We start from the raw sequence: 72,089 nt of genomic DNA on the forward strand, positions 1-72,089 counted from the left end.
CCCGTCAACCTGCACTTGCTTCTTCCCAACTGTGTTCCTGCTCACTGCTCTGTTCTGGGCAAATCTTCCAACTTTCAGCCACAACACTAAAATTTTCCCTCCCACTTCTTGGTCCATACATTTTCTGCTTAAAAATGCCAACAACTCTGTCTTTGCCCACAAAACAGTGTGCTTCTACTATACAATAACTTTTAGCTATACCAGAGCTTTCAGTTCCATTGTGTATTCATCTAGAAAATTAAATTTTAGATGGCAATGATCCCTGCTACTTTTCCCCTGGACCAGGCTTTGCCAGACACTTTCTCATTATGTCACTTGGATTCAATTACACTTTCCTTCTGACTAAATATTGCCACAGATACTCAATACTTTCACTCTGCTATATAAAAATAGAGAGACCTTTCATCCACTTTTTTTTTTTTAATTCTAGCACTGTCCATGTGTAATATGACAGAAACCTTTGCTGCCAGCATTTCTGGTTTCTCCCCGAACTTTCAACCAATTGGTTGCATTTAGACAGCTGGAATCTAGCCCTGTGCTAATAATGTGAGGAGAAGTGTTTCCATTCACTCTGGTGCCCGGGAGCTGGATATAGCCCCTGTGCACCTGAAATCTAAGAAAACCCCTGTGGCATGTGGCACAGGACATTCCGGGAGCTGCAGGCCACTTTTTAATGGGCTTGTTTCCTCTCAGTGCTTTGGAGCAGCAGGAGAATAAAAGTTATATTTGTAAAAAATATCACTGCTTCAAATTGCAGTAACATACGTGGCTTTTCCCAATATATTGCCACTAAAGGGCTTTACAGCTTCTCTTGCCTGTTACCTATAAACCAGCCTCCTTGCTTTCACTGCCTGCCTCTTTGTCTGCTAGTGGAACTGGGCAAAAAATATTTTTACTGGGAAAAACACCCATGAAGAAGGCGTGGAGACACCTGTGATGAGCATTGGGTAGAGAGGGACTCAGTGGGACATAGGTATTCAGGCATGAAAAGAAAATCCCTAAATTAATCATGAGGAATTGAAGAAATACCTGAAAGACCCTTGATGTGGAAAAGAAGCTACTAAACTCTAGGCCCTTCCTGCCTGCCTTTGCAGACAGCCACCTGATACATGGGTGGGAGCATTTTGGGCCACAGCAGCGTGAAAGCACCAAGGATGCATCCAGCTACAGGAGCTGGAGGTAGTGACTAGAAGGGGTTTTTTTTAGTGTAAAAACCCTTTTTTTTTTTTCCTGTGTAAAACACTTTTCCTCAATAGGGGGGGCAGCAGCAGGGTGGAGGGAATAACCACAATGTTTGAAAGTCTGTTCAAACACAGGTCCTCCTCCCCAGTAAGGGTAAATGACCCTCTTTTAGTCACCTCACAGTTTTCTGGTGGGGCTACAGCAGATGCTGTGATACCAATATAGCCACAGCAGCAGCACCTAGCTGTAATCATTAGCCAGAAAGAACAGCCTATGGAAAAGAGCTGCTGTAAAATAGCCCATTACTTCATGTCATGGATTCCAGGAAAACACGTTATATTTTGGTTACGGATACTCGGAGCAGGAACTGCTAGTACGGCACTTGAGATAAGGAAGAGGCCAGATAGACCTAAATAGCAAAGCTTGGTATGACTTCTTATGTAATTATCAGCTCCCCATCCCCATGAACTCTGCATGTCTCAGGCAGCTAAAAATAGAGCAGCTTCCCCCTGCCTTTCACTCCTTCTAGGCTGTGTGAGGAAAGACCTGACTCATTTGTGTTTGGAAGAGCCCTCTGAGCTCCCATGGGCTTTCCCTTCAAAGGCAATATAAGAATAATATTTATTTTCTAAGAGTATTTTTATAATAGGGTTTTTTCCATGTGGCACACTCACAAGATGCTGGGACTTTCACTGTCATTGCCAGTGCTTGATAATAAAATAATGCACTGATAACACTGAGACATTGATAATACTGAAACGAGACATTTCAGTTACTAAGCATAAAAGGAACCATCCTGTAGGCTTGGAATAGAAATGTGGGCAACACTTCTTCCAAAATGCTTATTATAAAAGTTATATTCTTTGAGAGAGAAGGCTTGGAAACCCTGCCCTTAGAAATACAATGTTTATATTAATTTCTCATTGCTTTCATAAGGCATGCCAGATTAAGGTGTGAGGATAATATTAATTCTGTGCCTGCTATTTATTCATGATTCCTGGAGAAGGTGCCAGGCATATGTTTGGGGGACAATTACAGCTTTTGCATTTGAATCTGTCATTGAAATTCAACATATTATAGAGACAGAAATATTGAGTGGCAAAATTTGGACCCCAGTTGGGACCTAAAATTTTAGTTGTTGCATTGCTTGGATCTAAGGGATTGCTTTGTATTTCTGATGTAATACATTGAGTTGAAACCCAGATATTTCAGTGATTTTGACCACGTCCTGCATTCAGGGAGCGTGAAGTGTCTGGGTTTCGGCTGGATAGAGGAGGCAACACTGCTACTGTCTGCTCACACTTTATCCCAGCCTCTGCCTATGTTAAATGAGGATAATTAACATTTTCTTGCCTCTCAGAAGATCTGAGAGATAGCCTGTTGGTAAGTTACTCCTCACAGTGCTTGCCAACTGCTTATATAAAGTCTTTAAATATTTTGTGAACACTCTGTAACTGCAAACACATCACATTTCTACTCCAAGTCTTTCAGACTTTTGCACAGCTTCAAAGGAATGCTGTCATAAGAGCAGGGATACTCTGGGGTGGGAGACGAGGAGGCAAAGGTCCAGACCAGGGTATCTGGGGCAAGGGCAAGGACAAGGGCAAATGACACAGGATGTCCTCCTGGGATGAGCAGCCAGAGCAGCTTTGCAGTTCACTCGAGGTGTGCAGTGATTTCCCTGTGTTTCTGTGCCAAGGGGATGGAGCTCCTGGATTCAGGTGGACAGAGTGGGACACTCACCTGGGAGACAAGATGATGAGTGGAGATGTTGCAGACTCAGAGGGGCTCCAAGGAAGGTGCCCACGAAGCAATGATCATCCGTTCTCCCTCATGCCACAAGAACTGGAGGGCACTGAATGAAATTGCAAGCAAAGGGAGGCTCTGTTTTGAGTAAATCACAATTGAACTGCAGAGCCTGTGGGATGTTTTCACATGAGTCCCAGGAGTGATTTCATAAATCTATGCAAGCAAAGAGATCTGTGAAATCTTATTAAATACCATTTCTGGCACAGAATCTGTGCCAGAAGTCCTATGAGAGCAGAGCAGCAAAGAATTGGTACCTTTTTGCTTCTTTTTGTGGTTACTTATTGCTAGTCATTGTAGGAGACAAGATATTGACTCAACTGGACATTTGGTCTGAGTATGTATGTTTGGGTTTGGTTTCCCCCTCCACCATTTTTCTGTGAAAAAAAAAAAAAAATCTTGTTTCCATCTATTCAGGCTGGAGAAACAAGCTTGAAAAAAAGGTCAAGACTCATGAAAATTCACTGTGGTAATCTTCTGCTTTTTGCCCAGATTGATGATAATGTCAAAAGTCTGGCTTGTTTGAGTGTTTGTGATCACTTTTCCTGAGCCTTACTGTGCCCACTGGAGTCCAGGCCCAGATTTTAAGAGCACAAATGGAGGGGGCTTCCTTACCACCTGTCTTTTACCTTGATATCTCCATTGATTCCCACCTACAGACTGATTTTCTCCCTCTCTTTTAGCTTGGGTTATTGAAACTGCTGATTTTTCTGTAGCCTGTGGTATAGGAGTTTTCAGTATTTTAATAGCAGTGATGTTCCAGAAGTGCACAACAGCCTCTTCTGAAACAGAGGCATGTGAAGAAGAGAGACTCAAACCATCAGACTTTGCAGGGTGGTTAAAACCTACTCTTACACAAGTTTGGAAACAGCACATCAGTCAAAACAGAAACGTGCCATGGGAGTTTCTCCTCTGGAAATTTTAGTTGTTAATTCTTGCTGGAGAGGAAGAGCTTCACCCAAAAGCATACGTGTTGGTGCATCAGCAGCACCAGAGTATGGCAGAACATCCCAATCATGAAGGAACATATGCCAGGCACCCTTAGCACTGCTTAGAAGCTGCTCCAGGAAAAATCATCACCGAGAAAAAATAAATCAGACCAGCACAAAACCAAACGCTTTCCGAGTAAGCATCCTATGCCAGTAGGGATGCATGCCAAAGCACCCCTGTGGGGAACAAAAAAAAAAAAAAAAGAGAGAAAGGAAAGGGAAAGGAGTAGGAAGGGAAAGGGGAAGGAAGGGGAGAGGAGAGGAGAGGAGAGGAGAGGAGAGGAGAGGAGAGGAGAGGAGAGGAGAGGAGAGGAGAGGAGAGGAGAGGAGAGGAGAGGAGAGGAGAGGAGAGGAGAGGAGAGGAGAGGAGAGGAGAGGAGAGGAGAGGAGAGGAGAGGAGAGGAGAGGAGAGGAGAGGAGAGGAGAGGAGAGGAGAGGAGAGGAGAGGAGAGGAGAGGAGAGGAGAGGAGAGGAGAGGAGAGGAGAGGAGAGGAGAGGAGAGGAGAGGAGAGGAGAGGAGAGGTCACTCCCTAAATAAGCAAGATAGTAAAACCCTGAAAAAGCATAGAAGTCTTTTTTTCACCTGCTCATTTCTCTTGGCCTCTCAGACCAGCACATCTGGCAGACTGAAGTCTGGGGGGACAAGGCACACAGGAGAGAGCCCCAGGGGCTTGTCAGGGAGTTCAACACTTGCTGCTGGGCTCTTATACAGCAAAATAAGGTTTTAAGCTATACTGTGATGGAAAGAAAATTTGGTGCCAGGAGCAAAAGGCCACACCATCTTAATTCCCAGCCCCAGAAAAGTGTGTGGCTTTTAGGTAGCACGACAGCGAGGAAGAAAATATAGTACAACGCAGGCTCAGCCCTGCCAGGCAGCTGAAGTTCAAGTTATTTCCACATTACAAAATACCTTAGAGGACATGCAATTTTTCCACTAAAGTTTACAAAAAGGATAACAGAGATCCTACTGGTCTCTTGGCAATTTTCCTCCTCAGCAAATCAGAAGCAGTTCCTTGTTCAATGGCTGTGCATTGTCAGGAAATTTACTGCATTTCTTCAGCAGGATTCCTTCTTTGTGTACTCTCCTGACGGTCACACATGCACTGAGACTCAAAACAATGTCAGCCTGTTTAAAACCAGCAGCAAATAAGCAATCTCAAGACATTTTTTAATAGCAGGATTTGTTCCTGTAGGTATTTGCACTTTTAAGGGGTTTATTATTATTCTGCTGGGACATTCAGTGTCTGAGACTGGCCTCTGATGTCTGTCACTGACACTTCACTTGAATATCCTATTTTTCACCCCAGATGTATAAAAAGAGTAGTCACATCCCCCTTTGTCTTTTTCTGCTGCATTTAACAAGGTGAATGAAGTTTAGTCCTGCAAGAGAAACTTTTCATCCCATTTTCTCCACATGCTGGTGTCCAGATGGTCACAGCAACCCAAGCATGAAAAAGTTGCTGATGACTCTGAGCTCACTTCTGTTGGATTGTCCATAGAGGGGGTTAGGCAAAAAGACCCGGTTGCATTAATTGCTTGGATACAGCTTTTTTATATCTTTTATGATGACGGAATTGGCCCTTCTGTTGCTTCTGGTGGATCAACAGTTTCCACTTTAAGCTGTTGTTTTCATTTGCTTTACATTTACCAAACTCCAGCATGTTCAGTTTCACATTTTCCACACTTGTAGTCTGCTCTGGGCTGAACTTTTTTTTTTCTCCATCTCAGGAAATAGGGATCATTTATTTCCAAGAACACGCCTGTGGAAAATTAGTTGTTAATGTTAAATACATCCATCTGTTCCTTTGAAGAGATTCGCCACCTGCTTGCATGGAAAGGAACCAGAACTTTCTCCAGCAAGGAGAAACTCTAGGGAGACATCTTCTGCTGTCCCCATGAAAATCTACTCACACTGAGCTCCCTATAAATGTCTGGAAAATACCAATTTCATATGGCACCCACTAGCTCACGTGTGGCTGTTCCAGGAGAACAGACCTGCTCCTCAGCATGGAAGGAAAGGGCTGGGATGCATCACCCCAAGGACCATGCACCACTCATAGCAGCAGCATCCCATCTCCTCACCTCCTATTGCCTAATCAGTCTTTGGCTGATTCAGTCCAGAACAAGGTCCTGAAGATGACAAGGGTCTTCTGGAGCTTTGCTTTAAGGTGAAGAATGCCCCCAACCTTTAAAATAAAAATGCCTACATGATACATAACTAGGAATACAGAGGAAAAATGCTTCATGGTAAAAAAGTCAATATATTGTATAACACACAAATCCATACAGCAATTTTCTCTCAGGGGATTTTACCATGAAACATTGGCACCAGGATTGCTGTCATGCAGTCATCTCCTTGTGCTGGCAGAGGGGAGAATCAGTAACAGTGGATTTACACCTGACTTTGACATTTTTCAGGTAGCTTTCCATGTCCTGCTACAAACTGTAGCACTAACGGGTACAACCAGAGTGCAATGCAGACACAACATAAAGCAAGTAAAATACATGGACAGATATTTGAACTCCTAGTTAGCCATAATGTATGTTAATACATGGGTAAAAGTGACAGGTACAACACAGGCATTCCAGCACCAAACTTTTCACGTAAACACTTGTCCAGTCAAGCTGCAGACAGAACACTGATTATAGACTGAGGCTCTGGATGAGGTGCAGAGCAAGATCATCAGCTTGTGTTGAGATGAACCAGGAGATGCATCTCAGCTGCTTCCACCTTGCCAGGAGGTGGGGAAGAATCCTGCTGCATTATATGTACCCAAGTTTTCATCTCCCCACTAAGTTGCTTTGCTTTCATGTATTTGTGAAAGACAGTCAGACAAAAAATTATCAAGGATAACCCGAACAGAGAAGCAGTAAAGAGTAGATGTAACAACAACAAAAACCAAACAAAACAAAACTAAACAAAAACCCCCTCGCAAAAAAAACCAAAAAAAAAAAACAAAAAAAAAAAAAAACCACCAAAAACCAAGGGCTAGGGGGAAAATAAGGAAATTTAAAAAGAAGGTATTTACTGTGCAGTATTTTTCCATTTTGCACATCACATCAGAAACCCTGACCCCCAACCTTTGCCCTCTGATCCTTGATGTCCCAACCCTTGACTCTTACCCTTTACCCCTTATCCTTGGCCCCTGGCTCTGGAGCCTGGACCCTGACCCTGGTCCCTAACTACCCTGCCCTGTCTGTACCCAGACCTGCTGCTGTGTCCTGTAACCCCAAACCCCTGTTGTGTAACCCTCAGCCCCCAACCCCTGCCTGTCACTGCGACCTGGACATGTCATCCCTACCTTTTTGGGGTGGTCTTGTCCTCCTGGGAGGGTTCTGGTGTTGGCCTGGTGTTATGATTGCTCCTGCTGCTGCTGCCACGAGGGTGAAAATGGCATCCTTAGGGCAGTGCAACTTTCTACTGCTAATGTGCAACTTTTCTAATGCTTCTACTGCTGTTTTTTTAAACTAGAGAGAAAAATTACAACTTGGTTTAAACACAGAAGAGCAGAGGGGACTAGGTCTTCACGAATAAAGCAGATTAAACACAGAAAGGTTTGAAATACAGCCAAAAAATGTGATTAAAACCAAATAAGGTTAGATGTTGGTGCTAATAGTTTCTAGTTCAGGTGTGTCTCCTGAAAGGAGGGAAAGGGGTGGATGTCTGGGAAATGAGTGAGCTTTCTGGAAGAACGTGGTATTAGGTTGTGTTTCATACCAGCCCAAAGCTGCAAAATTCATTAAGATTCAAGTAAGTAAATTTTCTTATTTGAAAACTTTATCTAACCATTGATTTAACTTTAAAAAATACCGCTGTCCATGATAAAAGAAAGTGTTTACACTTGTGGTCTGGATTTTCTGTTACTCATGAAAATTGGAAAACATCCTATAATTGTGCTATACAGAGTTTTAGCAGTTAATTACTCATTAACTTTCATTCAGATTTAGGTCAAAGATCAAAGTCTGCTATCAGAGTTTTGATGTATTGACTTCTGCTAATTTTTTTCAATTTTGTTCACCTGATACCTGACATCCCAGCTGAAGTAATTGTATATCAAAAGTAGCTGAACAACTTCAGGTTTTACCAAGCCAGTGAACTCTAAATATAGAGGGTATGCACTCAAGCAGGTGAGTGCTTGCACCTGAGCAGTCTAAATAACTTGAAAATAAAAGTTATATATATATATATATATGTATTCTACTATTAACTGGATCAGAGCACAGGTTTCAAAAGCTTTGACTCAACTTTTTTATTCCTCCTCCTGGCTCCAAAAATAATGATTAAATAAGAAAAACAAACAATGGATAATTCAATTTAACTCCTAGAATTTTTTTATTCCATTTAAGTGAACCAATACATTCCTTTGTGAAACAGGAAGCAACATTAATTAGTGTACATTTTTATGTGCCATCTATTCTAATATGGCAAGAGAGAAGCTTGCAAAATTCTCCTGCATTGTGGTATTCAATTTGAGACTAATTTACTCTGTGACTGATGTTTCTGCACAAGTCTCACAGTGACTGCAGTAAGTCTATCTGATATTTCATACAATTTTAGGTTTTATCTCTCTACCATTATACCATTTAGTATTTTAGCCTGCATCAGTTTAGACAAGCAGTAGTCTTGATAGCAGCTCCTGAAGCAATGGTACTAACAGTGTATGACACTAACAGCATAAAAGTGAAACTTTGTTTGCACACACTTCAAGCCTGCTAATTTTCTGAGACACGCTCACAGTAATAGTACCAAACACATACAAGAGATCACTGGAGAGCCTTCTTGTAGGATAACAGGTAGAACGCAAAACTTCAGATATGGAGGAATTTGTTGGCTATGACTTCAGGTCTTCCATTCTTCATCCTGCCAAAATCTAGGGCAATACACTGCCTACAGTCTTCCAGTATAATTCTGTCACAATCTGAGTGCAAAATCTACTCCAGGGCATTTTTTAATAACATAGAACACCAAATGCATTTTCTATTGTTATTTGGAGTAATTACAACAGTAAAAGTTAGGTCTAAGGCTTGGAAGCCTTGAAAGAACACTTGCTTCCTTAACATCTGGCTCAAGGAGAAAAGAGATACAGCAGCTGAGGATATTAAATGCAAGAAGAAATAAGGTCACTGACTGCACAGTTGGTGTAGGAAAAATAAATCAGAGAGGGCAGGTTCAGCAAAAAAAAGGACAAGAATCCAAGATGGTAGGACAGTACGTTTAGCCTAGGACTAAGCCTGGCCCATTTCCCATGTACATAAAACATAATTTACATTTGATTACTCATTGTGGCCAAAACTATGCAGTGGATGAAAACCTGGTGCTGTGGAACTGCAAGTGAGCACGTCCCTGTCCCAGTCCCCAGCAGCTGTCCTGCACTGTTTGCTCACTGTGCCAGTCCTCAAATGGAGGAATTGCCCTTGGAATTGCTGAGCTCATTGCAGATGACCTTGGCTTGATTCCTGGCCCTGTCAGAAGACTCGGCACTCAGTGGGCACAGGCTTTGGCAGCCTGGCTGCAGGAACCACAGCCTGCTGCTGCCCCAGCTGAGCCTTGGTCCCCCAGCACCACACACCAGGGCTACACACAGGTAATTGTTTGCATGAGGGGGCTCCACTCCCGATTTCCTCCCTGCTTTCCACAGTAAGGAAGTATGAGGGTCTCTAGCCAGCAGAGCACCTCAAAGAATGGCAGGATTAAGAGTGTCAGCACTGCATTAGGCAGCCTGTCACAGCAATCGCCTCCGTAACCCACCAGTGCCTTTTTTTTTTCCTTTTTCTAAAAATTGTACAGTCTATATCAAAAGCAAGTGTTTCAGTCCTCTCAAAGGTCTGGCACCCTGCAGAGCCTGAGGTGTGCAAGTTTGGAGGCATTCTTTGCTCTCTTGTGCTGCTCTGGGTTTTAATTTGTTCTTTAGTGGTGTTCCTGCCTAGCTTGTTGAAAACAAGATTTGTATTGCCTCTTTTTGGTAATGAATAAAAGTAATTAAAAGCACTTCTATGCTTCCCATCTAGTTTTTGCATCAGGAAAATGGGCAAAGAGAAATTACTTCCTGAGATCAACCAGTGCAATACACAAAACCTGGAAATTCTCTCACTGGTCTCTGCACAATCTAGGATACAGCCAAGGAGATAAACTGAGACTATGAACATAAACTTTCACTCTCTTGTTGAATGTCTGAATACTATTAGTCGCCCTGGATCAAATATTTTCACTATTATATCCAGAGGAGCACCTGATTTCTACTAATATATGTTGATATTATGTAAAGAACAATGTAGTTCAACTTGTTGTCGGTGTTTGAAAATCAGACTGAAAGGGAAGACATGGAGAAATGGGAAAATGAGTAAAAAAAGGATGAGTGCAGTTAGGCATAAAATGCTAGGAGAGTCCTGTGAGCCTGAGCTATAATATGAAGCACAGATAAAATGAGCACAATTAGCAACCACAGATAATGATCTAAGTGCAGATCCTGTAGCAAACAGCACAGTACTGTGTGGTTCTCTCCCCAAGATGATGTTTTACCCACTTTGAAGGCCTCTGGTAAGTGACCTGTAGAAGACATCTGCTGGTTTTCTTTTAGAGGAGATGAGAAGAACCTCCCCTGAACAGATAAGTGATACACAGCAGCCAAGGCTTTATTTTTGTCAATGACTTGTCAAGCCAGCTGTGAGCATTCGCCCTTTCAATCACAGACTCATTAGGATACTTACATATTTAATCAGGACTGTAACTCTGAAGGTACTCTGAATGCTTCTACAGTAGTGCATGTTTTAGCATATAGCACCTTGCATTTTGACATTTAGGTGAAATGGTAAAATCTAGATTTCTACCACTAAATTCAGCAGATTAGAAGCTGGGAAGTAGTCACTTCCCAGTGAAAAAACCACCAGTTTCTTTCTTTATGTTTAGCACACTGCCTATTTAAAAAATAAAACACAGCAAAAACAATGCTGAGAATTATTTGATTAAACTCTAGTTGAGGTCAGGTAGCCATCTGCCTTACTGCTGGGGCTGGTGGAAGCTGCGGTGTTGCAGTGCTTCCCATCACTGTCCAGAGCAGAGCTGTCAAAACAGGAATGTTGTTCCATGTGCAGATAGCACAAGCATTCAGCAACTGACCCTGCTCTCAGTCAGTTGTTTTCCCTTCTGCTGGAACCCCCAGCAGTGGCAACAGATCAGGCAGACTCCTTGACCAGTGCCACTTGATTGTGCTGCCAGATCTTCCACTGCTCAATTTCCTGTAGCACAATCTGAAAGAAAGCCTGTTTCCATGCCTGAGCTGGTTTGGACAAAGATAAATCTGAAGGCTGCCTAGTGACTACTATATAAACATACAAAAAAAAAAAAAAAACTGATGATCTAACCTACAAGGCTTCAGTTATTTGGTATAATTAAGTGGAGAAAATGCCAAGAAAATAATTACCGGAAAGTTTTCTTTTGACAAACTTACGATAGAAATTTCTCAACAGCTTCAAGGAACTCCTTGGATGAGCTAAGCCCTTCCAAGTCCAGCAGATTGCCCTTTTTGTCATGAAAGTGGAATAATTCAGTCTCTTCCTCTTCCAGTTCTTCTTGAAACAGATTGGTCTCTGAGGTAGGAATGATGATGATGCAAGGGACTGCATTGCTAATGAGAGAATCCACGACTCCATTCACTTCACTTCCTTGAGTTGCCATATAGGAAGTACTTGAGTCTCCACTGGTGACACTGCTGCTATTCAATCTGACAGGCAGAGAAGCTGCTCTCAGGGAGCTGGTCATGCGTCCTGCAGAAGGACTGGGTAGGACAGGCTGCCCAAGCACCTTTTCCAAACAGCTGGAGGAGAGTGAAACCTGGAGAGGAGACATAAGATTTAGCATTGTCAGACACCATGTGGAAAATAGTACTTGGAATATTCATTGCCATTAGTCAATATTTGAGCCACCAGGCTAATTTTCTAAACACTTGGAATCATTAGCTTGAAGGAAAATCATGATGTGCTAACATATACTGCTTGGAAAGCAGAATGTTAAATGGAGCAAAAGAAGATGTACTCAAATATCAGCAGAGACTGAAAATAAGAAAAAAAAAAGAGGAAAACAAAAACTCATACTTGTATCTGACTTTTTTAGTCATTAAATAATGGTATCGCTTCATTTTTAACGCATCTCAGTGTATTAGTGTACTAGATTATTGCACTTCTCTCTCTTCTTATGGAAGGTATCTAAGACTCAAGTGCATTTCATTCTTTATTTTCCTAAAGTTTTGTCAACCTTGTGGCAATCTCAGTCTCTCCCCAAATGGCTCCTGATACTACCTCAGGGAAGCTGGGGGCCTTGCATTCACACGTTGGAAAGTGCTTCCTGCAAGAAAGAAGCAATAAATACTCACTTTGCAAACAATTTCCTATCTGCCTGTTTTGAGAGAATTCTGATTTCTAACTTGGCTCTGATGGCAAGGCCTCTGTGTTCGTTCCAAAAGTCTTGTGCACAGTATGCAAATTCAGAGTCAACTAAGTAAGCTTTGAAAGCATCAGTTAATATTCAAATATTAACTGCATAAAAATGCAAGGGAAGGCATAAGTAATCAGTTTTTGCTTCTTTAAAAAAAATTACAATCAAGATTATAAAACCATTGTGTCAGATGTAGAGATAAGCTAGAAGTCCCTCCTTTCTAGGGAAAACCAACATTTAAAGTAAAGTGCATGTTTTACTTCATTGCTTTGTCCCATAGTTTTGTGTCATTCTACTCCACAAGCAGGGATTATTCACAAATGCCTCTTGATAATGATTTCTCCAGCTGCTCTACCTACCAAGTAGAGGGAAGCACACTGTGCTGAAAAAAAAGTGATTTAAATCAGTGTGACAGAGAAGAAAATTCCATTCTTCCATATCAAAGACAATAACAGAATGAAAAAATCTAACTCCAAAATCACTCCTTCCTGTTTCAAGTGCTGTTTTCACAAAAAAACGGAAGGATAGGTTTCTTTTGGATGTGGCTTGGAGGGCACAGCACCCACTTACAAGTTTTTTTAACAGTTTCCACATCGGGTAATCCCCTTGAAACAAAACCTGGATGCAGAGGGGACATTTGACCACTCTTCTTTGAAATCAATATCCAAACCCACATTTTAATACTTTCAGAAAAGCCTCTTCACTGCCATTTTAAATTTCCAGGTGCCAGCCTATATCAAGTTTGTTACTATCATAATTGAATAAGTCATGGGCTGGATCATATCTTTGTGGCAGCACAGAAAACAGTCACATGCATTTTTATGCTTTGGAATGTACCAAGCCGGGGACACTGACGGGCTTGTCCACGACTGAGTGTTTTCGGAGGTATTCTAATTGAAATTCAGCCAAAGACAGTCCAGTAATGTTATTAAAACTTTAAAATAAATATAAAAAATGCATTGGTGCTTCTTTAGGTTTTGTTGGGGTTTTTGTTTTTTTGGTTTTGGTTTTGTTTTTTTGGTGGTTTTTTTTGAGGATAAATGGGTGGTCTCATTATCAAACACTCTGAGCTTGACGAATAAATATTTACTCTGATAGTATGAATAGTGATGCATTGCATTGAGCTGCAATGAGCACACAAAGGACCTTCACAACACACAGGAGCTTCTGCTGAAAACAGTAAGAAAAGCAAATGAGGCTTTGAACATTTAATGTAAATAAACTCCTCATAGCTCAGTGAATGCCACTGAAAGTCTAAAGTGTTATTTTACCAAAGTAATTCAAGAGATGTCTTTCAAAAATAAAGTATAGCACATGAGCCTTCTTGTGGGCTACACATTTGCTAAATTCCAGATACATTTACATATTACAGATATATTTCTTTTATTAATGAACTGTTTATGCAGACCACCTGAGATTTACTTCCCTTCACCTTCCTTGTGAGAAAAAAAGCCAGCAATTCTCCAGAATCTGGAGAAAATATCCTTTGTCATTTGCCTACATCTTGCCTTTACCACTTGCCTAAAACCTTGGACACACTCAGCTGCTGACAGAAGGCAGCAGAACTAAGCAGTATATTTGAGCCCATGTTGCCTGACATCACATTTGAAGCTGCTGTTTTTCCACCAAAACTGTTCACAATGGTTACAGGAAAAGAACAAGGTTTCTCAGGACTTGATCTTAATGACACACATGAAAGAGGACAGGACAGAGGCATGCAGGAACTGGATCACTGGTTGGCTGGAAATTTTCAGAGCAGTTCCTGCTTTAAACTATGCTGTCTCTAGAAAATTACCATCAGATCTGGAAGGGAGCACAGGGGACAGAAGCAGATGCTGTAGCTGCCCAAGGTGTGGGTGTTTGTCCACATGCACTAGAGTAATCCCATTAAAAGGTGCCTCCATCAAAAAAGGGGGGGCTACTCAGTCCAGCCACAGACAGGGGATTGTAAGCCACATCAGTCTTTCCTGAAAAGGCAGCACTGGTGTATGCCTGACACTGTGCCACCCATACAAGAACTCATTTGGAGACTGGTGTTACAATCTGGCAGAAGCTGACTCATGGGTTACCTACTGCTCCCATCAGGGAATGGGGTGCTCCTCAACAACAGGACACCAAACTTCAGTGGTTTGGCCAAGAAGGGTGATGCATCCACAGAGGATGCACTGAGTACTCACCATCTCCTCTTTCAGTGAGGGAAGGGTGGCAGCTGCCAGACTCTCCCACCCTTAGGGAGAAATGGGAGTTTCTTTCTCGTCTTCCCGCTCAACAAAAATAAAACATTTTAATGTACACTGAAAAGAAGGAAAAGGGTGGCTTCTGTCATGTCAAACTCTGTTTTGCATACTTGACTTTACTCTAAAAGGAGACTGCCACCGTATGGACACAAGGACCATGATGGAAGGAACCAAAGCTGGAGTAGATAAACAGGCAAAGAGGCAAAGAACTCATCTTCTTACAACTGATGCTATTGACTATGCCTTAATGCAGCTTCAGAGCTATAAGCAGAGCTGGCTTTCCAAAAGCAGGCAAATATCAAGCAGAAAAAAATTAATTAGGCATTATTGGCACTCTCATTTGTCACACACAGACACACAAAAACAAAAAAACAAAAAAAAAAAGGAAAAAAAGAAAGAAAATAAATAACAGCAAGAAAGAGGATGTTGGAATCAATATAAATAAAGCCTACACAAGAAATAGTTGGGCATAAAGGCTGAATTATCATTCCAGAGATGACGTACTGCAGCAAGATTAGCACTAAAATGGAGAGTCCTCAGCTGAGACCTTTTTCCATACCTTTTGGGCAGTGGCTGCATCGTAGCTGCAGGTCTTTGGGAGCAGGTCTCTCTTCTCTTGTCTCAGACTCGTGGAGAAAGAATGACTTCGGCGTGGCTTCAGTTTCTCTTGAGCTGGCTCTACGGGGTCGAGCTCTACATTTCTCCAGGTCTAATCACAAATGGATGAAGGATTTCAGATAGTTGCATTCTTTCTCAAATTCTTGTAAGTTCTCAAACTCTAGCAAAACCCATGCACATTCACAGAAAAGTAAAGCCATCCTAACATAGGTCTCACACTCAAAACACCCCTGGGAAGAGGCTTTATTTTCAGTCTTGTTACTTTCCCTGGACTATTTTGCTTGCTGACCAAAAATAAAACCAACTTGGAAATAATGAAAATTTATTTAAACTCTTTTCATCAGGATGTTTTGCACCCTTTTTTATCTCATTGCTTATGCTACACTTATACCTGCAGAAGATCTGAATTCTAAAGATAGGAGCCAATACAATCAATCTGTTTAATATGTCTTGTGGCATTCTGTGTGACTGCCAGTTGATACAAAACCATGGACATGGACAGATCCAAAACCGTGTTTGCATACATCCCAGCAGAATATGCAGAACACCGAGGGCTTCTCAATGTCCATGAACTTGCTGATTCTACAAACCACCATTAGTGCATAGGAGACAGTGTGTGGGCTTTGCTCTAGTTTTCTAAGAGCATGTCAGCATGCTCTTAGAAAACTGGAAACACAAATAGGACATTGAAAAAGTGCTGTTCCATTTACAGGCTTGGGGTGAGGCCATCTGTCATTCCTTACTTTGTGGTGAGCTTTTGATTGAGTATCAATGGTGAAATCATTCCACTCCAACATGAGATTTTAGATATGGATAGACAGAGGCCAGGCAGACAGACAGGGCTCCACACAAGTGGGAAGATAGTACATTATTTCTCTGCATCACCTTGCTCATACCTCTATGTGTGGGCACCTGTTTATTTCCCCTCACATGCTGAATAAAACTCCTTGAATTAAATGTTCCTTGACATGAATCACAAATATGTTTGTTCACTTCACTAACATGTAGACAACACACAGAAGAAAATGTTGTAGCAACAGCTGCACCTTTTACAGTGTTCCTGGTGTCATTTCTTGCCCATCAATATTTTATTGGAGCCTTCCCAAATTTCAGTCAGTCCTGCTGTCATGCCAAAGTCATCAAGCTTAACTTTTATTTCAGCAGCAGCTGTTTCAGATAAAACCTCTACAGCTGCACTGAGCTGTCAGTTGCTCCAAAGGACAATTGCCTTTGGCTGCATCAACTCAGCACAGCACAGTGCTGTGCACTGCTAACAGTGGGGGTTTTAAATGAGACTCCTAAGCCAAAGCTGTGCCAAAATCTGAAGCATCTTACCCTCATTATCCTGTCTATTTAAGCAGCACCCACATTGAATACATGCAATAACCTGCTGACATGAACAAACCAAAATTGAGTAGTGACCAACAGTGAAGAACAGAAAGCTTCTTGGATCAGGATGATGCAGCTGAAATTACTTCATTTGGCATCAAACAAAGGAGTAATGGGAGAAAAATCAGGTTTTTATACGTTAAGGTATAAGAGGGATACCTAGGATTTATAATTTTGTGAGAGGTTACTGGTGGCAGCTGTTGCTCTGGGAGGTTCCTGATGCCCAAACTGAGGGGGAGCAGCACAGGTCCCCAGGAGGACCAGCCCCAGCCCAGACTTTGCCATGGCTGCCACCCCCCTGAGGAGCCACCTTCTCAGCACCTCTGCAGGCAAAGCCAGCTTCTTGTGACTGAGAGAGGCTGTGAAGGGTCTCAAGGGATTCTTTTGTTTCTATCTCAGTCACCAGCCTTACTGATGCTTGGGGTATGTTCCTACAAAACACTGCACCATGCTCTAGGGGCAGGAGCTTTTCACTCCTTATGGTCACAATCTAGGTGAAGAAGTCAAAAAATTCCCATCCTACAGAAAATGGACTTCTTTTAAAATAATAAGAGAGCTCTTGGATAAGTTATAAAATTTTGGATGGAAGATTGTTTTCTTGTCCTCCAGACTAGTGAGATACCTAACATAGCCAGTAGTTAGTTACACAGGGAGTGCCTGACAATGGCTCTTTTTAGTTCACATTAAAGACTTAATCTGAACATCCTTGGTCCCAGCAGGCATCAGAACCACACAGATATGCTGGCCTGAATGCTTTTTCTGGTCTTAAATCATCATGCATGAACTTCTAGCTTTGCAAAAATGACTTACATGACAAAAAAAATTTAGCTACACTCTCCTCTTTCCCTTTTATGTTCTCTAATTTTGAATATGTATTTATAGTGTTGCTTATTTAGAGTCTGAGAAATTTTATACTCGCTTTATTTCATGGAAACAAGAAAAGACTTACAGCTTCTCCAGTAGAAATGGAGGAAACACAAGTGCTCTTGGTCTTGCCAGCAAGAGAGTGGTGGCTGTAGAGAGAGGTCCTGAATGATGACTCATTTATGGATCCCCTCAGAAGGTCATTCTTTGATATTCGTATCAGGAACCTCAAGCAGGGAACAGCTTGGTGGATGGTTTTTCTGAGGGAAAATGTGAGAAGGAAAAAAAAAAGCCAAACCTGTCACACTGAAGACACGGCTTTGAAATTCATGTGGTGAAAATGCTGTCTCTTTCCATCACCTCAACACAGCTTCTGTTTTGATTAAGAAGGTCTTAAAAATTACATGCAAACAGGATGGTAGCTGGTGCAAACAACTCAACAGGCTGAGAAGAAAATAACAGGTCCTTCTGGGCCTTGTGTCAAAACACACACAGAAGAGCTGCATAGCTAGGGGATAAGAATTGAAAATATCTTGAAAAGCATGACTGCATATGCTTTATTTAAAATGTTAACCCAGAAAATTTCAGGCTAGTTGGTACAAAGGTCTTCACTGTGCAAAGGCACAGAATGAGTGGAAGCAAGGGAAGAGGAAGAAGGCCATAAGAATCAGATGTTGTTAATTTTTTGTATCACGGCAGCTACTGTAAGCTCCTATTGAAAATTAGCACAGTACAAGCATAGAGGAGAAGGATGGTCTAGACCCCATATCTGCCTTATTCATGAAATAATAATCTCAGTCATGATTGTGTGAGTCTATTTCTCCTAACCCCAACCGTGGCCCTGCATGGAGCAAAAGAGTCCAAGAGCCTCCCTTGGGCAATGCCAGCTGGTCTTTCTCCTCACAGGGCAATGCTAGTCAGAACGCTTCATTTAGTGTAACACCTCCCCAGCACTTCCCAATCCATTATTGGGAATCCAACAGATGAAGCTAATAGGGCCAAAAAACAAAATCAACAAGTCAGAAAGTGAGGCAGCAACAAGGCATGTAGCCAGGAACTGATGCAGGGGACCACGGATCACTGGAGGATGTCAGTACATTGACTTTACACTGAGATGCAAGTCAAGCAGATGTATCTTGTAAAGTCTTTTGCTTCTCTAGTTAGCAGGTTTGTTGAATAATCAGTGCATTTTAAATCATCATTTCTATTCTCACAAAAGATCACTCATGTTAAAACTTCAGAGATATGATTCTGGCATCAGGAAATGAAGTCACTTGCTTGTAATCAAAAAAAGAAACCCATGACCACCAAACCTCTATATCTGGTACCATCACCACTCTCTGAATAGTTCTGCGTCTCTTTCCTCCGTAGTTTCAAAGGCAAATGAACAGCAGCTCTGTGTCTGCTCTGGAGATGAGGAACAAAAAAAGCTGCCTGCACCATCATTCCTGATCCTGCCAAGATGCCTGTCAGTAACCAGGCAGGGGCCACTGAGCTGCCTGGGGCAGAAGACTGCTCACATGGTGCTGGGTACAAAAAGATGGTTAATGTTCTGCACAAAATAAAAAGTCCAGAGAAAGGGTTTACAGGACACGAGAAAATGTCAAGCCCCAGAAATTTCCTTTCAAGCTGAAGACCTCAGTCTGGCGCTGAAAAGCAGCTGCCAGCTTTTTTCCCCAGTTAAGCTGAACTACTTCCCTCTGACAAGTTCAAGTTAGTGTGAAACACACCATCCCATTTATTAAATGGGATTTGGCACAGAGGTCTCCTAATGATGAAGATTCAGGAAATAAACGTCTGATGGTGAATTTTCAAGGAAAAAATATGAACACTTCTGAATGTCTTGAGGGACCAGAGTTTCCATTTTACTAATACTTGGGAGGAGTATTGAGGGACATTTTGCTGGTTGGGATTAAAGTACAGATTTTGAAGGGAGTTTTAATATTGTATGTGCAAAGTAAAAGGCATAAACTGAGGTACTTATTTAATGGTACTCCTATAATCTGAAATAAAAGAGTCCCCTAAAGTGACCCTTATATAGTAAGTGAAATATAGTAATATAGTAATTGCAAGCAACTTAAAAAAAAACCAAACTGTAATTCAAAGTTATTTATGATCATTCTTTATGATGTAGGAGTTTGGACCAATATTTTTTGTGTAATTCTGCTTTTCTTGGGAGCCAGTTGGAAACATGGAGTTGCAGAATTTCCTGTTTGCTATGAAAGAATGATTCCAAAACAGAAAACTTGCAAAATGTAAGGGAGTTTCTGCAATAACTTTAAAGCAGCAATGTATCAGAGTTATTGTGGAACATAGAGACAACACACAAGTTGTTAAAGATGGGAAAGCTTTCTTCCCCACAATAGAGCATTTCACAATTAAAACTTTGAGTACATTCCTCACTTACATTCATTTCTTCCTGAGAGTTGCGTTAGGGAGAGGTGGTTTTCTCCTTTCTACTGGTGGGGAATGGGTGGGCAGAAGGGTGGGTAGATGAGGAGGAACATAAACTCTCAAACCAGGTCTTAGAAGCCAAGTGCTAGCACAAAAGTCACTGTTACATTTTCAGTTCCATTCACTATAATGTACTTTTTTTTTTCCTCCATTGTTTAAGGTAAAGAAATCCCAGAAAAAGACTTGGTTTTGTTGGGATTTTAAGACAAAGTGTCAGGAATTCTCTGTGCAAAAAAAAATCTTGTTTTGCTAGTGGATTGAGTCAGACTTGAACAATTTTAATCCTGATTTCTGGATGCCTCTTTCTAGAAAGATTTGGAAAATAACTTAGATAAAATTTAGTTCAGTAGTTCCAATATAAAATGACAAATTATTCCCTGCTCAAACCCTTAACCCTTTGGCCTGAACAGACCGGCTCATTTATCTGTGCTTGAATAAATTATTTTCAAGGCATAACGTGAATAATTAGAAGATTTGGAAATTATCCAGAAACAATAACCTTAACATATATAATCATTATTCACTCTTTAAGCAAAATTGGTCCTGCCAACATATTTTTACCAACTGACTTATTAGTGTACTGTAGGGTTTTTTCAGTTTTGAGACTGTGTTCTTGATTCATCACAATGGACCCAACATTACTTCTTTTCCTGACTGGATTGCTCCCAAGTGCACAAAATGTCTTCACAAGTCCATAAAAATTTCTCTTGTTGATATGTCTAGAAATACAGATTAGAAAGAAGGGAAAAAAATAAAACAAGATAAAAACAAGATACTTATTAAGAAAATGTATGAAAGCTCATTGTGGAGTCCAGTCTTTTTCTTAACACTCTTAAGAAGCCAATGCTGATAGGAAAAAGACTGACTGAAGCAGTTCACTGTCACAGAGCCATAGGATGGTGTGGGTTGGAAGGGATCTTGAAGGAACCTTAAACACCATCCAGTTCCAAGCCTGATGCCATGGGCAGGGGCACCTACTACTAGACCAGATTGCTCAAAGCCCTATCCAACCTGGCCTTGAACACTTCCAGGGAAGCATCCACAGCTTCTCTGGGCAACCTGTTCCTTGCAAAAATAATAAACTGAACACAATAAGTTTGGTTCAGAAACAAATAATGGGTACTAAACACATCAGCCAGCCATGCAAAACTTCTCATTGAACTTCTGCAACCTATCAGAAACTAGTCAATCTCCTACTCTAAAGTAAAATGTTCTGCAGACTTCAAAAACCTGAGATGGTTTTTGGAGGATGCAAAAAGATGTTCATTATGATAGCAGACATTTTCAAACAAAATATGTCTCCAAAATGGAGAAACAGGGATTTGACAGATGAACCACTTGGTGGATAAGGTCTGGGTGGTCACACTCAAAGAGTTATGGTCAGCGGCTCAATGTCCAGATGGAGCTCAGTGAGAGTGGTGACCTCAGAGGTCAGTGTTGGGACCAGCCCTGTTTAACATCGCTGTCGGTGACACGGACAGTGGGAGTGGGAGTACCCTCAGCAGGTTTGGTGATGACACCAAGCTGTGTGGTATGGCTGCCACACTGGGGGGAGGGCGGGGGCTGGCATCCAGAGGGATCCGGACAGGCTGGAGAGAGGAGCCCCCAGGAACCTCAGGAAGACCAACAAGGCCAAATGCAAGGTGCTGCATGTGGGTCAGGGCAATCCCAAAAACAGACACAGGCTGGGCAGAGAATGGATTGGGAGCTGCCCTGCCCAGAAGGACTGGGGGGTGCTGGTGGATGAGAGGCTGGACATGACCCAGCACTGTGCACTCACAGCCCAGAAAGCCAAACGTGTCCTGGATCATGTCCTGAATCCAAAGCAGCGTGGGCAGTAGGGGAGGGAAGGAGGGGATTCTGCCCCTCTGCTCTGCTCTGGTGAGACCCCACCTGCAGGGCTGCCTCAGCTCTGGGGTCCCCAACATAGGAAGGACATGGACCTCTTGGAGCATATCCAGAGGAGGGCCTCAAAGATGATCAGAGGGTTGGAGCACCTCTGCCATGAAGACAAGCTGAGGGAGTTGGGACAGTTCAGCCAGGAGAAGAGAAGGCTCTGGGCAAGCCTTACAGCACTTTCCAGTACCTGAATGAGGGCTACAGGAAAGCTGAAGAAGTATTTCTCACAAGAGCTTGTAGGGATAGGACAAAGGGGAATGGCTTTAAACTGAAAGAGAGAAGGCTTAGATTGGATATTAGGAAGAAATTTACTGTGATGCTGGTGAGACACAGGAACAGGCTGCCCAAGGAAGCTGTGGATGTCCCATCCCTAGAAGTGTTCAAGGCCAGGTTGGATGGGGTTTTGTACAACCTGGTCTTGTGGAAGGTGTCCCCACCCATGACAAGTGGTGAGAACTTGATGATCCTTAAGGTCCCTTCCAACCCAAACGATTCTATGATTCTATAGAATCATAGGGTGAAAGATTTTCACCCTTTTTGGGCATGTTTCAAGGAGCCTTCTGAGAAACCTTCACTCTTCTTACAACCACACTGTCATGCATCAGACATCCTAAACAATGAACTCATTTTTCCAGCTCCCAAGTCCGAGTTGTCATTTACCAGCTTTTCCACTTCTTGGGTGAAACAAGCCTCATACCAATTACTAAGTCTGCCATCTAGTGGTATTTATACATTCATCACATTTACCACCATGGCATCCCTGCGTTTTCTCAGAACTTTTGACACAGCATCACTTTGTGGTAGCTACACTGTGAAAGACTTGCAAAAAAATCTACAGGTATGCTGGATAGCAGTTCTATTACAAGTATATCCCCTTGGTATAATAAAGTATTTTTTGCTGCCAGTGTCCTAAAATTTTTTGGGAAAAAAATGCTTCAGAAAACCAAACCTTGAACATATGCGTATAGAGCTGCTTAAATTGGTAAGGATGTGATTATTTGAGCCTCGCTGGTTGGGACCTTTTGTCTAGAGAGTGCTCTGTAGTGGTTGTCTGTGGTATGATGAAAGGTGACCTGAGCACCATCTTCTCCTCATGTCAGTCGTGCAGGGTCCACAGGGCAGAGCAGGGTTCTGAGGGAGAGGAAAGGTGAAGGGAGGGACTGTTCTCTTTTTGACACTCCCCAGGCCTTATCTGGAGCTGCCTTGTGTGGGTCTGACCACCTGGAGCCCATAATTGCCTGGTGGCATTATGGCCACTGGAACTGCATGTTCGTTGGCACACGAACATGCAGTGCACGGGGTGAGGCTGAAGGAATGAGGGTAGTTTGTTCCATGTAAAAGATCCACATTTGCATGTACAGTTAAACACATACCTATACATTTACTGTACCTGTATCTTGGATGAATTATTGCATATATGATGGGGTTGTAGATTGCAGAAGCTTTGGCAATAACTGCTGGCACAGATTTAGAATATGGTGTTAGGCTGTTGCCTCGACTAAAACAAAGCAAAAACATTACACACAGCTATGCCATGGATTACATGGATACTACATTAGTAAAACATATTACTCTTTTAAATTGGTATTGCGCTATTATCATTTTATAAGAAATACACCTGTAAAGTTGATTCATTCAAGTGATTTCTTTGCTCAGATGAAAGGTTTGATTTTGACAGCATGTGCTTGGTTTCAATCATTTAGAGAAGATCAAAGACATGAAGCAAGTAATTTTAGGATGACTAGGAACACAAAGAATCACCTTCCCTGTTTCTGCAATAAACAAAAATAAAGAAATCCAAAACCCCAACAAAAGAACTCCCATTGTGGACATCTGGGAACAGTGAATGATGATAGAAAAGAAAACAGAATCAAACCTAAAAAATCTTTCAGCAGCAGCATGTGTGCTGCACAATAATGCATGTACATGCCTCGGTTCCAAACACTGCAGAAGGAAGAGAGGACTGGAAGTGGCTTGAAACCAGTATTTCCCTTTAGAGTTTAAGTTCCCATAATCAGTCAGGTGTGACCAATGTGAGTGCAGCATAAGCACAGCTAATATCATATTATCACAGAATACACTTTTACACAGAAGACACCTTTAAAGATCATTCAACCAACCTCTCTGCCATGGGCAAGGACATCTTTCACTAAATGAGCTTGCTCAAGGCCCCATCCAACCTGGCCTTGAAGAGCAGAACATGCATTGACAACACACCTGGTCCCTTTGAAGTGGAAAATGGGTGGAGAAGACAGCAGTGTATGAAAGGAAGGAAGGTACTAGGAGATAAAGGAGGTAACTCCTCCAATTTATACAATGAAACATCATTTGGGAGAGAAAACATCATGTAGCAAATATTAAGATTAAAAATTCATAATAGTATCAAAATGCATAGACAAATAATCCCTTTTCTGGCTTTATTCACACGATATTCTGAAGAATGAAATATCACCTTTAATGTAGTAATTATTTAAGACCCATTCAAAAAGGAGATTTTCCTCATGTGGATGATAGTACTAATCTTATCTGCTTAATCCTGGCTTTTTAGATTCCTCTTCCACTTACCCTGCCCAGGCAATCAAGGTGACACAAGCATACGGAGACCAGGACAAGACAAACACAATGATGACAACAAAAGCAATTTTTGCTAGCTTCCACTCATTCTTGATGGACTGAGAGAGGTAGGATTTCCGGCTGCAGGACCCCATCTTTTGAACATCTCTGTAAGGGGGGAAAAAACACAGCTATTTCAGCAGGATAATGAGAAACCAATATCTCTAATATGTTCTCAGCAATATGAAAAATGAAGTAAATTTCTTATTGCACCACTCTAACTCTTCTTTTCTTCTCTGACATTTAAAAACACTGGAAGGTAGCTGATGCGGTTGCAAGTATTATGTTTGCCTATGAGACTGAGCCAGAACTGCTGGGACTACAGGACAGGACTGCTGTGTCCTCATCCTGAACACAAGGAGGGTTTCAGGTTGCAAAGATACAGAAATTGATATCTCTTGCCCTTCATTGCTTTTAGAGGTAGAGCAAGAAAAGGCACAGCTGGATGGCAAAATCAAGTCTTATGTCTTTTCCTTTTTGAGGGAGTAGCAGTTTGCAGAAATTCCAATTCATGAGGTAACACATGCTGGAGTACCCTGACAGCTTTGAGAAATCTGTCCCAAACACTTGCAAGGACATTTTTACTTACCTGCAGATTTATTTATTAAAGAGTATTTTCAGTGGGAGGTACAACAGGCTGTCCTAATATTTTTGTCGTGAAAAATCAAATTCTCTTCTCACACCAAATACCCCACATTTTCTTTTAAAAAGTTTTATATAGTTAGGCATTTCATATTCTTTAGCATAGAAATAACAAATTTTACATATTACTGTTGTTAAATGGAGATACATTTCAGGCTGAAGACATGAATTACCAGCCAGGAAGGTAACAAAGTTCCTGCTGGCACAATGTAAATATAGAACACAATCAAAGAAACATAGAATGGCCTGGGTTGGAAGGGAGATTAAAGACCATCTAGTTCCAACATGCCTGCCATGACCAGGGACACTTTCAGCTAGACCAGGATGCTCAAAGCTCCATCCAGCCTAGCCTTGTAAAAGACACAGAAAAAGCTCATGTCCACTGTGCTCCATGAGTGTACAAGGCACCATTATTTTAAGGATGCATTCCTTTGCTTGCTATCAAGTATACATACACAAAGCACAATAAAAACCAAGACAAGGGCCAAAAAATAGAGTTCAGAAAGAACTTCATTTTAGGCATATATAAATGTACTTATAAAAGTATAATTTAGGCATATGAAGCCAGATGATTTCAACAAGTGCCTGCACACAGGAGCAGAGAAAAGTCATCAGAACTGGTGACACAGTTGAACAGCAGGAAGGACTCACAGCACCAACTGGTGTTGGATCGGACCAAAGATAAGCCATGTGCTCATTAGCAGAAAAATAACAGATAGAATTATGTTAGTTTACAGATCTAACACCCTGCAGATTCTTTATTTCAAATACAGGCCAAAAATTATTTTGGGAAAAACATACGAGGAAGCATAGCCAAATATTGTGCATGCAGTTGTGATGCTTGAGTGAAGCACGATGGTTTTTGGGATGCTTGCCTTAAATAAAACTGTCAAAAAATATGAGCACTGTTTTGTTTATGGAGCTGCTCAAAGGCAGACGATTCCCCCATTGCTACATGTTTTTTATTATCCCTTGAGGCTGAAAACTGCTGGAATACACAAGGACATAGTTTCTTGTAGTGCAAATCTGAAATACAAATAACTCAATCTGAGTATCTGATGTACTATTAATTACTACAGTGGAATAAGATTAGAACCACCAGAGATTTCTTCTACTTTGAAATTCATATATCCATTCCAGTTTTAAATTGGCAAAAAATAGTTCTCCTGTTACAGCTGTCAATTTCAATTCAGACTAATTTTTGATTCAGATTTTTTCTGCAGCTAAAGAAACTGAGAAAATCTGCTGTTACACGAAAAGGGATATGTACTTCTTTCAGCTAGATTGCTTACCTGCCAGTACGCCTTATGGCCAGGAACATCGATAAATAGCAGTGGAATATTATTACCAGGGGGATAAAAAACACGCAGCAGCATAAAATCATGGTGTAGCTTCTGTTTGCAGGGGAGTAGGTTACATAGTCCCATGTACAGGATATCATCAAGCCCTCAGGCACATAAGAACCTATGAAATACATAGAATACATGATTCACACATGCACCCAAATGTAGTGCAGGTGCTGATCCAGCTACTAAGCACTTTAAATAAACCCTGTCCTGTATCCATGGTCTTCAAGAGCTGTGCCTGTCAAACTACAGATCATATATGTGGTCTCAGAAGTGAGTGCCCACATGGAGAGGAGGTCCTGGCTACAGAACTCTCAGGTACACACCTAATACTCCATCTGTAGCTTGTTCTGCTTTAACACACCCTGGGTGTAGGGGGGCAGAGTGTTTGTACAGTGCAGTAGGTGCAGATGTGTGCTACAACAAAAAAAAACATTGGGTGGTGGCAGGGCATCTTCATGAGGACTTATGAGAAAACTCATTTTTTACACCCCAAGCAAGACTAAAAAGAGCACACAGGGAATGCTAGGGGAGAGAGAGAGAGCAGACAACATACTCCAGCCGAGGAGTGGAGCCACACTCCATCCCAGTGAGTAGAGCCACACCATGGCGATGATCTGCACGGTGCGTCTCTTGGAAGTCCACTGGATGGACTGCAGGGGCTTTGTGATCACCAGGTAGCGGTCAACAGAGATAGCCAACAGAGTCATCATCGAGGTTATCCCAAAGAGAGCCCCGCAGAAAGCATATAAGTTACAGCCTGAAGAAGGAAATGGCAATGTCAGGGGTTTTCTTGAAAAGAGGCATGCTTTCTCTCAGAGCTTATCGTAATAAATCTCCCTGCTTTTTTCCTTGCTCAGGTCTTGTCTCTCAATAGAAGCTTTTTCTTAGCTTCACATTTTCATAGTTATTAAGTGTTTATTAGAAAAGTATAAATATAAATAAAATAGAAATATATGTATTTAAACGAGTCCTACTTCACTGCAGGCTGCAACTGGGAATGTTTTGTCAATGGAAAACTGCCTCAAAGAAAATCCAATCTAATTAAAGTTATATTTTCCTGGACTGTTGCCCAATATATTGATCTTAACATGCTGCAGCAGACATCTGTCTGTTAATGATAGATGGGTAGTTTAAGAAATTACTTTGGTTTATGTGGCTTAAAAACGTAGAAGTGGTTTAAATTTGGTGACTAAGAATCCAACTGTAAAACATAGCTCCATCTCCTATGTTTAATGAGAGTACTTTTTAAAAGAACTGATATTTTTTACATGAAACAGACCTCTTAACCCCCTCTGCATTCAGGCACTGTACTACCAGATGGAAAAATTTACTCTGAATTTAATGGAGCAACCTGTGGAAAGATCATCCATTTTTGAAATCTTGCATTGCCCCATGTGGTTATAGACAAGAGCTCACCAGGAGTGACAGGCAGCAAAAACACCAGATCCAACCTTAAAGCAGAATTCCAAAGTCTATACAAGTAACTCGCAACCAAGGACCAAATCCCACTCAACCCAGACCAAATGCTTCATTTGTGAGAGCATGGCAATTTACACTGATTTTATCTAAGGGTATGAGCAAGACTAAAAATATCTTCAAAATAAGGCAGAGTCCCTTCTGTGCTGCTGAACAGTACATGGTCTCTGGGCTTGCTCCACCATTGTACAGCCACCAGTGGGTGCAAGTTTTCATCCATAATATGATGAGGAGCAACAACCAGCATTGAGCCTTCTGAGGTTGTTGCTATACCCACATTTCAGCCTTAATTTCAGCATTGATCACCTTTTCTTTCTTGCAGCTGGAAAGAAAGAGGCTTGAATTTGCTGAGTCCTCAAATGACTACTGTCATTTAAATATCTTAATTAAATATGAGATTCCTCAAAGCATGCCAATGTTCAACAATACGTTTGATCAATGATCAACATACATTTCTAAATAAAAGTAGTAACTAGCCCTCAAAATGATACAGAAAAATTATTTGCAACTTACTAAAACTTTTCTACCTACTTTCAGCCATAACACCTCCCTTACAAGCTAAAGGGTAACATGGTTACATGTGGATCTTGACTCCTTCCTTTCCAAAATATGTAAGATAAAAGAATCACGTCTGTAATATAAAACATGTGACATCACACTGACTGACGATGTCTGGGGCTGTGGCTCAAGACATTTGTGCTGCTCTAGCCTTGGCACAAGCCAAGGCTGTTGTGGCTGAAACAGGGCACAGGCAGCGTAAAGCTGGCGAGGTGTGAATTAGTGGTGAAAAGTACCTATGTCTCCAAGTATCCATTCTCTGTGCAAGCTGTTGACAAAGCATATGGGTGCCTGAGAAGCCGACATCAGGAAGTCGCTCACAGCTAAATTCATTATAAAGTAGTTTTGGGGAGTCCTCAGCTTCTTGTTGCTTAAAAACATGAGAAATACATAGTTTTAAAAAGACAAAGTGGAAAGTTAACTTCATAACCTTGCTTACTAGCATAAACAATTACTGTCCAGGTTGAAATCAATGGTTACTCACAGTGAATCAATTGCTAATCATCAGTCAATTACTGCAGCTACAGCTGTAGTCATTTCAAAATGATTGAAAAGACCAGGAGCCATAAAATAGATTGTTTCCTCTTCAAGCTAAGGAGAGTTTCAGCTGTCTTGATAAATATGGATTTGTTCAGAAGAGCAGTTCCCTAGGAGTGCTGTGATATTGATTGTGCCTTGCACTGCACATGAGGAAGATCTGAAGAAAGTTACAGAGCCAAAGGATCTGCTTCTGGTGATACTTTAAAAACTGCTGACCTGAGGTAGTGTGTTGACACACCACTAGCTAAATGACCTTTTGCAAAGTGCTACAGCACGAGCAGAGCACACACAGAGATTTGGAGAAAGTGCTTTTGGTTATATACATCTCATAAGAGAGAATGAAAACTATCAGTTGCAGATGAACAGGCAACATTAAACACCACAACAATGAGTGTGAAAGCCGAGGTCTGCAAGCAAAGCTTATCTAAGGAAAACAACTGCGACCTTTCTGATGTGCTTTGCAATATCAATAGTTGCAGCTAACATGAATTTCTTTCCTCATGCTGATAAATACTGAAAAAGAAAGTGAGAAAGCCATCTCAGTGCTGCTGCAATTCTAATAAATTCTTGGGTCTCATAACTGTCTGCAAAAACAAGGTAAGAGAGAGTGCAGAGTTCATACATTCCCAGGTGCTAATCTGCACATGCAGATACTCCTACTTTGACAATTTAATGCTTTTATTACACCAGATAAACCACACACATTTCAAGACAAATACAGAGCTTGTGCTGCATTTTAAAAAAAGTCATGAAAGCCTCTACAGTTGCAGGGAATTCATTTTCTCTAAATAGTATTAGAAGCCAGTTATTCAAAATAACTGATTTGTCTTAAACGTTTAAGAATAGGAAACTAATGCTTTGTTCATAACCCTACTGGTGTCTCTAGCATTGTAAGGCCCTGCTGCATCACTGTGCATAATGACAGCAAGTGGTGAATGAAGAGGATTTTGAAATCCATCATCACATTGTGGAACAGAGGGCAGATGTTTCTTTTTTCCATGAGATTTTTGCATACTCTAGCTGCAGTAGCTTTGGCTGCCTATTACTCTGCCAAGAGAGCGCACAAACTGACAGAAATCCTATGATCTGCCTGAAGCAGGAAATACACTGGTGGCATGAGCTCATTTCATGTAGCAGATTGCCTCCTTGGTCCTTTCAGGACCACTTGGCTCTTTCAAAGAGTGTCAGTGTTTGTGTGTCAATGTTTGTCAAGTATTTGTGCAAATGCTACAGGGTCAGTGAATAAGTCTGCAGCTGCAAGACTGTGGTTTCTATCACTAGAAATATTAAACCATTCTTTAAACTTTCTATTGGAAATTGTTTGTAGAACAAGGTTTTATTTTCTCATTTTATTTGATTCTTTAAGCCATCAGGAATTTACACTGAGGTTGCCAGTGATGCACATGGATGTGTTTTCATCTGTGTAGGGTTGCCTTCTCTCTTTCCCCCCCATATTTGTTGTTAGATTTAGTCCAAGAGGAAAGCAATGCAGAAATCTGCACACGAGCACAGGTTAAACTTAAGGCCACTCAAATCAACCACAAAAGGAATTTTTGTACCTGTAAAATGCGTAGAGGACTAGGAGGTTTCCAATGATACCAATGGAGCCAATAATGAGCACACATGTTCCTACGGTGTAAAGAATGTGGCCAGGGACCTCTGCCTTGGTCACTGTGTGTGCCTGGGTACTCATGTTCAAACCCTGAATGGAAAACAGAGGAAAAGGAAAGTTTAGCCCATTTAGGACCCTTAGTCCATGGAACACATGCTCAGGCTGTTGGCATTCACTTCCACAGCTCGTGCAAATAAAATACACACTTCTGAGTTCTTTTCACATCCCCTGTAATCAAGTTTCCCTCAGGTAACTTTCATAATTTTGACAGAAGACATTTATCTTGAGAATGGAGCAACAGAGAAAGCAGACTGGAAAAGATAACTAAGGTAGTTATGATTATGTAAAAAAGGCAAAGAAGCATGAGCATAAAACTTGCTCTGGGTAACTGCTGCGCTCTGGGGCACAGAGCTGGCTGACAACACAGACTGACAGCAAGAAATAACCTGTCACAGTTTGGTTTTATTAGGAACAATATTAGGAACAAATCCCACACTTACAAACATTAAATCCCCTGGATCTCCCCAGGTTCATCATCCACTAACTCAGTGCTACAAAACCTGGGAATCCCCCATGCAAAAGAGAGGAGATGAGAGGTATAATAGCAGCACTAGCACTGCCTGTGTAAGAAAACACACATTAAATAGTCTTGACACCTCTTTCACTGCCCTGTATCTTCAGCACATGAATAGTCTCCCTCTGCATTTTTTTTTTTTAAACAAATTCAGATTTATCACTGGTTACATTCAGCAGCAAGGCAGCCTACAGCTAATTCACTCAGCTCACATTAGCATTAGCAATGAGAAGAGTCCAAATTGCCTCATGGAGATTCTTATTTACCAAGTTACAAGCAGCTAAGCCTCGCACTCACAATCAGACCTGGAGAGCTGAGTCAAAGGTGTGACACCTTGCCACAGCTGGGCACCTGCTTCACTTCACCCCCTTTCTCCACTGCACAGCTCAGCAACGTGTGGAGTGTCTGATAAGGCTGGTTTTGGCCTGTGAGAGAGGAGCTGGATGACAGAAGAGGTTAATATGATAACTATGTGATGATAACCACTTGTAGTATTTAAGCTGCCATTTTTAAATGATGAGAACACCCTTTTCTTTCCCATAGCTACCTCCTGATCTCCCATACTGCTGCTTCTCCTTCCTGCCTTATATTCCTCACTCATCTGTGAAGTGCACACAGTACAGCTCCCTCCCTGTACAACAGTCCTAGCAGAGGGCATTATCCCCCCAGCTCTGCAACCCTCCTGGGGCATGCCCTGGGGAGGCTGCATTTGGCAACAGGGAGGGCATGGTGAAGTGCATTGCACACCCTGAGCACCCACACAGCAGCGGGTCTGGGGTAGAAATGCTGACAGCAAAGCTCCCTGGGCAGAAGTGGTGTAGTAAAAAGTACAAAAGTTATGGCTTCAAAGCAGGAAGGTGCCTTCAAGCCTTCTCAGTCATCTGACAGACTCTACCCTTGACAGGATGGCTAGTGCCTATATGGCACTTCACCATACAGAGATCACATCACCGAAAAAGTAGGAAGAAATGGAAGAGAGCATCTGCTGGTGCTGGTTTCACCAGGGGGCCGTGACTGTTATTCCCAGTGCTTAGGCAGCAATAAAAATGCCACCATGTGTAGGATTTACCCTTGAGAAAGGTGTGCGAGGCTGTGTAAGAGCAGGCAGGGCACGGTGATATAGCTAAGAAAGCAGTCATGGCTGTTTGGCGGCACCAGGCAGAGCCAGCACTGTGCTCTCAGAGCAGAGCTGCCTGGACATGCAAGTTAAGCATGGTAATGCTTCTCCTTCTTTCTCAAACCCAATACTCTTAGCAGTGTGAGTGCACTGAATTGTAACCCTGTCACATTTCTGGCAATGCATACCAAAAAAGCTAAACTGGGAATAAAGGAAAAGGCTTCATTTTTTTTCTTCCTTTCCAGCTTATCTGTTAGGCATGCCAAGGATTTGCTTCTATCTAGAGGTTTATTATATAGAGGGCTATTATATAAATGCAATTCAGGGCAAGTAGTACTTGCCTGTCATATGACTTATGTTTTACTTCAACATATGGGAATTCACTGTTACAAAAATTCATTTGAGAAATGGACTACGAATTTCACACCCAAAGGTGTTTCACCTTATCTCTGTGCTGAAGAGAAGCTGACTTGAACATTTTGGCCTCATTTACTCATTTGCGGATGGTGAGCTGTGTCAAAAGCTGAAAAATATCTCATATGACACATTTGTTAACTCAGCTTACAGTTTGCTGGCAATAGTGGATGAAATATAAACTATTGATGCTTACAGAGTGGAATCTGGAAAGCAATAAATACCAGGGATTACACAGAGCCTTCCATCTCAATGAGAAGTTAAAGTGAGGGATGTTTAGATTACACAGACTTTGGATCTTGCCTCCAGGGGAGTCCATGAAATACCATGGCCACTTCTGCTCCAATGTTAATAGCAGTCAGATGACTTTCAGATCTGAATGGAAAGACAGCTACTCATTCCCTCTGCTGGTGTTACCCTGAGAGAGCAGGATGTGGCAGGCATCCAAGCTGAATGAAATGGGGCAAGCTGACAAAGACTGAGAGCCATTTATAACACTGCCCTTTGAATCTGAGAGGGAAAATGTGCATATCAATGTGTGTGTGTATAGATATGTTTCAACAGAAAACCTCAACTTGGATGAAAAATAATTTCATTAAACTGTTGGGAAATTTCTAAATAATACAGGCTAAACCAGTACAAATAGATGTAGGCTAATCAAGGAGAATACACACCTCATTTTACTCACATAATGTATTTCACTAATTTGGCATATTTTCACAATAGAAAAAATTAAATTTAAATATTCAAATACTCTTAAGGTTGACAATTTAAAATCTACTATGGTGAACAAATGCTGCTTTTGTAATACAGACCCATCTTCCATACAACTTTACATCCAGCTAGAGGCAAGTAGCACTACAATCAAGGTATTAGGATAGTAATTAAATTTAGGCTTTTTCTCTTTTCCTACAGTGTCAGCTCAGAGAAACTGGCCTTTTAGCAGTTTTAATTAACAAGATAAATACTTGCCAATTTAAATATAATCTTTACCATGTAAAGATGAGAGCTAGAAATATAAAAAAGAAATTACAAGCTTAGAGATGAGCTTAAAGGAGAAGCTGTTTTTTGTGTATCTTCTCCAAAGTTGTTATTACTCTATGCATTTCTTTTTTGTACTTTTAGTTTTCCACAACTAGTAAGAATAAAATGAAATTATAGGAGAATATTCCAGGTTACTATGAGTGTTTTAACCCAAGAAAACTCAAATAACTATTACAAATCTTTCCAGATAACTTGGTAAACAGGACAGCAGCCACTTACAGCAGGCTGCATTCACAATAGACACTGATAAGTCTTACTGTGTTATGTCCATATTAGCCTCTCTTAGCACCAAAATTATGTACCAAATGGTCAATGACAGCTGCCATGAATCAGTAAAAGATTAGTTTGTACTGTGGGGAAGGTCCTGCCTTTCAGGCTTGGTAAAGCACAGATTTTGCATCCATCTTGTGTCACTGAAATATACTGCGCTATACTTTGACTTTAGCCTGATCACTTCTATTTTATTAACTCCAAATTTAGACCTCTTGAGAATGCAACTGAAAAAAACCTTATAAAATTAAAAGATGCATTGGAAGAAGTTCCCCATCAGCTGTTTCACACTGCTATGGTGATGTACAGCTGACCTGGATTCAACACACCTATCTCAACTGTATTTATGGCTGCTCAGTATCATCACAGCCATTCAATGTAGAGTGAAAAGCCTGTCCTGTGTAAACCTCAGTCTTGCTCCTTCTCTTTAAGGATGTGATTTAACATAATGATAATGAAGGAAGGTACTACATTTTACTCAATCAATATATTGAATATTTAATGTGTGAACCAAGTTTTGAAGTGCTTACTTGAAATTAGTTCACTGGTCCATTTTTCCCCCTGACTCACTTTGCATCCCTCCATATTTTGGTTATGGGACAGAATCCTGAGCACTCTGCTGAAGATACATCCATTTCCTGAGTGAACATTTCAAAGGCACCATCAAGAATGACCTGATTGTTTAGGTCAAAAATCCAAATGTAAACAAGCAGACCATGAAGATGCCAGTAATTGCACCAGGGCCAGCTTCTGGCATACTTGCTAACCCTGTGCTCGCTCTGTTTGACTCCTTCTGAATTAATGCTACAATCATTTGCATTTTGACTCTATGAGCTGTTGGAGGACCTGACAACTCACATAAATTATAATGTGGCCTTACCCTTATATATGAAGTGACTACAACATCAAAACACTGTCACCTACATGGCTGCTTGGAGGGCTTTCCTGGCAGTGTAGATAACAGATCTGCAGGCAAGTGGACAGTAAACAATTAACAGTTGTCCCTCAACTATCTGGCAAAGGAAGCAAGCACCAGATAGAAAAATAAACTTTCTCTCATGTTTCTCCCAAAATAAAGATGGAAAACATGAAACAGATGAGGAAAGTCATTCTAGGAAAGCTTTTGTAATTTGATTTTTAGTGATAAAATGATGGCTAAATAATTAGAGCCATCTGTTTCTGTTTTTCAGATGCTAAGATTAATAAAAAATACAAAATTAATTATACACAGAAGAAAAAAAATTGTTAAAAAAGGAGGGCAAAGACAGGTCCCTCTCAATGGGTAGGGGTAAAAAATTGACTGAAATAGTTGTATGATTGGCATTAGGTGAATATAAGATTATCCAAAGCTTTATTCACCCTCTGGTTTTGCTCATGGGTGCAAGCTCATCTTGTGGAAATGATTTACACTGAAATGAGCTTAAGGAAGGGCTTGTTTACATGGGGGATTAATGTGCACTAACAAGGGAATAAATTAACAACATAGCAGCCTCCCTGTGTTGAACTGCTCTGTGGATTCACAACATAGAAGTCTGATTTGCTGTTCAAAATCTTGTCTATACCGTTACACCTGAAAATTAAAAAAAAATACTAAACATGTTAGATACGTTAGCTGAGATGGGAAAAATCCGAGCGTGCTAGCTAGCAGATTGTACTTGCCAAGTTCCTTATAATTTCACTGATAGTCCATATAATCCAGGTAATTTCAGTATGAAGCACCATCTGGTTTGAAATTACAACAAAATTTGGGGCTTAATGAAATATCTTGTACATAGGAATTCTTGAAGCAGCAAACAGGTCGTTGCTATGGAAAGACTATAGCAGAACTAGTGATCCTCAGATATTTTACAACAGAAGACATATTTAAAATGAAGATTTTTTGAAAATATTGTTAATATCTTGAGGCTTTTAAAAAAGTCCCAAAGAAAATCAAGACAGCAACTTTGCTTGTTCTGGATGACAGTACTGTGTTCAATACCACACAGTAAGGACAGATTAATTTGGCCCTCAGAAAGTCAAGTCAAACCATGATCATCCACATGTGGAGAAGCTGCTTTCCTTATCAGCCTCTGGGTGACAGTCCTCTTCCACTCTTGTTCCAGTCAGTTCATATGCCAAAGCCAGGAGCACTCAAACACACATTTACAGCATGTATTTAATCAAAATCAAAACTGGTTTAGCAAATTGACTAAAATGCATGTGACTTCCATGCAGTCCATCCAAAAGTCACAAAGAAGAACAGGAACTGCCTCTGTGTAACAGGACAAGCAGCAAAGTCAGGCATCTTCCCCAGACCAGGCAAGTGTTCACGCAAACTGTCATCATAAATTTTTGGGAAAACCTTGAGAATTTTTTCCCCACAATAAAGTATGTATCTAGTTGATTCCATTCCAGCAATTTGCTTCTGGGCTTCTGGCCAGCTGTAACAAAGCACTGGATTTCAGGACTCATTTGTATCCTTAAGATCTCATGTTTAGCACAGCATCTGCTTTGATGAGATGCTTTCTTTCAGGCCCTTAATATCTGTGCTTAAACTTTTTGCAAGCAATCTAATGAGGTATGGCTGGGGAGGTCAGGAAAAAACCTCGACCTCCCCCCCCCACCAAAAACTCCAAAGAGAAAACCATCAAAACCTCATCAAGTCCTCAATACAAGAATAAATCAGATAGATACTTAAAGTAGGCATACTCAGATTTTGATCTATCCAGCCTAATGCAATAGATAAAAGCAATAGATACTAATAATTAGGATGTTTTCTAAATTAATGATATTATATTAAAATTATAACATAGCAATCAGTAACAAACAATGAAACCAAAAAGAATTTAAGTTTTAATAACCGTCTGCTAGTTACAACGCTCCCAAAGGGCATATTTTCATCTCTCTGGAGACTGACTAAAAGAACTTTGAAATGTAAAGCCTTTTCTGGAAAGCACAGAGACATTGCCATCTATGTACATCTTCAGCTACACTGCTGAAATCAGTAATAAAAAATCATTTGCTTGTCAGAGCACAAAAGAAAAAAAAAATCCAACCCCAAATATCAGCCCAGCTGAAAAACAAACTTGTGTTCCAGCTCGTGTGCTTTCTGCATGGCTTGGGCAGGGATTGGCAAACACGAGAGATTACGCAACGTTCTACAAGCTTTTCTATGGAGCGTGCCTGCACAGCCCAGCCTTACTTTGTGGGCAAGACCTGGCAAATAACTAGCACTTGGTTTTCTTTCCTGAATCCATGCCACTAGAATCAAACCTTGAGGCAATGGACTTTAATTTCCAGACTTGAAAATTTTAAGCCAAGGTACCAAAGGCATGTTTCCTGAGAACATTTCTGTTCTAGTATTAGTGCATTTGTCTAATCCAGACAGGTAACATTAACAAAGTCTTCACAATATTTTCCTCTACAGAAATTTTACGTTCTATTTAAATGCATCCAGTTCTTAGACACAAAAGAACCAAATTCTACCATGATTTACAAATTTTTGAAAAACAAGCAAATAGAAACCCACTACCAGAAGCTGCTCACTCTCAATTGAGTTGGGGGCTCAGTCTATCTTTCCCCTATCATCTTTCACAGGCCTGCATGCCAGTGCAGATAGTTCCTTAATGTGACCCCTGAGACACTCACCATATTGTCCCCTTGGCCATAAATGACATCAAAACTATCTGATGCTCTGCCCAAATGCACCTCAAATCACAACCCAAGCTGTACATGCTCGGGCAGGCAGCACGCTGAACAAATCTAATCAATGCTGACACTGCATCAAAATTAGCTGGACTATCACAGTTCAGTGCATATTTGTTTGGCCATCAGGGAACAGATGACTGCTAGCACAGTGCAACAGCAAAGCAGTAGGCAGAAAGCTCAGGACATGTATATATATTTTATAGCCTTAGAGCATGTTAGTTAAAAACATGGGTGGTCAGAACATGATATGCTGGTTAAGTCCTTCAATGTAAGAAATTTAGCAGTCATCATCAGGGAGAAGCTACAGCAAATATTTCTTTTAGTCTTATTGTGTAGCATATTTTCATATGTTATTTTTCTCCTTCTGAGCATTCTGCTGCTAACTGGAGTTCTTTAATAATAACACAAAGTTCACCTAAAAGAGATATCTCATTGTTCTGTTTGCCACCTGGGGGTGAGAGTGTTTTGAACTCACTTGGCTCTGTAACCCTTCAGGATAACTTGGGCTCTTCACCTGATCTGCTCTCCCTCCTCTGCCTCCTTTGAGCTCCTGTAGCTCATCCTGCTCTGTTTCACTCATCCCAGGCTACCAGATAATGGCTGTTCCCATTTCATCAGCCACAGATGCCTCATACCAGGATGCTGCTGCTCCAGCCTGCCCACCACATGTCAAAAGCCATTTCATCAGCTGCCACTGCTGACAAGGCAATGCCACAGCACCCATGGTCGGCTGGGAACAATCCCTCTCCCACTCCATCAGCCCCAGCAGCACGAGCTCAGCTCCCAAGTAAGGCCCACATTACTGGATTTAACAGAAGTACATGGTGAAATGTCTGCCTGTCCACAGCTGTTGGCAACACACTGAAATTCTGATCTCTGCCAGTGGTTTCTGAGATCTGCTCTGAGGTTTCAACAAACACTATGGCTTCTGGACAGCTGAACTTTTATATTTAAATTAAAAAAAAAAAATCTTCCTTAGTATTGACAGCTGAAAGCACATCCTTCACCAGCCACCCCTGGCCTTATGAACCTTGTCTAGATGTTAGTAATATTTTCATTCCATTGTTCAGCTTCTTGGGGAGACTCACTCAACTGCTACTGGAAGATTTGTGCATGGAAACTGCTCTGAGGAACGTGCCCTGCAGTTTAAATAAATCCCATGAAATATTGTGCTTATTTTTAAGGACCATGGAAAAAAATCCCATCAGTTGACATTGACTTTTCAAAGACTGATTACAAAATGAAAGCACATCCAAATAAATCAGCTAAGGCAAGATGTTAACAACTTTTACTAATTCCGTAGGGTGTTTTAATGCTACTTTTTAAAATAAAAACAGCTAATAATTTTCACTAATGTGGTCGTTTGGTTCCTGCGGGATTCTCTGCTCTAGACTTCTTCTGTCACCTATGAAGAACTGAGGTGAATGACGAAGGAAATACAATACAATAGTAGAATTACACTTCTTTAGCTTACAATGAAACTTTTTTACAATTTTTACTAGCCAGGCATAAAGAACTGTAGATTTCCTTCTCTACATTTTACTATTTGTAAAAAACGCACTTTTTCTTCTGTAGGAAATATTCTTAGCTGGAGGTCTGAAACCAGACATTCTTCACGAACTAGGCTAATTTCCATATTTCAAAAAGAAATTTTGGTCATGAGTGGCATGGCTGAGGGTGGAGGGCAACCCAGTTTCTTGATGCCATTTGGTCATTCTATCATGTACATTTGGGAACATGAAAACTGCTAAAAATAGTCAGATCAGAGCCCCACCATCTCCTGTGTCTCACACCTGGCAACAGATGCTTTTAAGAGGAAGAACATTGGGAATAGAGCAAGTGAACACTCTCAATCTGCTAACTTCAAGCACATGTGTGATATTAGTATAAACACTGTAGCATTCAGTTTCTGTTTAGATCCAAGAATTGTCTGATCACTCTAACCTGAGCATTATTCCATATTATATCTGCTTGTGTCTGTTTAATATCCCTCTATGCATGGATGGTGGGGTGTGAAGAAGGCAGAGCTAGACACTTCCCAGAGGTGCAGAGGGAATGAACATAAAGAATGTCAAAATGTTGAAGTGAGCTGTGCTTGGAGCAGGTGGTAGGACTTGACAACCACCCATCCAACATAAAATATTCCATAATGCCAGCAATAAAACCTTCAAAACTCACAGTTAATAATTAAGGGTTAAAGCCATAAGTGAAAGGAAATAGGATTTCAATTACCTGAGGACATGTATTCTGTCTCAGTAAATTGATCTTCCTACCTACGTTCTGTTACTTTCACAGGAAACTGGGGACATAAAGAGCCAAGTGAACCTAAATGCTGTTCTGCACCCAGAGACTTTAGATACTTTCAATTGATAATCTCTGCAGAAACAGTATTTCTTACATGGGGAGGCTGCAGTTAAGTGCTCCACTTAATTTGCAACTCTTTTTGCTACTGTGGCTTTAAATCCCACATTAAATGACTGATTTGGGCACTTCACACCTATTGATTGCGCTGCTGGCAAAACACCTACTGTTTTCCTTAGGTGCTGAAAATACTCCCTGGTGTTTATGTGCACTGTTAGGTGCCTAAGCATCATGAAAATCCACCTTTTAAGTATTTTATGATTAATTTTAGAGACTCTAACTGGATTGCTGGTACAATGTTAAGTCCAATGGCCTAATGCATTTTAGCCTGACAGATTCCCACCAGACACTCAGCATAAAGCACCAAGCCACCACAGGTAATGGAGATAATCAAGATGACTGGGAAGAGAGAAAAGTTACTGGGTGAAATATGTTCAAAGAGACCTATCTCTGCATCAAAAGGCAAATGAATGCCTTTCTTGCCAAATGAAACCTTCTGGCACGAGCACAACCACCCTTAACTCTCTAAAACAAGAGTAAAACAAACTCTCACCCAGGATGGAGGTAATTGCTTTTCAAGCCCCATGAAGGTTGAAGAACCTACACATTTCTTGTGGATTTAGCATTGCTACAGGAAGAGAGAACAATGTCTCCAAATGAACAAGTGAAACTGGCTGCTCCATTTACAATTAGAAATCTACTGCAGCACTGAAGACAGTTCAAAGGTTGAAGCAACACTTGCAAACTAATAAAAAACTGCAATATGAGTATAATTAGAGATAAATTACAGCAATCAAGACTTTTAGATTTCTAAAGCACTAAAATAACAAAGCATAAATTGACACATTTGGTGGAAATAGGTGTGTATAGAATAAGTAATGTCTGTATCTCTTAGAAAATTATCTCATGGCAGTGCTTATCCTGAGAGAAGAAAAAATATCTTACAGAAAAGCAAGCAGCTTTGGTTTGGAGAAGCATCAAGACAGTTTTGATACAGTGGTGAAGGAAGCATCATCCTTTCCCTCTCCACTGTGCTGTGTAACCCACTGAAACTAGGGATTATGCAGTTATTTTAATGTAGTCCCTTGTTTTAATTCTACAGGCCACTTTTCATGACTCTACAAAAACTAACAAAAATTTTAGCACATCTATGTTAGGAAACATCATCTTCCTCTCATCCTTATGATAATCTCTGGATATGGGGTAGATTTGAAGCATCTCCTACATTGCCTCTGCAACATCAGCTTGGAATCAGGATGAACTGCCAGAACAGAGAATCTCAGCACAAGACAGCTTCCTTTTCTAAGTTAAGAAGAAAAGTGTCATTTACAGGAAAGAACATTTATGCTAAAAAGTATATAAACACCTTTATGTTAAAAAGCATATAAAAAAGCCAGCAAAGTAATATTCAACAGAGAATCTCAAAAAACAGAAATCTAACAAAGCACTGTGCCTGCCTCAGGTCATGTCCGTATTAGATTTGACTTCACACTGGACCTACTTCTGCCCACCCAGCTCTGGAAAAGCATTGCATTAAAGAGCATCTCTCAATGGAAAAACGGCTGAAGGAACAATTTGCTCACAACACCTGTGGGGGTAAGAGAGATATTCGAGTTTTCTCCAGGAGTAAAAGCCCACTGAACACAAATAGTTACTATTGCAAAATTGCATTGAACTTCAGCAAAAGTTCATTGCTATTAGTTGTGCTGTATCAAACACTGAGCTAATGACAGAGTGCAAAGCAATTTGACAGCCACTGATTCTAAATACATAAGAATTCTGTTACAAATGGGTTATTTAAGTTTTTTGAAACATTACTCAGGACACCATCAGACCACTACATCCTGTGCTGTGGAGGAGGGATAGCAAACACTGCAGATCCTGCAGCCCTCCAGCATTTGAGCCATGATGCCTTCCCTCACCAGCTGCCTGAGGAGTAACTGACTGGCACTTACCTACAGCAGTGCCACTGGAGTTTTCCAAAGTGCCAGTACTGATCCACTAAGCATCTCCCTGGTGCTCATGAAGTCACCTTCATTTGCTATCGCTCAGCTGTGGAGCAATGGTCTCTGCAGCACCATGGAGGGAGGGACCTCTCATGGCAGCAGTTGCACGGTGACAACACTGCATGTTTCTAAGCCATGCTGACCCTTTCCCTGTCATAGTAAAGTCAATTATATCATTTGAGTACTTACATGAGTTTTAGTACAGAAATTGTAGAAAAAGATATCAGAAGATATCAAAAATATGCATATTTTTCTTTCTCAACAAAAGGCAGGTAATTTATTGAGCACTACCTTATTGGTTGCAGAAAGTTCGATGAAAATACTTTGTCCTTTTTTTTAATTCAAACCAAACAATTTTCCTTCTGACTTGAGATCAAGTCCTTTTTTAGGCATTGCTAACTTTGCAAAGCACAAAGTGAGTTCTTTCCTGTTGCTTTAGGAGGTTTAGATTAACTGGAGCTGTTTAAATGTTGCCCATTATATCATGCAGCCAGCAAGTGCTTGGTTTCACCTACTCAGTCATTTCACTGGCAGCACAGCTGTGCTGATAGCAGTCAGTCCAGAGGGATCAGCAAAAATCAGAATAGTCCATTCTCCCTGTTTCTTGGGCTTTCTGCTTAGGGTATGTTTGAACTTTGCAAATGCTGTCAAACGAAGCTGCTGATACCACTCCACGGGCTGTTCTCAGAAGGATCAGCTGGCAACTCCCAGCTCAGACCTCACCGCAACAGGCTGGCACAGGCACATGGGATGATCGAGCAGCACAGCAGCCCCAGGCTGCATCCTCGAACCATGCCCTGCATTCTGCATGTGCCACATCACACGTTCAGCTACCGACTACCATCTGTACCAGGCATTTCTGACTGCTGACTTATTTACCTGCCAAGCATGCTTTCAAGTCCCTACCAAAGCTGCAGGTGAAGTCTGAGCAATATCCTTTAATTTAAAACTTTCCTAGGGTGGCTGTCCTTACCACAGAATTTATAAAGAGTGTCTAGCAGCATGAAATCAATATATGCAAGTCAGCCTGGTGCTTCCTCTCAGCTGCATTATGAGTAACTACTTAAATTTCCTTGCACCTCTGCACTCAGATTTCCTGCTTTTCAGGACTGAGAGAGTTTGACTTGTATTGCAGCTGCAATGTCTTGCAACTCCTTGCTTCTATTAAGTTTGCATAACTTTGAAAATCTCTCAGGTACCAAAGGCTGAATCATCTCATGCAGTGATACTGCTTTGTCATGCCCTAAGGGTTTAGGAGTGTGACCAGCCTTGCTTAACCACCTGCAACAATATGCAGACAACACATCTCTGCTCTGGGTCCTGTTTGTGCACTGAATGCTGCTTCCCAATTGCTTAGGCAGGGTCTGCTGGACTCAGCAGATCACCTTCAGCAGCCACCCTCTCTCTCCAGGCTGGCACCTCAGGGCATTGGAAATACAGGACATCCTAGGGGGGTATAATTTGCAACCTCTTAAGGCAGCCAAAGCAAGTCAACCAAATTTCAACTTGAGATCCCTTGATCAACTTACTTAGTTGCATTTACACATGATTTTGCACAGCTAAGCTTGTGGCAAGAGACAGCAATATAGGATGTGAACTAGTTGAAAATTTGGTGAGTATATAATGACAGGGAACAAAATTTGGATTTCCTCAGAAACTTTAGAGAAAATTTAACAGAAAAAGGGTCACTGCAGTAAAGATGGGATTAAAAAGACAAACTGAAAATTAAGACCTTTAGCAGTGCCAGAACAAAATATTGGTAAATACTTTGGAGTTATGAGTTACATGCTCAAATTCTTTTTTGCTCGCCACTTATTTGTTACTTTAAATGACTCTGGAAAAAGCTTGCCCCAGCTTCTTATCTCACTTATTCCAAGACCTGTTGCAATGAAACAAAATCCACAGCTTCCCTCCCAGCTGGAGTTTCTCCCACAACATTCCCATAACCTTTTCTCTTCCACTCTTTAGACAAGAAACAAATATTCTTGGTTGACTTCTTTGAATGCCAGGGCTGGGCTGGCTAATAAAACTAAGTCCACACAAGTTAGTAAAGATTTAGCAGTTAATCTTCTGTACTAAAATCTCTTCAAAATATTGTAATGATATATGGTCAGGGTATACAGGGATGGGGCTGTATGAGGACAGAGGTACACAAATTCTTTATATTTAGCTTGCTAACCTATCTCAGTCTTCTGCCTCAAAGCATCATAACTAATTTGTAATGCACAAGAAAATCCTCTTTTTACTATGAATGTGTTCAAATAATCCTAGCTTAATGTATAAACTATTGACAAGCCTTTCTACAGCCCTTCATTTAGGTCGCTTTACATTCTATTAATAGGCTCCACAAAAGGATAACAGCTCTGAAATCTGCTTTAGGACATCATTTATATTTCCTTTCTCATAAAAATGTTCCTGCTATTATGGATCAGATCCAATAAGGTTTAATCAATCAGCTCTTGATGATGCAACAAATACCATCGTAAGCAGCCTCCTGCTACATCAAGCCCTTGCACAACCAGTTCTCCCATCAGCCAATACTCCAAATTAGTCCTAAAAATCGAAACACAACTGCACAAAGAAAACATACACACACACACACAAAGAAAATAAATATCAAAATTCACATTAAAACAACTTTAGTGAGATTTTCCTTCTAGAAGAGAAGCAATCTATTTAAATTATTCCTTAGAAAATGAAGCAGAAGAGAAATGCTCCCTTCCCTCCTCCCTGCCCAGCTCCCACTTCCTGAAGCCTTCCTCCTGGCACGTACTTTTTGGGTTCAGCCGAAAGCATTTCCCTCCCCTCCGCACATCTGCTCTGTGCAGGGCTGCCGAGCTGCGACTCATCCTGAGGAGCGCTGGAAATCCCAGGCTTTAAAAAGCCGCTCGCAAGCCCCTCCTGGGCTGCCAGGCTGCCAGCTCCGGCAGCGATCGAAGCACAGCATAGCCCCCAGCAAGCCACACGACCTGTCAGTCACCCTCACTGGGCACACCACCGCTGTCCCAAGTGCAAAAGGATGATTTGAAACAAGCAAATAAACAAACCCTATCCTCACTCAAATAGCTCACAATTTAAAAAAATAGTACATACATATATATACACAAACACACTCACACATATATTTATATACATACACACTCACCTATACAACTGATATATATATATATATATATATATGTATGTATATATGTGCATATATATGTGTGTGCGTGTATAGATAGATAGATAGATAGATATTTCTAAAAAGGATGGGCACCCAGAGGAGCTCGTTTCCAGGGCAGCCCAGCTGGCTGACTCTGCCCAGCCCATGCTGGCAGCACCCGAGCCCCTGCAGTGCCACCACCGAGGCAGGGCACCCTTTGAGACTCTGTACCTAAGGCTGTGCCTGCTGCCCTGCAGTCCCAAGCGGGCAGCCTGGCATGAAGGGTGCTGCCTGGGATTTCTCTTTTGGCAACTCGTGCCCCTGGCCTCTTGAGGTTATGCTGGAAGGAGCCTGGCTCTGCCTTCCCTGGAACCCCCCTTTGGGTGGCTGGAAACAACAGCTGGGCACCCCCCACCACCCCACTTTCCCCAGGCTCTACTGGATGGCCAAACCTGGGTCCAGCTTTCCCTTTGCACACCCTGTGCTCCATCCCTACGGCCCGTGAGCCCCCTTGGCCAGGTTAGGGTGGCTCTGCCCTGCTGCACAAGTGAGCAACAACATGCCTAAGCTGCAGCTGGGTTTCTTGCAGGGCTGTCAGGAAACAAGGTATAAAACAGAACCACTTCCCAGCAACTTAGTCTGAACTTACCAAAACTTCACTTGCAGAATATGCCTTAACATTCAAGCATTCCCTGCCACAGAGATGCTTGAATAGCCACAGAAAGTTTAGTGAGCAGCAGTGAATGGGTCACAGGAATTTCTTACCTCACAGCAACTTGTTGGTGTCATGGTTGTAAAGCTGAGCATTTCAGAGGCACTGGAACATGATGGAAAGAGCAGGGATCTTATGTCAGGCATGCTCATTGAGAACCTCTCTCTCGCACTCTGGCCAGAAAGACATCAGGAAAGTAGTTAGATTTCTATGCCTATATAATTTTTTATTTTTAATGTATTAATATTTTCCACATACTTGGTTTCAGTGTTCCCCTTTTAAAAACGGAATGGAAAGGATACGTGAGAATGAGTTTTGTCTGAAGAAGAAAAGGTTCAAAGTAGTAGAGAAAGGAGGTAGAAACTACAATTTAACACAGTTCAAGAAACTTACATGCCCCCTCCATTTAGGGTATGACAGTGCTCACAGCTCCTCAGGAGAATCTTAAAACTATTTCTGCCCACAGATTAACACTTTTAACGGATTATTTTAAAGATAGTAGAAATTGAACTACAGATATAAAACTTCAAGAATGGTGAACATATACCACATGGTTAATCTGCAAAAGCAGGAGAATACTGCTGAAATTCCTAGACTGGAGGCCTAGATTTCAAAACAAAGTTTACTTTGGCGTTTTATGGCCCAAAGACACAATGAATTTGTTAGGCTATAATGTATAGGCAGCCAGAATAGGAAAAAAAAAAAAAAACCCTATTTGAAGAAAACACAGTATGGTGTTATGCATTATTATAAAAGTCAAATTATGGTGTCATTGTCATACATAATTTAGACACTAGTACTGTTTGTTGGTCATTATTACTTCATCCTTGGGTTTCATTCCCTACTGAACCACCTTACTTCCATTCAATCATTTGACCTGAGAGGTTCTCCTTCTGTGCTCTGAAGATGCCCTGTTATTAGCTGCTGCCTTTCAGTCAGTTGTACACAGGCATCTTGATGCTTTACCTTTTGGGTTCGCCTGTTGACCTGATCTGCTGACTGTAGATCTGTTTGGGAGTGGACTTCAGTTCTTTCCATTACTTTATATGCTCCAAGTTCAAATTCACCAAATAACACAGACATCCAATATTGTTACAGTACGTTTTTTGGTTACTGTACAACTTTTTCCATAAATAGTGCCTTTCAGAGGAAAATTTATACACAATATTGGAGCTACTATATACATTAGTGATAGTTTTAGAACATGATGGTTTATAATTTGTTAGCTAATATTGTTTCTTATCTCCAGTGTGGTTTAAATTTTCATGAAGGCAACAGAGATCACATGAGAAATTATCTAACCCTACTATCTATATTATCTATCCCTATAGATCTACTATCATGCCCTCTAACATGCAGAGGAGGGTTCCCTTTTTTCCTTTTCTTACAGAAGTAAGTAAAATACTGGAAATGCTGCTCTCTGAAACCTGAGACCTGAATAACTGCTCAGATGTTCTTTCTGAGAAACTGCTTTCTTTGCTGATATTGTTCACTCCCATGTCTGCAAGCTGGATCTGAAACTTCTCTGAGGACAAGCCAACTACATGCAATACCTCACACGGCTGGATCAAACTGAACCCTCTCTTCTGTGATATATTCTGATTAAAGCTAAAAATTGGACACCAAGGGAATAGTTAAATGCCAACTAAAGCAAACTTCTTTACGCTTCAGACTTGTTTAGACTGACAGGTTCTTGACTGACAATTTAAGTTGGCTCCATGAATGACAGTGTTTAGGTACAACTAAACCTCCAGCCAGAGGATTACTGAATTCCTGTCCCACACCTCTCTCTCTTTCCTGCTCTCACATCAAGATTAGTTCTTCATTAGGCCTTTCTATTTCAGCTGTTTGTAATTAATGCTAAGACATGGGAAAATACAGTAAACCTATCAAGTGAGTATAACAAAAATATTTGGACTTGCTGAGCTTTATGAACTTCACTTGCATGCTTAAACTAACTGTGTGTTTAAATAAAAGCACTGAAAATCGGTGTCTTAAAATTAGTCACAGAAAACAGATTGCTCAAGTAACTGGAGAAACAGGTAAGGGAAATAACTGCCTTACAAAAGGTCAGATAAAATGCCTGAGACACAGTCAAGATCCAGGCACTAAGTGGTAGCAGTTCTGTGTGCAGATTTAAAGGAACCAACCAAAGACTGAACAAAATGCAGGAAAGAAGTATATGTGGTTGTTTGGGGTTTTTTTTAGGAAAACAGAGTAGAGTGATTTTGGATAAGTAATAGCACTTTACATTTCTGTGACACCTTTCATCCCTCAGGCTCCCAAATGCAGTTGGCAAATTTAACAAATTGAAGGACCTTGTCCTCTGTACACTGAAATAATTTTATCTGTCACTAAAGGCAACCCTGGTGGAGCAAAAAGCAGTGTCTGTTTAACAGGTTAGATCTATTGTGACAAACACCACATCTCAGCAAAGCCACAGGAGGATAATTGTCAACAGCTGGAACTAGTGCCGAACCCTGGATTAATCAGTTGTTAGAAGATGTCTGCTAGTATTTCTCCAGTTACCACTGGTGATGACGACTTTACCACAGATCTTGCAGAGCTGCCATGCCCAGGGCAAGGTTTCTCATGACCCAGCTCTTCTGGGCACCTGCCTCAGCATGAGGTGCCTTCACATGCCACAGTCCCCCTCCTTGCAACACTTGAGTGTTATATTCACCAGACAGAGCGAGAGCAGAGATTGACTGTAAACATCCAGGCACAAAAACAGACCCAGTGGTCAATCAAGAGATGCTGCACACTGAGAAATGCAGATTCATAGAATAGTTTCGGTTTGAAGGGACCTTTAGAGGTGCCATTAGCAGGGACATCTTCAACCAGCCCCTTGAATGTTTCCTGGTGATTCCTCACCTCTCTGGGTAACCTGTTCCAGTGCTGTACCAACCCTCATTGCAAAAGACTCTTTTCTTATATGTAATCTAAACCAACCACCTTTTAATTTATTTAAACAGTCAGCTTTGACCTAAGCCTTCACCAAGGTCATCTTTACTTCATTGCAGCTGTATTTCTGGAAACACAGAAAGTGTCAAAGGTGTTTCACACACAACAGACTGTTCATATATGCTGCTTCCTAAGGCACACAGGTCTGACAACAGCCTGACCAGCTCCTTGGAAGTCTCTGAACACTGAGTTTAGCAAAGCAGGCTAAATTCAGTTACAGACTACTATTTATAATGGCAAAGGGAGCAGAATTGCATTGAAAAGCTCCTCCAGGCTTCAGATTCAGTAGGATGGGAGTGAGCTTGACACTCCCCTTGTCTCACAGTCACATCAGGAATCTCAGTCCTCTGTCTGTCCACTAATGGCTGCTGATGATACACTTATGGCTACTGATGCTATGATCACTGAAGAGCAAAAAACAAGGTGAGTATATCATGATTATTAAAAAACTATAACCAAAACAACAAAAACTGGAAGAAAGAAAAAAATTCAATGAAAGCTAAACACATGGCCAGTGAACTGGTACATTCTAGCTTTAAAAAGGAAAAAAAAAAACAAACAAACAAACAAAAAAAAAAAAAAAAAAAAAAAAAAAAAAACCAAAAACAAAACCCAGAAATCCCTTTCCAGATGTGCTGTAGGACCAAAAGACTGTCAAAGTCTGATGGGTAATCCACAGTCACATGTTCATTTTGGGATGGAAGAGAGGAAATGTGTTTTAAGCTGTCAAATAACCAACAGTGAAATAAAAAGTGGGAAAATAATCATATGCTAAGGAGCAAAATGGTTTTTTTCAGCAATTCATATTTTTCACTAGTTTGAAAATAGCCAGAAAGTCGATCCAGGAATTATTCTTGGGACTGTTATAAGCTGCTGTGCAAACACTCAATGCCATCCAGCTGAGTTTCTGACAAGTCTAAAAAGTCTCACATATTTCACATGGCAGCTGAAATATTTTAATTGTAAAGAAAAACAAAGTGTTTGCATGGATCAGGCCAGCTAAGTGTGAATGAAACAACTGTAAAAACTTTAGGCCTTGGAAAAATTCAAGAAGTTCCTTAGTCAAGTGCTTCTTAGGTAGGGTTAAGTCATCATGGATAAGCAACAGTTTTTCAAATACTGAACTTCCACAGTATAATTGAAGCTTTAGGATATGAATGCAGTCAGTTAACATCAAGGTATGGGTCAGACTTAATAATAGAATTAGAATACAAATTGTTACAGTTTTCAAGGGACAAAGAAGACCCAACAATGCTTGTCTAGGACACATCTTATGCACAGGTCACTCACTAGCAAAAATGTAAATCTGTACAAGCTTGACTCTTTACTTCTCCTTCCCCACTAACAGAGCATATGCCAATGGCAGTGATTAATTGGGCATATGTCTTTTCTTTCTCCTTCACCTCTGCCAAGCCTAGAGAAGTTTTGCTTGCTTTCATTCTGAGAGTGAGAAGCTGAAGGTACCTGAGGTGGTGGTTCCTATATGAACAGGGGCTTCAGCATAATTCCTACCCCCTTCTCCAAACCCCTTCCCTCACCGAGGCTGATATCCCTCCTAATCCTTTTTCCACCAGTAGTAATGAGTTACCGGGACTCAGACACACTTTTCATCCCAGGCTTACCCAGAATCTTTCCCATGGAAAGAACAACCCAGTTGAGACCCACACCCAGTCTCATTCCTCAGTCGAAGACATTCATTTTCTCAGGTACAGCAAAGGATTTTTAGCCATATAGAGCCAGGGCTTATAATCTTCATGGCCCTGGAAGCTCCTGCCTCCCAGGGAGAGGATCCTCGGCATCAAGGCACAGCCAAGGAATGTTATCTCTGCTGGAGACACAAAATGGCAGGGCAAGAAATGCATCTGTCAAATGACCTGAGGGAGGAATTCAACTTCATAATGCTCTGGGGAGACACTCACCTTGGGCACAGAAATCTGGGCTCTTAGTTACCACTCTTAGCACTGCTGGAGCTGTGCCCTCTGGAAAGGCTGTTTTAACTGGAAAGGAAATAGACCTGTCCTAGAACTGGGATCTCAGATTAACATTTTGCTATACCACCAATATTGCAAACTTACTCAAAATACAATATCTTTTACTTTCAACACTCAGTTTAAAAACACTTTTCATGATACCAGTGTTTTCCACAGGAAAAACATTCTGATTTTTTACTAACTCACAAGTTTTTTCTCTGGCCTCATTCAATCACAGAGTTTTCTCCAACAGCTTATGGAAAAACCCTAAAAGTCACAACTTTTACTGTCAAAGTCATGGCAGTGACAGTCACACAGATTTTGTTGTGGTTTTGTTATCTTCTATATTGAAGTTTTTCCATTTCTGGTCAAAGGTGACTTATTTCTATAAATAGAAACATTTTCACACTTTAAATGCTTAAAACAAAATCCTTTTGTGTAAAAAGCCAGCCTAGAGGATTTCATCCTGGCAGCAGAATGAATCAGTCCTACCAATGCTTAGACAAATAATGAGGTTTAAAAAAGAACCCCAAATTTGGTATTGGCTCCCTATTTCAGACATTCTTTTTAAAAGAGGCACAGAAATAAGGCCCTTATAGGTCTTCAGTTGCTATATGACAAAGGATGGAAAAATATGCTTGGATGTAAAGCAGCTATGACCCACACGTCCTTGAAGAGCCAGAGGGACAGCTGTTACAATCCAGAAAAAATACATGTTAGGCAATCACTGTGCTACTGCCCGGAACACTTAGCAGAAAGTGCTGTGCCCTGTTAAGTGCTGGCTCCAGGGGCACCAGCCCAGCCCCTAACACAGCTCTGATGGTCCCTGCTGACACAGTGACAGGGTCTCTGTGTGTGCTCCAGGCGAAGCTCTGCCCTGTTCCTTGGCTTTGCAGAGCACAGCGAGGGAAGCACGTGTGGTGTGACCTTTGGGAGCTCAGCCCTGCCCTCACCCTTTCAGTGATCAGACACCAGTTCCAGCTCTGCAGGAACCTTCAGTGTGAACCATTCCCACCAGCCACCTTCTAAACCAGGAGAATTAAAATCCAGGTTCCACTGAAATGATGGGCATGAGATGGCAATGTGTTTCAGAAGATCTCAGGAGATACTGTGATGTAAAAAAACCCCCATAATTTCTTCAGCCATTTCAGGCCAAATAATCCTATGGTTTGAATGGCTCCTCAGATGACATCACCCTAAAACACCGTCTGAACCAGAAGAAAAATTGAAACTCAATCTACAGACTTGTTTAAAAATTTGGCTTGAGTCTTGACTTGAATATTCTCAAGACTCAGGGACAAATACCAAAACCATTGTTGATTCTTACCTCAGAAAACATAAGCAACAGTGTTCCAGTAACTGAATTAGATGCATAGTAGCACATTCATCCTGAGATGAGAAGAATTGCATCTCTGCTAGAAAAAGAAGCCATCACTACCACCTTCTGGATGACAATCTCACATGTGAATCTTAGACTGGTTTTCAAATGCAGGTGCTAAAAGTAAAGGAAAATAAACCCAAATTGTCTAATCTTTCTTTCAAATGGGATCTTCTCTGACTTTTTATCTTCAAAAATTTCAATTCTGTTCCAGAATAAAAGAAGGAAACAATATTTGAAAGCAAAACCTCAGAAAAAGATTTCATACTTATATTCACTGGGTTTTACTCCAGAAGAAATAACAAAAAAAAGTTAATAAAAACCCTGTTCTTCCCTTCACCAAACATTCTCTGGTCTAAAATTCCCTCTCTTTCAGACTCAGATAATTTCTCGGCTTTCCTGGTCTAATGCCACATGAGTTCCTGTAATCCCTCTCCCATCTGGTACAGAAGTCATCAGGGGGCACTTACATTCCTCGTCAAAACAAGTATTATTAAAAAAAAAAAAATCCAGCACTTCACTAAAATGAAACATTTCAGACAAAACCCCTTTGCCTGAGAGCAGGGCATACAAATGAGGAGACTTGATGAGCACCACAAAAGAAGCTGGAGAGGGACTCAGGAGTCTGGGCTTCTTTGACCGCCTGGTGTCCCCCTTCCCTTTGCAGCAGGTACTCACTCCCACAAGTAGCTTCTTTCCCACATTCCTCACAGAAGCTATAACACAAATGTACACGGTTCCTGAAAAGGAAACTAAGTTTTTGCTTGGTCTAGAAACCATTAACAAAGAAAGCTTTGAAATGAAGGGGTTTTTTTCCCAAACATATAGGGAGTAAGCGATAGCCAGAATGTAAAAACAACCATCTGCTCTAGGGACTTTCAGGAATGGATACTTTTCCCCAAAGTTTCTGCTCAAAACTGCAGGGTAGAGAGAGAATCAGACAGAATAAGATATTAAAACAGCAGAGTAAAAGGACATTTTTGTCAGGGGATGTGGTAAACTACATAGGACAACTTAAGGGACTATTTAATGTATGACTGAAAGAGGTTTTGTATTTCTTCTAAACATTTTAAATAGTGAGGGTTTTTTTTTTTAACCACAATTGTATTTATAAGTACTACAGTAAATTTTGCATTAGAACTATAGACAGGTCAGATCACACACACTCAATTTCTCAGAGTGCCTGCATGTGTGTGCATACATGCACACACTTGGATAAAAATTTGATTTAAATCAAAAAATATTTCACAATATAGGGAACAGTCCTCGTTGCTGAAGTTAACTGTACCATTACTGATCATTTATTCTGGCAGCTGCAATTTTGAACTCTCCATCCAACTGCTCAGCTCAGGAGAAGGCTGGCCTACAGAAAAAAGCATTTTTTCTTTCTTTCAGACGCATAAAGGGGTGTTAGATTTTAAAGTAAGCTTTCCTACAGTTAAGCTCATGAAATATAGCTGCATATTACAACAGATAAACAGTATTAAATAAATTCTTGAGTTTTCTTATTCTTGTTAAGCTTTTCCCAATAGTCCCAAATATTCTCCCTACCTTTGTCCCAAATGACACAAAGAATAAGAACTAATGTTTCTTTGTCAGAGCTACACTCTGGCAACAAGGCACATGACTTTGAGGTTTAAGCACTTCAGCAACAGCTATGCTTCTATCCAAACTAATTAATAGGTTAAAACAAAGGACTAGAACCAAAAATTCAGAGATAGGGAAAAAAAATCTAGTTAGGCCATCCATTCTCTCTTGCCAGCTCCATGAGTCAGAACAGCATATTGCTATTCAAGGAATGACTGGAACCATTCACTTGGAAACAAGAAGCAATCCAATTTGCTTCGGAGGAATCAAAGCAGCCTATAGCACCTTCTGTCAGGCAGAGAGCATAGGTTTGTGAGCTTTCAGGTATGTTTAGAATTACAGTATTTGTCCAGCCACACCATTAAGTTCAGTGTTGCAGCTCTGCCAGGAAAGAGCAGCTAATGCTGAGGAAACAAATGAGACACCTTATTCAGCATCACAGCCACAGTGTAGCTTTAGAAGTCAAGGAGTCAAGTTCCTGTGCTCAAATGGCAAGATTTGCCATAGCTGTTTTGTTATTATTAAATTAAAAAATTAAATCCAAAGTTCACTTCATCCATCTCAGACTTGTAGAGCTGAATGTTGGCAATACACAGGAGAAATATTAAGTTGCTTCTCAGCAAATGCTGTTGATACAAATACAATGCAAATAGTTTTATTATTCTTCCTGTCAGTTTCTCTTTCAGCCTTTGGTCCTGAGTAACAAATCGCTTTTCTTAAGTCACGGAACATCTTCTACTGTTATATCACAAGCTTCATTTTGGCTTATCTATTTGTGTTACGATAGTGAGAACAGAAGTTCGTTTGCAACACTGATATTCACACATGCATTAAAAAAACACCTATATTGTATTTTCTAAGCAGAGCTATTTCTGGGCACAAATCACCAGGATTTGGCCTTTACTTTGAGAGAATTGGCCCTTCTTGTTCTATGTCCTTCACTGGGTTCACTTTTTAAAATTCTGCCCAACACAGAGCTGTACTCTGCAAGTCACAGAATCAATTCTATTGGAAAAAACCTTTGAGATTACCAAGTCCAACAAACACCACCTTGTGAATTAGACCACAGCACTAAGTGCCACATCCGGTCATTCCTTAAACATCTCCAGGGATGGTAACTCCCCCGTCTCCCTGGGTAGTCAATTCCAATGTCTCATCACCCTTTCTGTTAAGAATTTCTTCCTTATATCTAACCTAACTTCCCCTGGCACAGCTGGACTGTGTCCTCTTGTTCTTTCACTGGTTGCCTGGCGAAAGAGACCAATGGCCACCTGGCTACACTCTCCTTTCAGGGAGTTGTAGAGAGGGATAGAGCCTCTCTTTGAGCCTCCTCTTCTCCAGGCTAAACACCCCAGCTCCCTCAGCCACTCCTGATAGGACTTGTGCCCCAGACTCTTCACCAGCTTTGTTGCCCTTCCCGGGACATGCTCCAGCACCTCAATGTCCTTCCTGAATGGAAGCACCCTGAACTGGACACAGGACTTGAGATCTCACTAGTGCTCACAACAGGGGAGGAATCACTTCCCTGGTCCTGCTGATAGTTCCTGGTACAGGCCAGGATGCCATCAGCTTTCTTGGTCATCTGGGCACACGAATCAGCATCCTGAATAGGCCAAAGTCTGCTCTCTCCAGCTGAGGCCCTATCTTCTCCCTTTTCTTGTTTCTTTCAGCACCTCTTGCTTCAGACTTCCCTGACCCTGATTTGGTGTAACGGGAACATGGCACAACACACAGGGCGGCACCGGGCTAAACTGTGCAGCCTCAATTTTAGCTGTGTACTGACTTGTTTTTATTCCAGTTATGAGGCCCCACTGAAGGCACGACATGTTCATTACCATTGTAGCACTTTATAAACAAAACATCAATCAAAGGATTAACTACATAAACATCTTGTTAAATTTGCTGTCACTATTTCCTTGTGATCTGATGATAGCTGCATAACTTATTGCTAATAGCAATTATTAGACTTAACAGTTTTGGCTTGTATAAGATTTCTATGTCCACTTCCTGGCATTACTGTTTCCCTGCTTCCTGATCACCACTGACTTTGCGTTACCTAGAGAACCTCGTGCTTCCTCCAGAGAATTTTGTAACCTCTTATCTGATCCCACAGCTTCTCTACAGCCACCTAATTGAAGTGGTCACCTCTGCACAGGAAACATAAGGTTGAATTGATATAATATTCTTCTGAACATGATAATTCTGAGTCAAGCCAACCATCTTATCATGCAGGGAAGGTGCATCTCAGGTAGAATTGAAAAGAAGAATTAAAGTCAAAGAAGAAGAGTTGAAGGCATCTTTTTTTTTCCTTTGTGGTGCAACAATTACAGCCACTGATCTGGTTTAATAGTCATCTCATTTAACAGATTTACTACAGTCAAAACTCTGAATACTTAGAACTTCTTTTTGATTTAGAAAATGTGATGATTAATAATTATTTTTGTTTAAAAGAGGTGACTTAGCACCCTTAACAACCAGGGTGTCAGCAAACTCCTAATTCTAGTTTTACAAATGCTGCTCCACAAATATCTTCCAAAAAACTTTTGGCTCCAAGGTATGAGAAATATGTACACAGGAAACATATCCTGAGGTTTAGATTTAGTTTCCAAAATCATAATTTTTGGATGCTTATACTGAGAGATAAATTTCTTGGTTAAGGTTAACTGAAGTTAAAAAACACTCTACTAAATTTTCACTGGTCTGGAGAAAAAAGGATATTTGGTAGATTTTAGAAAGAAGTATAGAAGCAGAATTTCTGAGGGTGAGCATGCTAGCTAGTGCCTGTCCTTCACATTTTGTAGGAAGCAAAGTATTCACAAAAAGAGACCAATAGTTTCCATCAGTTTATGGAATCTGTAAGTTTACCATATAGATTTATTTTGTACCTTTTTCAGAATGACAGTAAGTTTGATTAAACCAAAGAAGTATCCATACATAAAATTTTAATGTTAACTAAACCAAAAAATTGCTGAAAACTTCAGGGAAAAGGAAGCTTTTTGAGATTTTCCCCTACCGGGCTAGGAGTGGTGAAACCTTGCCCACAGAAGAGAGGTGGAAATATTTTTATAACTGCTTGTGCTTGTATTTCCCTGGATTATTCATACACTGCAAGGATGAATGCAGTAACACTTGCAAGTTACTCAGCTGCTACGGTGTTGCAAGCTATATGAGGTAATAGAGAAATATTTCATTCATTTCCAGGGACCAGCTCACTGACCCTTTTCCAGCAGCACTGTAAACTTGTAAAACTGATGGATCAGTTTCCCAAGAGTCTTTATTACCAAGACTTCTGACTTCTCAGCAACAGGAACAGCCTTGTAAAACTTGTAGTAAAAGCCAGATTTCTCAAAATCTGCTAGCCTATATTAGCTAACAGATTTACATGATGCTTCAAACCCTCAGGATTCTTGCTTAGTATAAAGAACAAGGAAAGTCTGCTACCAAAGCTAGTGCTATTTGTTTGTCAGGTCTACCATGACAAACATATATCTTCATAAATATGTACTCTATATTCATAAAATGGTGTTACACTCACCTACTGCTTTGCACTCACCCATAGCTCAAAACAGGAACACAGAGCAGCAAGACTCAGCTGAATAAAATGGAACTGTGATGATTTCACTGGGCTATGGAGAACTGCTGAAATTTGATAAACCTGTGAAAAGTGCAGAGATAATGAGTTATAGAGCACTGGCTTCTCCCATAGTAAACTGTCTGCCACATTTTGATCTTAAAATAGTGCCACTATTCCAGAGGGACATTTCACAACAGAATTGACACCTTACCCACCCTATGGTCCACCCTTCAGAAATGATACTTAGCTAGCTAACAGATATCCCCCCCTAGCAGCGGGGCTCCTGCAGAAGTTTACATCCCAGCGTCAGTGCCACATTTTTGTCCCCCACTGCCAAAATGCCATCCAGCCCCACATTAAAATACTGCTGGTAAATCAAAGATAGGATCACTAGAAGTTTAATGTATCTACACATTATTAACATGCAAGAAAATATTTAAATGGATTAATTTTTACCACCATATTTGATTGTGTGAGAACTGTTTCGCTTTGACTTGCCTATTTAAGAACTCCCTCAAGCAGTCTTCTAAAAGACAGATATTTCCTTTACTTAACATGTTGCTCATTTTCACATTTCCTATCCTAGCAAAAACAAAAAAAAATTAAAACATTTTATTCTGCTTCTTTGTTATACCTTAGTTAACAATGCAACGAAAAAAATATCAGTGTGATATTGCAGAGATGTTTAATATAATCAACATTCAAAGTTTTGCTAAAGTCAAGTACTGAGCAAAGGACTGAATACATCCTCAATGTATCACACAGAACTAACCAAGAGCTCCTGATTTTCCAGGGAAGCACAGATTTTATGGAAAGTTTACTGTAGTAGACTAGAATATTTTAAAAAAACCAAACCCCCTATTTCACTTCAGGTTGGCTTGTACAGAAATTAGTGTAATTAATTGTCCTGAGTTGTCTGACATGACTTAATTTCTAGCAGTTAACAAACCAGAAAACTACCTTTCCCTCTGACTCGGAGAGATTATACTAACTCCCATTCTCATCCAGGGATGACATAATGAGTATTTATCTCGTGGGAAATACTGAACTGCTTGCTGTGTGGGAGTCACAGAAAATAAGGCGATTCATTAAAAAATTATTGGCAAGGAAAGAACAGCGATAAGACTTTCTTTCTGAAAGAATGCTTCTCCCCTTGGCCACCCCTCCAAGGCACTGAAAATGGGAAAATCTGGGTGAGTAGAGAAGTTAAAAAGTGCCCTTCAGTAATTCAAGTCATGTGTGTTTTACAAAACTTTGAAGTATGAAAATACCTTGTTGATGTTGAAAATGCTTCTACATTGGCAAATTCCTGGTCTTTTAGAACTTGGATTCCCAGGAAAAAGCCTTGAAACATGAGGATTTTATACCAGCAAAGCTCCGCGTGCAAATACTGGACTTCCTTGTACAGGGGCAAATTCTAAATCCTGCTAAACTCTCATAACAGCCCCCTTCAATCTGAGAGATTTCTGTAGTATGCATCAGGTGAGTGTAATTATTACTCTCCTAGAAATTCTTCTGTTAACATTTTCTGCTTGTACTTTAAGGTAAAGAACATTTCCTTACCCAGGCCACTACTCAATTATACAACTGCAGTTTTCTGGAGCTGAGATGTCCCTATTGGTCTACAAGTCAAAGAAGTCTTTTAAATACAATTATCAACTACATCCTGATTGTGCAAACATAAGTCCATGGGGAACCAGGTGGATGCAAAACATCCCCCTGGCAGAGAAGTCTTGCCCTCTTAAATTCATCTTTCCCAGGCTGACTGCATGGAAAGCTCCATGGAGAAAATAAAACCAAGCCATGCCACAGAGCAAAAGCAGCCGAGTATCTTGAATTTCTTTGGACCTGCTGTTTACGGTAATGATTTAAACCCAAGAAATTTGTGATTCCACTGATGTCTAATACTTCTGCAAAGAACACTCATTGGTTTAACCTCAAAGGGACAATGAATGCCCCATCCCAGCTCAGCAAAAACTTATGTGATCAAAAGGTACAGAACCCATTGAATTATTTGCAGTCCTATTTTCCTCCCCAAGATATAAATCTGGCCACATCAAAGCAACCACATCCCTGGTGCACTGATGACCCTACTAAGACTGAGCTGTCGCTCATGTACCACTAAGTCAAACCTGTCAAACTGCTCTGTGACCACTAAGCTAAGACCAAATTACTTCACCAGTGGCCCCTGGGCTCTAACAAGCGGAAAATAACATTGATCTTAATCAGATCAGACACCAGCTTCTTTCAACTCTATCTCAAAGTCTATTTGATTTCATGCTTCATTATAAAATCCATTAATTGTTTCATTGCCTAGTTATTTTATGTGCTTCTTATGGAATATATTCTGTTGATATTCAAAAGATAGCAGGCACTCAGGATATTTTGTATTAGCCACACACAGTAAGAATGGAAAATAGCATTATTTTTAAGAGATGCAGCACATGTAAACCAGTGCCATGAATGAGTTCACCAGACCATCCAAAGCAGTGTGATCAATTGTACCAGCCAGGGGGCCTTTCCTTAGTGCCTAAAAGCCCTGCTTTCACAGGGCCTTCACAACCTGTGACAAGGAGACAAGTGCCATCCACAAATCCATCCTCAGCATCACCTTTTGCCAGTGCATAAGCACTTCCCAGCACAAGAGCTCAATCTCCTCAGAGGTGAAAGCAGAACCATCTTCAGAGCAGTGAGGTATTCTGGAAACTGAAACTAAGCATGGAACACCAAATTAATGAGTGCAGACATTACCATGCTGGACATGTGGAAAAGTTAGGCCACGATGAGGTTCTTTTGTGGCTGTGCAATAATGATTTAATTTTCCACACAATTCATAAATGTGAGTGGATGCTAATGGAAAATTTAATCATTCACTCAAGCATGAGTTTCCTAAGGAGGGTGATTTTTAAGGAAGTTATTTATAGTTTATTCTATCAAGCTTTTCATTTACATGTAGATTCAGTAAAGCACTTATCCATGATGCATCTAAGTTCGAGATGCAGCTCCATGAATATATAATTAAAAACATTCATTGCAAACAAATGGGACTCTAACATTAGCAACGAGGGAAAGAAGTTAAGATTCAACCCTACAAAAATATGCATATATCTTTCCCCCTGCAGAGAGTATTTGCAAGAGATGTGGTCTGGAAAACTGCTTTCTTCTTTTTATATTAACTTTTGTCCCAGTTGCCATGGACATAGTCCAAAGAGTAGTTTGCCTTAGCCCTCCTGATTAAGTGCTCCTATAACAAATACTTGATTTTTTAACTTGGATTTAATTATGTATAGTTTTATCCAATATTCCTTACATTCGTTCCTTGATAATCTGTCATGTTCTCTTCTTCTGTGATTTATAAATATTCTTTGGCAATGGCACAATGACATTAACTTTGCCCTACTTTTGACAATAACTGGTGACAGAAGCCTGTCCTGCAGCTCTTTTGAAATCACTCTTTATTCATACCCAAGCTGTAGAAGCTGCAGTCAGAGCTGAGCTTCAAACAGAGCACAGTATCCCACTCTTGACCCTGATCACCACTAATTCTTTCAAAGAACATTCACCAGGACTTAAAAGAGGCAGATATGGATCTGATTCCCCTTTTAATTCAGAGTAGATTTAGGTCTCCTCTCACATTATTATCTTGTTTACTTGATATGACATCAGCTTTTGATGGTTGAATAATTTCTAAATGCAGAAACTGTTTTTTGGAGTCCTACCTAAACATCCAACCACGCTTGGGCATTCCCAAAGGCATCCCACTGCCTTTGTCAGGCAGGACATCTGCCAGTCAATCTGACCAGCCCCACGGACCTGGCTTCAGTCTGGTAAGTACCCTGCCAACCAGGGGAATGGCTGGAACTACAAGTGACCGACTGGCTTTCAGCAAGCCAAGTAATATTTACCCAGAACACAAGTATTCAAGGCAGAAATATTAGTCTCAAATCAGTTTACAGTATCTTATGTTTTAGGTGTTTATATTTTAGGTGCTTTACACAGAGGCAGCTGAAGTCCATAGTGTTTTGCAACCTCCCTGATAAGTCTGTGTCTGTTGGTCAGGGTCTCATTTCTATCTATTCCTGGAAAGTGATCCTGACATAAATGCTCCATTTCTTGTAGCTTTTTCACTACTACTCTGTTGTCCAGTGCCAGCACAAGGCCCCAGAAGCTGCATTTACCTGCTTTGCTTACCTGAGAGAATTTGCCTTAATCCAACCTGTCAGACCACTGAAAACCTCAAGTGTGTAAGATGAGGTCATGTGGAAGAAAACCTCTTGCAGCAGGTATGTCCCTGTCCACGTGAGGAGCACGCTGCGGTGCCTGAGTGCTGCCAGCCTGCCTTCCAGGGACACCAGCTCACATCCAGCCTCTGTCCTGACTCTCCAAGGGGCCTGGCATGTTTGGCATGTTGACTAGAGCCCTACCTACCATGTAGGAGTGATATATCAGTAGTGGGAGGCAGGAACAGTGTAGTAAATGCCAGATGGAAAACATTGGAAAACATAGTCTGAAATAACTGGTCTTACTCTGAACACCTGAGGCAAGATAAGCCAATTTGGCAGGTCCTTAGATTCTGCAAGATGAAAACTATTCTTCTGGAATGAGGATAAGTAAACATTTGGACTCACCAAATTGCTGATAGCTTCCATTGAGTTAGGAGGGATTTTTTAAGTTTCTTGTTTTAATCTATGTGATATTAGAAGAAATTTTAATTTAAATATCAATTTCCAATATTTCTCTGAGGCACAGAGGTCTAACATAGCTGGATTACTTACTCACCATTCTTTGATCTCTTTGCTTGATCAGTACTTATCTCTAGAAAGAAGTTAAAATGTTTCTTCTGGTAAATCTATTTACAACACCACTTTAACGAACTTTCATCAGGCTGAATATACACAGCACTCATAAGCTGAGAATCACATTTCCTCATGTGTATTATCCATAATATTGTGCAAATTTGTTTCCAGGCTCCTGCCCTCACTATTTTGGAATCAAAGATTGATTCAGGACTCACTAAATAACTCTCCCACCCTGTGACTGGGAAGAGAGTCACCAATTTCAAACTGAGAGAAAAGGCCACTTTCAGGACTGTGCCCAATAGGGAAGAGGAGGAAAAAAAAAGCTATGAGTCATAATGCCAGTGATTTTAACATTGATGAACTGTCTTCTCTATTTAATTTATGAAAAATTAACATCGCCATTAGGCACTGCAAGGATGGAATGTAGGAATAAGTGGGTTAAATCCAACTTAATCATGATGAGGCCATATTGTTTCCACATTTCTGTTGTGTAGTATTTGAAAGTCTTATGCTGAGTGCTGAGAGCTCATATCAAGCGCTACAGAAAAGGAGATTGTACATCAGCTTCCTGGAATAAGTCCTACATTTGCATAATTTACTTAGGTATTCCAACTTTGCCCAGAGAACAGCCTAAGTCCACAAACAGTTTAAGACTGTTGCTTCTAGTGAGTGTGCATGTACCTTCACCAGTTCCAGTTACAGTTCTGGGCAACCCAGTGTAAGAAAGACGTGGACTTACTGGAGTGGGACCAGCCCAAGGTCGCAAAAGCATCTAAGGGACAGGAACATCTGTCACATGTGGAGAGGAAGAAAGAGCTGGGACTGGTCAGCCTGGAGGAGAAACAGTGGATATACAGCAAAGCACATGAAATTCCATCTTCAGTATTCTATCAAGGATACACCATTTAAACTCTAAAGGTGGTAAACCACAGAAACAGGTTGTGCAGCTATTAAAAATCCAACTGAACATAGGCCTGAGCTGCCCCTGCTTAAACAGACTGGCTTGACTAGTAGATCTCAAGAGATCCCTTCCAACCTAAACTACTCTATCATCAACACCATAACCTGCAGCAGCAACACTATAAAGTCATTTTATTACTGCTATGTTCCTGCACAAGTAACATTTTTGGAAGGTCTGTAGTTTTCATTGGGTACAAGTAACTCCAAATAGTTCCAATTGATTACCCTCTAGCTGGGGATAACATGAGAAAATAAGGTCAAAGATAGCTTCAGCAATGGAACAAACATGTCATCTGCTTTAGTGGTCAGCTAAAGAGTTTGCACCCAAAGTCATACAAAGGGCAAATCCTCTTTCCAGTAACTTGCTATGCTAAAAGAGATAATCCTTGCATTGCCTGCGATTGCTTTCAGTTCAGTTCTCTGCTTAGGAGTAGAAGGATCTACGCAAAATAAATTGTGTGAGAAAGTATAAACTGCTCTACACTTTTGAGAATGTGGACTAAAATTTGTTACCTTTATTCTTCCCCCTAAGAATGTAAATAAATGCATTCCTGAGCCACTGAGTAACTAAATCAACAAATGGATTTCTGAAGGTGAAAAATTTTACCTTGCTTTCAAATACTAACATGAGCATACAGCTACTTCCAGGTAAACTCTTACTGTACTTTTACACTGCACTGTGTCTCAAATCGGGTCCTTGAAGGCTTTTTTATCAGAAGGTAACTGATCTATCTCAGGTTGGAAAGAGAAATGTCACTTTTCAGTTTCTACTGGGGATAGAAACCTCCACAGACAACCCAGAAAAGAGGGATCCTTACCTCACTAGCTGAATTTCATAATCTGTGGACTCTTCCCATCTCCTTTGTCGTCAGAATAATGCTTGATTATGGTAAGAGATCAGCAGTACAAGATACAGGCAGACAACAGAGTTCCTCTTGCCTTTATATCAACTTTCTGAAAGAAATTTATATATTTAATTTCAGCTACTTCCTCTACTTCAGCTACTAACTCATCACCTTTCAAAAATTTGAAAAGTATGATACATCAAGAACACAAAGCTACTTTCATTTATTTAATATTGTGGTAAAAAAAGTCAGAACTCTCCAGTGATTTTGCTATTTCTTTAGAGGAAAATCAGCAGTGTATTACTGGAAGCCTGTACACAGGCAGAGTTTAAAAAGTGGAAGGGACTTAGTAAGTTTAGTAAAATCTTAGCAAAAGTAGAAATTTCAAAACAGACAGTACTCAGCAGGGAGTATTTTATTATGGAGGAGGAGACATTCACAGTGTGGTGAACACCTTCTGTAATATTTTCTGCACATATTTTGCAGTGATAAAGAGAGAATGTTCACCACTTGAGGAGACTCTGCACTTTCCACACAAGGCACAGAAGGAAGTGTGACAGCATCTTCTCCCGTTGGGAAGTACAGCAATGTGGAGAACAGGATAAGGACAAAATGTAATCTGAAAGGAGACAGCAGCACCTAAGCTCTGTGTCTCCCTCTCAGGCATACACCAAGCCTACAACTCTGCCTGCACAGAGGCCAGGTTGTCTCTCAAATGCCTCAGCTTTCACTGAGTCTCAGCTGCAGACTGTGACTCTGCAATTCCAACCACCCCCTTCCAGGAGGGATCTGTCCAAGCTGCTGCCATTGCTCGTGAGGGGAAAGAAGCAGCCCTTGCTGTGTGTAGATCAGCAGGGAGAGTGAGAGGGGTTTGAGACATGGTTGGCTTGGGTTACTTCTAAGAAATTCAGGAGACTACCTGGATGAGCAAAAACTCCCTGATCACTCATTCAGACAGGTCATGACATTGGTAAAAAGGCAAGAAATCTGCCTGCAGGCAACCTGTCAGACTGACAGGGTAACATTGGGGTTGCACCAATACTTCTGCTTTATCTTTAGGTACTAAATCAGGCTGATGCAGACCTACATCTGACATTCAATCCCACCCCAACAACCCAGTCAGATCCTTCAGGCCACTCCTCTCTTCCTGTGCTCTCTGAATCAGTGGAAACAAAAGGGAGCATTGTATGGACAAGTGAATCATTTCATGATGACTCCCAGAAAATCTCAACAATGGAACAGAAAACCTATGGATAGGTTAGTGAGACATTATCTTGTCTCACTTTCTTGTCTCAGTTTATCTCTTATCAGATTGTCATTGCACCCCTGCAGAACTGCAGTGATTATCTAACACATAGAGACTGGGGGGAACTCTATTGCTCATGGGCTGCTGTGCACTCACAATTTTGATACTTGGCATAAAATGGGTCAAATGATGTGCCAGCAGTAAAATATCACTACAAAGGTCACAGCATCAGAACAAATTGCAGGTAAGAAATAATCATATTTATAGAAACAGTAAAATAAAAAACCATCATGGAGAAAAGGACAACTTACACAGGTACTTAAAACTTTTGGAAAAAATTTATCTACATTTGTTAAGAAAAACATTTACTGATAAAGATGATGTTGCAAAAGCCTTAAGATTACAGCAAGTGTTTTGGATGAACATCAAAAAACTTGTAATTCAAGCAACTTATGTCTTCCTACACCTTTATGAGGATAGACAGAATAGTCCAAAATATGTTCAGAACAAGTATTTTACTTTAGCATACAAGGATTTTTTTTCCTTTCTACATTAGACAATAACAAAAAATTCAAAGCCTACAACAGAACAGAGCTTGGTCTTTTTACTCAGTGCACTTCCAATTTTTGTTCTGTTTTTCATTCTGCTAGCAAAGTACTTGCACCCAAACACAGAAACTTTTCTGTTAAAATGCAACTGTACTTCTCTCATCCTCTAAGCCATTTAATGGTACTTACAGCAAACAGGAAGAGGGAACTACTCTGCAAATACCACTGCAGTTTATCACTAAGACTTTCTGCATTTTGAAATCAAAAACAACAAAAAGTTCTATAAATTTAATGACAAAATATGTGTAGATCCTTTACAGTGTCACAGTCAGCATTTACTGGATGGATGAAGTCAGTTATATGGCAGCATCTGTCAAAAGTTGGAGGCTCTATACTAGTTTTAACTCCTGAAAGTCTGCAGAGAAGGACAAGAACATATAATTGAAGAAACAATGGCTGTTTGAAAGTCTTAATACCTCTCAGACACTGTTATGCCATCTGTATCTCCTGAAAAGAACATTGGAAAGAGAAGAGTGGGCAGAAATAAATGTTTTCACAATATCATGATTGACAGAGTACCAAGAACTCAAAACCAGAAATCTCTTAAGAACAACTCACCAGACAGGAATCTTGATCATTTCAGGCTTCCCTTGATGAGGCAGTAAAAGTACTGATATTGACCTTGAAAGTCCCATCTCTGGAAAACTGGAGGCATTTCACGTTATTTTCTCTTATGTTGAGAAGAAAAGAAGGCAAATCCAGGAATCCTGACAGAGTAAACTCTGGTCTCCATATGAATTAAATCTCAAATCACTGAAGTTGATTAATAATTTTGCACTGGTAGAAAACACAAATTCAGCTGGTTTTATATTAGTGCTTTTTACCCTGAAGAGATTTCCTCCAGCTATGGCACTCTGCACAGTGCCATCTCTACCTCTTTGGAAACTGCACCATGAGTAAATGCCTCTGGTTGCTTGTTGCTGATGGACATATCTTGTCTACCCAATGTATCAGGCATGTAATAACACCTCCAAATATCTCCCCAAAGCTAAAATGAGCATGTTTCTAGAAAACACAGTATTTTTTCCATTTTATCTCTACAGAAGCAATGTGAAGAGACAGTGTAGTTTTGCTCTGCTCTTTCATATTGACCACCATATTTGGTTATCAGAGTTGGAACATGGAGCACAACTCCTGATGAGAACCGCATTTTCATCCAGATCACCCTTCCAGAACATGCTGCCATGGCTATTTCAGACACTCTGGCACCTGAGAAAAAGGAAAAGGACAAACACCTCTCCATTCTCTGGTGCTGCAAGAAAGAGTCTTAAGCCAAAGGCAATCCCTGTTTCTCTCCCTGAAGAACTTCTCCCAACTGATTCTCATTCTAATCATGCCTGGTTGTTGCTAATTTTAAATGAATTTTGTAGTTTACATCTGTCTAATATCAACCAAATGCTAGTTTCCATCCCCTTCTGCTGCACTTTAAACCACTATACAAAAGACTCTGCTTTGTTCTCTGGGCCTGCAACTACTGTAGAGAAGCACAAGACACAGATAAAAAAAAGTACAATATTTATAACTAGCTTTAGAAATGGCCTCCAGATCTCTGGCCCTAGATGTGTGCTTCTTTGCTTTGTATGGGCAAACTAGGATTTGCAGCTGCCTACCACACACAGTTACCTGGGGATTGCACCCTGAGCTTCAAGCCACTGGAAGCAAGTACCCTTAAAGACATGCCTGCAGGTCTGAACACAGCACCCCCCCAGGAAAGGCTGTAAAGGAAAGGCTGAGGCCAAGGATTGCACTGTCAGTTCAAGGATTGCACCATGGGGCAGGGCAGCACACGTCAGCTGAAGTCCCTGAGAGCCCCAGCTAGACAGAAGTGTCACCTCATGCTGCGTGTGGCTCACGCACAGCACACTCACATCATCTGGCAGCACAGGGGTGGAGCTGCACTTGTGTAAAAGCTTCAGAAACCACCAGAGAGATGAAAGGAGCAAAGAACAGAGGAGACTAAACTGCTCCTACCTACTTTTCTTTTTCCATAGCCAGTAGAAATTCAGACAAAGAATACCTAAGTAACTTCTGCTTAAGCACCTCAGACTATTGCTTAATTCAGGAAGGAGGAAAAGCAGCTAGCAATCTAAATGCGAGATTCTTTTTATTTTAAGAAGCAGAACATGCAGTGTCCCTTTCTCCTTAAGCACAGAATAAAAAAATAAATAATTTTCTTGCTCATGAATTCAAGGCATTTTTCTATTCTGTTAATTTTGCAACGACTTCCACACTCCAGCTTCCCTGGTTTTATAGTTCAAATTTGTTTCTGGTGCACAAGGATTTACCCCTTCTTCCTCTTGTCTCTGCAATAAGTTCCAAGAACTACCTCAGTCCATTGGTGTTAATTCTTCCTTAAAATTTCTCCTTAATCAAATAATCCAGTGTTTTAGCTAAGTAAGTTAATTTGTCATCTGGTATTTTCAGTATTTTTTAAAAATATATATTATATTTCCTCTAACCTCCTTCACCATACCAATACACTGGGGACACAGTGAGTTTCAAGGGTGGGCTGGCTATGTTCTGTCATCTGGACAAAAATACAAGCATTCCCTTAGTGAATTTATGCTGGATTTACCAACCAGTACTGGTTTCCATTGTGATTAGAGCAGTTGGTGCTAGAAAGTCATTGCTGGAGCCATGGGGCAACAGCATTAAGGCTTAGACATGGATCCTTTTGTCCCACTTACTTTACATACTTCTGGAACAGAAGACTTCTCTTACAGCAATAATTCAGAAAAGAAAAAAAAAAAAAAACAAGCAACAACAACAAACCAAAAAAAATCCCCCAAAGATTCCCCCCAAAAGAACTAAGAGAAAAAAAAAAATCACAAACAAAACCAAACCAACCAAAAACAACCGAACCCAACCAAGTTTTTAAACCACTTTCTCGTTAATTCATTTTAATTTCCTTGAAAGCAATTGTGATATCTAATAATTCATTCTGTTAAATCACAAAGGATGGCATGAAAAGATTGAGGCTTTTTTAAGAAGTCTCAAATTTCAAAATGTTGAAGTGGATGATTTCTCCTCCTTCATCCCTCTAAGGGCATATCTGTAAACAGGTCCTGTGCCTGCTCAGGGCTCCCTGGGGGCTTCCGAGTGGGACCGTGCAGTACTTGTACATGAGATGAACGGGCTTCATGTTTTTAAGAAGGCTTCCCTTTAAAAGCTTTCATTTGCTTGTTAAGTAACACATTTGTCTAATGTTATCCCTGCTGAAACTGATGTGGATGGATTCAGGCAGACAGCACATGTTACATTACATTATGAGTCTTAACATTTCACTAATTGCATTGACCTACTTCTTTGAATCACAGATTATTCTCCTGCTCATAAAGCACATCTGATTCTTTTACGTAGCTGTTCATGCAATGTGATACAATTGCAAGGGCCCACAAGGGGGTGAAACCTCATGATTTATCTATCCAAGTAAGCAGACAGCATCCCCAGCTTTCATCAATACTTTGACCACATGAACAAAATGAGGAACAAAGCTCTCTTATCTTCTGCAATTTGTACAGTTATTTATTTCTTAACTTTTCCTTCCCTTTTAAAGAGAGATAACAAAATGTTAATTGAAATTAGAAAAGCAGCTGATCGGCTCTGACTTGGCCATGTGGTTTTTCATTTCCATGACAAGTTTCTGCAGGATGTAATGGGAAACAAAGCTTCAGTATAGAGACCTCAAACGGGTAGGGGGTCAGCCATCAGCTGACATACCAAGGACCTCCCTTCAGCGTCTGTGCTGAATTGCATCTTCTGAATAGATGAGTTCTCTGGCTATTCATCAAGAATTTTTACTTATTTGTCAGGTATGCATGTAACTCCCTATGAGCTGGGAAGAGTGTCTTCTGCTAAGGCAGAAAAGCTACTGAGATAAATGCATTCTATAGGGAAACTGGCATTTTAAGCCTTGTCCAGTTTCTCACAAATAGAAGTGCTAAGATCAAGCAAATAGTTTGCCAGCTAGCTCAGGGCTGAGGCAAACACACTAGAAAAGGCAATTCCAAATGCCCCAACTAAATGAGCCATTATGATCCTGCCCAAATTCCCAATGGCAAAACTAGCCCCTGAGATGAGAGCCCACAAGTCCTCATGCCAGCTTCACTGGACTTTGGATCAGGGTCTTTCACATTAAAAAAACACCTGTAGCTGTGAACCTTTCTACTTAGGAATAAAGAGACCACTTCTGAACATGAAGAAGTGTGTCTACCAGACAGCTCCTGATGGCTCTCCATGTAGTAACTTGAAGATGAATCTTTCAGCTGATGCTTTTCACTGTATACACAAAAGCTCCCTGCTGCCAGAAGCAGAGGAAAAAAAAGTTATCAGCTAAACTTAAAACCCCAAAATTGCAGGCTTGTCTGTAGTTGATTGCTTCTCTAAGCTGCTCTACTTCAAAAGCAAATCTCATTATTGCTCGTGTAATGATCTCATTGATCATTAAGCATGGCCTTTTACTAGAGCTACAGTAACACTGGAAGGATATTTGATTAAGAATGGATAATTTCGTTTAAATGCATTTGCGACTTTTCGGTATATTTTTAACAAAATATCATAAAAAATGTAATGGAATTTGCATGAGCAGGGCAAGCCACACATGTAGAAACATGCTTATATTGACACAGATGGTGTTTTCAAATGCACTATATATATATCCCTCCTTAAGTGGCTTAAAAATGACAAAATTTGTAATTGTTCACTTCCTGTATCTTATACTAAATGTTAGTTTGCTCAAGTCTCTAACAGTAGCACAGCACTGTAGTTAAAAAAAAAAAAAAAAACAAACAAGGCAGAGGTAGGTGAGAAAACTACTAAGGACATGAACATGATGACCATATTTAAGTTTACAATGAGACTTCTGACTTGAGTGGATTTATTCTCTTGAACACATAAGCAGGTGCACTAACTGCAGGTTACCAGTCTTGATAGGATGGCCGTGTTTTGTGAAGTGCAAAAGTCGACTCACCATAAAAAATGGTTGGAATTTCCTTCCCAGCAGGGAAAAAGCGACGTGGCTTTTTTGTGGTGACAAAAAAACCACAAACTGTGGCGACGTGCTTACTCCCATTTCAGCTCTGGGGAGCTGGCCTCTTACTGTTCCCAAAGCAAGATGTCAGGAATCATGGCTGTTTCTCTTGGCACATGCAGTAAGCAAGCTATCTCACCAGAGACATTCAACAGAATACGGGCAACTTCATGAGACGCTACATTTTGTTTCAAACCTTCTGCTTAACTATCAGTTCCCAGGCACAAGGTGGAGCAGCAGCTGGGACAGATGAGGCAGGGAAGTTCTGGCCACAAGTCAAGAGGCAGATGGATCCCTCAAACACATAGGAGTCATGGGGCAGGAGATCTGCCTGGAGGGCACTGATCTCCTAATAGCCTGTGAATGCCCTGAAAGGGACATCTGCTGAAATCAATCTTGGATTTAAATTTAATCCATGTGAGTTCCTCTGCTTTTTATTTATCTAGGGCTTTCAAACCACAAGGAGAGCCCCCATGCTGACCAAGAAAAGAAATGTGTCGTTGACTTAATGTCCTCACTTCCCTGTATAAGACACATAAAAAATATCCTTTCACTGACTTGATGACTCCACACAATTGCCTGGTATACACCCACAGAGCTGGTCATGGGGCTCAGCTGACCATGAGAAACCTTTATGTTGCTCCATGACCAAAAGACAAATGGGCAAGAGGTCAACTGCTGACAGCTGACTGCAGCTCCTGCCATCAAAGTGCCCCTGCTGCCGTTCCCAGGAAAGGTGTTGGACATGAATGGATGTATCTGCACCCAGGTTTTATACATGCTTCATTTAATACATCACGATCTTGACTGGTTTGCTCTCCCATCTCTGAAGTTTCCAGAAGTTGGACTGAGGTGAAAGACGCTTTAGGCAAGGAGCCTCATGTAACAGATGGATACAGAGTCCCAGCCTGACTGCTTCAGTTCAGCCAGTTTTTCATGTCGTCATCAGCAGCTGCAGGCCAAAAGGGCAACAGAAAGGGAGAGCTTAATCTATAAGAAATCATCAGCAAATGAAAACAAGGTTAGATCAGGTCAGTGCACTACTAACTTCATTATTTTGAAATTGTATGCACAAATCACTTCCCATTTTAGAAAGCAGAAGAATTTATTTGATAACTCACATGCTTTGAGCCAAATCTG

General features: G+C 40.8%; 1 protein-coding gene and 1 long non-coding RNA gene across 8 annotated transcripts; both read right to left on the reverse strand.

Annotated features, from left to right (window-relative positions):
- Nucleotides 1-11,391: 11,391 nt before the first annotated feature.
- On the reverse strand, nucleotides 11,392-44,997 carry LOC137472465 (melanopsin-like). Of its 7 annotated transcripts, XM_068187558.1 has the most exons (12): nucleotides 42,082-42,253; nucleotides 32,793-32,970; nucleotides 31,539-31,672; nucleotides 30,607-30,749; nucleotides 28,744-28,877; nucleotides 27,027-27,230; nucleotides 26,417-26,588; nucleotides 24,435-24,590; nucleotides 23,260-23,367; nucleotides 17,602-17,776; nucleotides 15,205-15,354; nucleotides 11,392-11,808 (listed from the first exon to the last, which is right to left on the reverse strand). In XM_068187558.1, the coding sequence occupies exons 4-12, from the start codon at nucleotides 30,738-30,740 to the stop codon at nucleotides 11,422-11,424; spliced, it is 1,620 nt and encodes a 539-aa protein (XP_068043659.1). In that variant the 5' UTR covers nucleotides 30,741-30,749; nucleotides 31,539-31,672; nucleotides 32,793-32,970; nucleotides 42,082-42,253; the 3' UTR covers nucleotides 11,392-11,421. The 7 variants fall into 7 exon arrangements, with proteins under 7 accessions (XP_068043659.1, XP_068043657.1, XP_068043658.1 ...); XM_068187556.1 differs by lacking the exon at nucleotides 42,082-42,253 and having other exon boundaries at nucleotides 32,793-34,515; XM_068187557.1 differs by lacking the exon at nucleotides 42,082-42,253 and having other exon boundaries at nucleotides 31,531-31,672; nucleotides 32,793-34,515.
- A 7,282-nt stretch (nucleotides 44,998-52,279) lies between these two features.
- LOC137473376 (uncharacterized) lies at nucleotides 52,280-57,658 on the reverse strand. Its single transcript, XR_010998737.1, has 3 exons — nucleotides 57,442-57,658; nucleotides 53,590-53,664; nucleotides 52,280-52,418 (listed from the first exon to the last, which is right to left on the reverse strand). It is a non-coding gene; the product is annotated as an uncharacterized lncRNA (long non-coding RNA).
- Between the last annotated feature and the right edge of the window lie 14,431 nt (nucleotides 57,659-72,089).

This window comes from Anomalospiza imberbis, chromosome 4 (assembly GCF_031753505.1).
Source record: "Anomalospiza imberbis isolate Cuckoo-Finch-1a 21T00152 chromosome 4, ASM3175350v1, whole genome shotgun sequence".
Taxonomy (NCBI): Eukaryota; Metazoa; Chordata; class Aves; order Passeriformes; family Viduidae; genus Anomalospiza; species Anomalospiza imberbis.

Bases quoted from the DNA above. Each gene is read 5' to 3' on its own strand.
- LOC137472465 (XM_068187560.1), bottom strand. From the start codon at position 30,740: ATGAGTACCCAGGCACACACAGTGACCAAGGCAGAGGTCCCTGGCCAC. The intron at 17,777-23,259 runs GTACAGTAAATG...ATTTTCCCTCAG, and splicing joins ATAATTCATCCAAGATACAG to AAAAACCATCCACCAAGCTG. The intron at 11,809-15,204 runs GTATGGAAAAAG...TCTCCTCTCCAG, and splicing joins ATGCAGCCACTGCCCAAAAG to GTTTCACTCTCCTCCAGCTG.